Source organism: Triticum aestivum, chromosome 3B, assembly GCF_018294505.1.
Source record: "Triticum aestivum cultivar Chinese Spring chromosome 3B, IWGSC CS RefSeq v2.1, whole genome shotgun sequence".
Lineage (NCBI taxonomy): Eukaryota > Viridiplantae > Streptophyta > Magnoliopsida > Poales > Poaceae > Triticum > Triticum aestivum.
The window spans coordinates 737,813,054-737,885,142 of record NC_057801.1 but is presented as its reverse complement, the minus strand read 5'-3'; the positions used below and the strand labels follow the sequence as shown (position 1 = coordinate 737,885,142).

The 72,089-nt window shown below is 44.9% G+C and overlaps 1 protein-coding gene and 2 pseudogenes across 2 annotated transcripts; 1 reads left to right on the top strand and 2 right to left on the bottom strand.

The window, feature by feature from the left end:
* Nucleotides 1–29,439: 29,439 nt before the first annotated feature.
* LOC123072084 (probable glucuronosyltransferase Os01g0926400) lies at nucleotides 29,440–33,198 on the top strand. 2 transcript variants are annotated; one of them, XM_044495638.1, is made up of 4 exons: nucleotides 29,440–30,186; nucleotides 31,585–31,973; nucleotides 32,087–32,328; nucleotides 32,422–33,198. In XM_044495638.1, exons 1-4 carry the CDS (start codon nucleotides 30,060–30,062, stop codon nucleotides 32,933–32,935), a joined length of 1,272 nt encoding a protein of 423 aa, XP_044351573.1. In that variant the 5' UTR covers nucleotides 29,440–30,059; the 3' UTR covers nucleotides 32,936–33,198. The 2 variants fall into 2 exon arrangements, with proteins under 2 accessions (XP_044351573.1, XP_044351574.1); XM_044495639.1 differs by lacking the exon at nucleotides 29,440–30,186 and adding an exon at nucleotides 30,961–31,243.
* A 610-nt stretch (nucleotides 33,199–33,808) lies between these two features.
* On the bottom strand, nucleotides 33,809–33,919 carry LOC123072987 (uncharacterized; annotated as a pseudogene).
* Nucleotides 33,920–35,670: 1,751 nt separating this feature from the next.
* LOC123072989 (uncharacterized) lies at nucleotides 35,671–35,781 on the bottom strand (annotated as a pseudogene).
* Nucleotides 35,782–72,089: the final 36,308 nt, after the last annotated feature.

The window sequence follows — 72,089 nt, the reverse complement described above, 5'->3', positions numbered from 1 at the left end:
TTGCTATTATAGTTGGATCTTATGATGTTTCTCCCCCTCTACTCTCTTGTACTGGATTGAGTTTTTCCTTTGAAGTTATCTTATCGGATTGAGTCTTTAAGGATTTGAGAACACTTGATGTATGTCTTGCATGTGCTTATCTGTGGTGACAATGGGATATTCACGTGATCTACTTGATGTATGTTTTGGTGATCAACTTGCGGGTTCAGTGACCTTGTGAACTTATGCATAGGGGTTGGCACACGTTTTTGTCTTGACTCTCCGGTAGAAACTTTGGGGCACTCTTTGAAGTTCTTTGTGTTGGTTGAATAGATGAATCTGAGATTGTGTGATGCATATCGAATAATCATGCCAACGGATATTTGAGGTGACAATGGAGTATCTAGGTGACATTAGGGTTTTGGTTGATGTGTGTCTTAAGGTGTTATTCTAGTACGAACTCTAGGATAGATCGAACAGAAAGAATAGCTTCGTGTTATTTTACTACGAACTCTTGAATAGATCGATCAGAAAGAATAACTTTGAGGTGGTTTCGTACCCTACAATAATATCTTCGTTTGTTCTCCGCTATTAGTGACTTTGGAGTGACTCTTTGTTGCATGTTGAGTGATTGTTATATGATCAAATTATGTTATTATTGTTGAGAGAACTTGCACTAGTGAAAGTATGAACCCTAGGCCTTGTTTTGTAGCATTGCAATACCGTTTGTTCTCACTTTTATCATTAGTTACCTTGCTGTTTTTATATTTTCAGATTACAAAAGCCTATATCTACCATCCATATTGCACTTGTATCACCATCTCTTCGCCGAACTAGTGCACCTATACAATTTGCCATTGTATTGGGTGTGTTAGGGACACAAGAGACTCTTTGTTATTTGGTTGTAGGATTGTTTGAGAGAGACCATCTTCATCCTACGCCTCCCACGGATCGATAAACCTTAGGTCATCCACTTGAGGGAAATTTGCTATTGTCCTACAAACCTCTGCACTTGGAGGCCCAACAACGTTTACAAGAAAAAGGTTGTGTAGTAGACATCATGGGGGCGCGGCCCCCTTTTTCTTCTTCTCCTCCACCTCTTTCTCCTTCTCCCCTTCTCCGGAAAGGAAAGAGGAATCCTACTAGGACTAGGAGTCCTAATAGGACTCCCACACTTGGCGCGCCCCATGGCCGGCCGCCTCCAACCCTCCTCCTTTATATACGGGGGCAGGGGGCACCCCAAAGACACTACATTGTATTAGCAGTGCGTGGTGCCCCCTCCATCGTTTACTCCTCCGATAGTATCATCGTAGTGCTTAGGCGAAGCCTAATATGTCCATTTTGCATCATGCTTTTATATCAATATTTATTGCATTATGGGCTGTTATTACACATTATATCTCAATACTTATGGCTATTCTCTCTTATTTTACATGGTTTACCATGAAGAGGGGGAATGCCGGCAGCTGGAATTCTGGCTGGAAAAGGAGCAAACATTGGAAACCTATTCTGCACAGCTCCAAAAGTCCTGAAACTCCACGAAACATCTTTTTGGAATTAATAAGAATTTTTGGGCAAAAGAAATACACCATGGGGCCCACACCTCATCCAGGAGAGTGGGGGGCGCCCCCCCTACTGGGCGGGCCCCCTGTCTCCTGGACCCCCTGGTGGGCCCCCGGTGTCCATCTTCTGCTATATGAGAGCTTTTACCCTAGAAAAAATCGTGGGCAAGCTTACGGCGAAACTCCGCCACCACGAGCCGGAACCTTGCGGAACCAATCTAGGGCTCTGGCAGAGTTGTTCTGCCGGGGACACTTCCCTCCGGGAGGGGGAAATCATCACCAACGATCCTCTCATCGGGAGGGGGTCAATCTCCATCAACATCTTCACCAGCACCATATCCTCTCAAAACCCTAGTTCATCTCTTGTATCCAATCTTGTATCAAAACCACAAATTGGTACCTGTGGGTTGCTAGTAGTGTTGATTACTCCTTGTAGTTGATGCTAATTGGTTTACTTGGTGGAAGATCATATGTTCAGATCCTTAATGCATGTTATTACCCCTCTGATTATGAACATGAATATGCTTTGTGAGTAGTTACGTTTGTTCCTGAGGACATGGGTGAAGTCTTGCTATTACTAGTCATGTGAATTTGGTATTCGCTCGATATTTTGATGAGATGTATGTTGTCTTTTCCTCTACTGGTGTTATGTGAACGTCGACTACATGACACTTCACCATTATTTGGGCCTAGAGGAAGGCATGGGGAAGTAATAAGTAGATGATGGGTTGCTAGAGTGACAGAAGCCTAAACCCTAGTTTATGTGTTGCTTCGTTAGGGGCTGATTTGGATCCATATGTTTAATGTTGTGGTTAGGTTACATTAATACTTCTTTTGTAGTTGCGGATGCTTGCAATAGGGGTTAATCATAAGTGGGATGCTTGTCCAAGTAAGGGCAGTACCCAAGCACTGGTCCACCCACATATCAAATTATCAAAGTACCGAACCCGAATCATATGAACATGATGAAAACTAGCTTGACGATAATTCCCATGTGTCCTCGGGAGCTCCTTTCTTATTATTAGAAATTGTCCAGGCTTATCCTTTGCTACATAAAGGATTGGGCCATCTTGCTGCACTTTATTTACTTTATTTACTTGTTACTCGTTACTATTTATCTTATCACAAAACTATCTATCACCTACAATTTCAGTGCTTGCAGAGAAAACCTTACTGAAAACCGCTTATCAATTCCTTCTGCTCCATGTTGGGTTCGACACTCTTACTTATTGAATGGACTAGGATTGATCTCCTACACTTGTGGGTCATCAAGACTCTTTTCTGGGCCATTGCCGGGGAGTGTAGCGCTTTTGGTGAGTGGAACTTGGTAAGGAAACATTTATATAGTGTGCTGATATTTTCTGTTACTCGTCACTATGGAAACTAATCCTTTGAGGGGCTTGTTCGGGGTATCTTAACCCCGACCATAAGAGGAAAGAGTTGCTCCTCAACCTACTGAACTTTATGAAAATATTTACTTTGAGATTCCTTTGGGTATGATAGAGAAACTGCTAGCTAATCCATTTACAGGAGACGGAACATTGCATCCCGATTTACACCTTATCTTTGTGGATGAAGTTTGTGGATTATTTAAGCTTGCAGGTATTCCCGATGATGTTGTCAAAAGGAAGGTCTTCCCTTTATCTTTGAAGGGAGATGCATTGACATGGTATAGGCTAAGTGATGATACGAGATCTTGGAATTATAAGCGATTGAAGTTGGAATTTCACCAGAAGTTCTATCATATGCATCTTGTTCATCGTGATCGTAATTACATATATAATTTCTGGCATCGCGAAGGAGAAAGCATCGCTCAAGCTTGGGGGAGGCTCAATTCAATGTTATATTCATGCCCCAATCATGAGCTCTCCCGGGAAATGATTATTTAAAACTTTTATGCTCGGCTTTCTCTTGATAATCGCAACCTGCTCGATACTTCCTGTGCTGGCTCTTATATGTTGAAAACTATTGATTTCAAATGGGACTTATTGGAAAGAATTAAACGCAACTCTAAAGATTGGTTCCGACGATGGTAAGGAGTCGGGTATGACACCTAAGTTCGATTGTGTTAAATCTTTTATGGATACCGATGCTTTCTGTGGATTTAGCGCTAAATAAGGACTTGACTCTGAGATAGTAGCTTCTTTCTGTGAATCTTTTGCTACTCACGTTGATCTCCCTAAAGAGAAGTGGTTTAAATATAATCCTCCTGTTGAAGTGAAAGTAGTTGCACCTATTATAGTCGAAGAAAAGACTATTACCTATAGTGATCCTATTGTTACTACTACTTATGTTGAGAAACCTCCTTTTCCTGTTAGGATAAAGGATCATGCTAAAGCTTCGACTGTTGTTCGTAAGAGTAATACTAGGACTTATACACCTCCTGAGCAAATCAATGTTGAACCTAGTATTGCTATGGTTAAAGATCTCTTGGATGATGATTTAGATGGGCATGTTATTTATTTCCGCGATGAAACTGCTAATATTGCTAGACCAGATACTAAGATACATAAACCTGTCGTAGGCATGCCTGTTATTTCTGTTAAAATAGGAGATCATTGTTATCATGGTTTATGTGATATGGGTGCTATTGCTAGTGCTATACCTTATGATTTATATAAAGAAATTATGCACGACATTGCACCCATTGAATTAGAAGACATTGATGTTACTATTAAGCTTGCTAATAGGGATACCATTAAACCTGTTGGGATTGTTAGAGATGTTGAAGTTTTGTGTGTGAAGGTTAAATACCCTGCTGATTTTCTTGTTCTTGGTTCCCCACAAGATGATTTTTGTCCCATTATTTTTGGTAGACCCTTCCTGAATACTGCTAGTGCTAAGATTGATTGTGAAAAAGATACTATCACCGTTGCATTGGATGGTATGTCTCATGAGTTTAATTTTGCTAAGTTTCATAGACAACCTCGTGATAGGGCACCACCTAGTAAGGATGAGATTATTGGTCTTGCTTCCATTGCTGTGCCTCCTACTGATCCGTTAGAACAATACTTGCTAGACCATGAAAACGATATGTTTATGAAGGAAAGAAGGGAAATAGATGAAGTGTTCCTCAAACAGGAACCTATGCTTGAACATAATCTTCCCGTTGAAATTCTTGGGGATCCTCCTCCACCCAAGGGTGATCCCATGTTTGAACTCAAACCTTTACCTGGTAATCTTAAGTATGCTTATCTTGATGAAAAGGAAATATATCCTGTTATTATTAGTGCTAACCGTTCAGAGCAAGAAGAAGAAAGATTATTGAAAACTCTGAAGAAGCACTGAGCTGCTATTGGATATACTCTGGATGATCTTAAGGGTGTTAGTCCCACATTATGCCAACACAAAATTAATATGGAGGATGATGCCAAACCAGTTAGAGATCCTCAACGACGACTAAATCCCAAGATGAAAGAAGTGGTAAGAAAGGAGATACTAAAGCTCCTTGAGGCAGGTATTATTTATCCCGTTGCTGATAGTGAATGGGTAAGCACTGTCCATTGCGTTCCTAAAAAGGGAGGTATTACCATTGTTCCTAATGATAAAGATGAATTGATCCCACAAAGAATTATTATAGGTTATAGGATGGTAATTGATTTCCATAAGTTAAATAAAGCCACTAAGAAAGATCATTACCCTTTACCTTTTATTGATCAAATGCTAGAAAGACTATCCAAACACACTCATTTCTGCTTTCTAGATGGTTATTCTGGCTTCTCTCAAATACTTGTGTCACCGAAGGATCAATCTAAAACTACTTTTACTTGCCCTTTTGGTACTTTTGCTTATAGACGTATGCCTTTTGGTTTATGTAATGCACTTGCTACCTTTCAAAGATGCATGATGGCTATATTTTCTGATTTTTGTGAAAAGATTTGTGAGGTAGTCATGGATGATTTCTCCATTTATGGATCCTCTTTTGATGATTGTTTGAGCAACCTTGATCGAGTTTTGCAGAGATGCGAAGACACTAGTCTCGTCCTCAATAGGGAAAAGTGTCACTTTATGGTTAACGAAGGCATTGTTTTGGGGCATAAGATCTCCGAGAGAGGTATTGAAGTTGATAAAGCCAAAGTTGATGCTATTGAAAAGATGCCATGTCCCAAGGACATAAAAGGTATAAGAAGTTTCCTTGGTCATGCTGGATTTTATAGGAGGTTCATTAAGGACTTTTCTAAAATATCTAGGCCTCTGACTAATTTATTGCAAAAAGATATTCCTTTTGTCTTTGATGATGATTGCGTAGAAGCATTTGAAATACTTAAGAAATCTTTGATCACTGCACCTATTGTCCAGCCACCTGATTGGAATTTACCTTTTGAAATTATGTGTGATGCTAGTGATTATGTTGTAGGTGCTGTTCTAGGGCAAAGAGTTGATAAGAAATTGAATGTTATCCAGTATGCTAGTAAGACTCCTGATACTGCCCAGAGAAATTATGCTACTACTTAAAAAGAGTTCTTAGCAGTTGTGTTTGCTTGTGATAAGTTTAGACCTTATATTGTTGATTCCAAAGTTACTATTCACACTGATCATGCTGTTATTAAATATCTTATGGAAAAGAAAGATGCTAAGCCTAGGCTCATTAGATGGGTTCTCTTGCTCCAAGAATTACATATTGTTGGTAGAAAGGGAGCTGAGAACCCCGTTGCAGATAACTTGTCTAGGTTAGAGAATGTTCTTGATGACCCACTTCCTATTGATGATAGCTTTCCTAATGAACAATTAGCGGTCATTAATGCTTCTCATACTGCTCCTTGGTATGCTGATTATGCTAATTACATTGTTGCTAAATTTATACCACCTAGTTTCACATACCAGCAAAAGAAAAAGTTCTTTTATGATTTAAGGCATTACTTTTGGGATGACCCACACCTTTATAAAGAAGGAGTAGATGGTGTTATTAGACGATGTGTGCCTGAGCATGAACAGGAAGAGATTCTACGTAAGTGTCACTCTGAATCTTATGGAGGACACCGCGCTGGAGATAGAACTGCACACAAGGTTCTACAATCTGGTTTCTATTGGCCTACTCTCTTCAAAGATGCTCGTAAGTTTGTCTTATCTGGTGATGAATGCCAAAGAGTGGGTAACATTAGTAGACGTTAAGAAATGCCTATGAATTATTCTCTTTTTATTGAACCGTTTGATGTTTGGGGCTTTGATTATATGGGACCTTTTCCTGCCTCCAATGGTTATACACATATTTTGGTTGCTGTTGATTACGTTACTAAGTGGGTAGAAGCTATTCCAACTAGTAGTGCTGATCATAACACCTCTATTAAAATGCTTAAAGAAGTTATTTTTCCGAGGTTTGGGGTCCCTAGATATCTTATGACTGATGGTGGTTCACATTTTATTCATGGTGCTTTCTGTAAGATGCTTGCTAAGTATGATGTCAATCATAGAATCACATCTCCTTATCATCCGCAGTCTAGTGGTCAAGTAGAGTTGAGCAATAGAGAGTTCAAATTAATTTTGCAAAAGACAGTGAATAGATCTAGAAAGAATTGGTCCAATAAACTTGATGATGCATTATGGGCCTATAGAACTGCATACAAAAAACCTACGGGTATGTCTCCATATAAGATAAATTTATGGAAAAGTGTGTCATTTACCTCTAGAACTTGAACATAAAGCATATTGGGCTATTAAAGAGCTCAACTATGACTTCGAACTTGCCGGTGACAAGAGGTTGTTTGATATTAGCTCACTTGATGAATGGAGAACCCGAGCATATGAGAATGCCAAGCTATTCAAAGAAAAAGTCAAACACTGGCATGATAAGAGGATACAAAAGCGTGAGTTTAAAGTAGGAGACTATGTATTATTATTCAACTCTTGTTTAAGATTTTTTGTAGGAAAACTTCTCTCTAAATGGGAAGGTCCCTACGTTATCGAGGAGGTCTATCATTCTGGTGCCATAAAAAATCAACAACTTCGAAGGCACAAGTCCAAGGGTGGTAAACGGTCAAAGAATTAAACATCATATTTCAGGTAATCCTATCAATGTTGAAACTAATATTATTGAAACCGTAACCCCTAAGGAATACATAAGGGACACTTTCCAGAATACTCCAGACTCCGAAAAGGAATAGGTATGTGGTACGGTAAGTAAACAGACTCCAAAACAACTCCAATGGCAATTTTTATCTGTTTTGGAATAATTAAGAATTTTAGGAAGAAAGAAGTAGTCCGAAAGGGACACGAGGCCTCCACGACATTGGAGGGTGCACCCCACTACTGGGCGTGCCCCCCTGTCTCGTGGGCACCTCGTGTGCCTCCCGGACTCCGTTTTCTTGCATGTTACATATTTTGGTTGGTAAAAATTCATTATATATACCCCCGAAGGTTTTTACCACCGTATCACGCAAATTTCCTCTGTTTACGTTTCGAGCTGTTTCTGTTTCAGATTTAGAGCAATATGTCATCTCAGGATTCGGAAGGGGAAAGTTATGTGGCTGATTCCCTCGCAGACCCTAAGGTCTACAGGGACTTGGAGCATGATGGTTGGACCTCTGAAGAAGAGGAAGGCTATGAGCCTAAAGCAAAGGAGGAGATGAGTTCAGACGGAGACGAAGCCCCATTGCCTCAGCCTGGAGACATGCACGTGGAGTTTAAAAAGTCAAGCATCCCTGATAGAGCAAAGAAGCCAAAGATCGAGTTTATCCCTTTTCGTCTCTTCCAGGAAATAAAACAGGAATTATGCAAAAGAGTATTAAGCCTAGAGCAGGAGATCGAGATCCTAAAGGAGCAAAATGTTATCTCAAGCATAAATTGAGGAACAAGCCTACATCATCAATAACTCCTACTTCATCACCTCCGAGGACATAATCACATGGGTATGGGCACTCCCCTTGGCAGGTGCCAAGCTTGGGGGAGGTGCCCCGGTATCGTATCACCATCACACCCCTATCTTTACCGTTTTTATTTAGTTCGATCCTTTTAATAGTATCTTGATCTAGTAGATTGAAGTTTTGATATCAAGTAGTTTTGAGTTTTTCTTTGTGATGTCTTTTTGTAATCGAGTCCGTGAGTTATCTATAATAAAGATTAGTGTTGAGTCAAGCGCTTTGCTATGTTGCTATGATCTTGAGTAAAAGAGTTCATATTGATCTTATGGATAGTGATGACTTCACATATAGAAAGTATGAGGCATAAAAGTTGTTGAGAGTTGATAAACGTAGTCTTGGTCATCATTGCAATTAATAGGAAGTGATAAGGAAAGAGGGGTTCACATATAAATATATTATCTTGGACACCTTTCATAATTGGGAACACTCATTAGGTATGACATGCTAAAAGAGTTGATGTTGGACAAGGAAGACAATGTAATGGTTTATGTTTTCTCACATCTCAGTTAAAGTATATTGTTATTGACCTTCCAAACATGTTGAGCTTGCCTTTCCCCCTCATGCTAGCCAAATTCCTTGCACCAAGTAGAGATACTACTTGTGCTTCCAAATATCCTTAAACCCAGTTTTGTCATGAGAGTCCACCATACCTACCTATGGATTGAGTAAGATCCTTCAAGTAAGTTGTCATCGGTGCAAGCAATAAAAAATGTTGTCTAAATATGTATGACTTATTAGTGCAAAGAAAATAAGCTTTGTACGATCTTGTTGTGGAAGTAATAAAAGCGACGGACTGCATAATAAAGGTCCACATACAAGGGGCAATATAAAGTGACGTTCTTTTGCATTAAGATTTTGTGCACCAACCCTAAACGCACATGACAACCTCTGCTTCCCTCTGCGAAGGGCCTATCTTTTACTTTATGTTTTTACTTTATGCTTGAGTCAAGGTGATCCTCATCTTTCCCCTTTTTCATTTTATCCTTTGGCAAGCTCCTCGTGTTTGAAAGATCAAGATATATATATCCAATTGAATGTTAGTTAGCATGGGCTATTATTGTTGACATCACCTAAAGGTGAATACGTTGGGAGGCAACACAATAAGCCCCTATCTTTCTCAGTGTCCGGCTGAAACTCCATAACCACAAGTATTGCGTGAGTGTTAGCAATTATACAAGACTACAAGATAGTTGAGTATGTGAGCTTGCTGAAAAGCTCTATTGTTGACTCTTTCTGATGTTACGATAAACTGCAATTGCTTCAATGACTGAGATTGTTGACTCTTTCTGATGTTAGTTGTTAGTTCCCAATGAAGTTTTTGAACCATACTAGACATTGTGAATTGATTGTTACTTGAGCATAAGAAATCATATGACAAAATCTACATATGTGTTGTTATAAGAATGATCATGATGCCCTCATGTCCGTACTTCATTTTTATCGACACCTCTATCTCTAAACATGTGGACATATTTTTTGATTTCGGCTTCCGCTTGACGACAAGCGAGGTCTAAGCTTGGGGGAGTTGATACGTCCATTTTGCACCATGCTTTTATATCAATATTTATTGCATTATGGGCTGTTATTAGAAATTATATCTCAATACTTATGTCTATTCTCTCTTATTTTAGAAGGTTTACCATGAAGAGGGGGAATGTCGGCAGCTGGAATTCTGGCTGGAAAAGGAGCAAACATTGGAAACCTATTCTGCACAGCTCCAAAAGTCCTGAAACTCCACGAAACATCTTTTTGGAATTAATAAGAATTTTTGGGCTAAAGAAATACACCAGGGGGCCCACACCTCCTCCAGGAGAGTGGGGGGCACACCCCCCTACTGGGCGCGCCCCCTGTCTCCTAGACCCCCTGGTGGGCCCCCGGTGTCCATCTTCTGCTATATGAGAGCTTTTACCCTGGAAAAAATCGTGGGCAAGCTTACGGGACGAAACTCCGCCGCCACGAGGCGGAACCAATCTAGGGCTCTGGCAGAGCTGTTCTGCTGGGGACACTTCCCTCCGGGATGGGGAAATCATCACCAACGTCATCACCAACGATCCTCTCATCGGGAGGGGGTCAATCTCCATCAACATCTTCACCAGCACCATCTCCTCTCAAAACCCTAGTTCATCTCTTGTATCCAATCTTGTATCAAAACCACAAATTGGTACCTGTGGGTTGCTAGTAGTGTTAATTACTCCTTGTAGTTGATGCTAATTGGTTTACTTGGTGGAAGATCATATGTTCAGATCCTTAATGCATAGTATTACCCCTCTGATTATGAACATGAATATGCTTTGTGAGTAGTTACGTTTGTTCCTGAGGACATGGGTGAAGTCTTGCTATTAGTAGTCATGTGAATTTGGTATTCGTTCGATATTTTGATGAGATGTATGTTGTCTTTTCCTCTAGTGGTGTTATGTGAACGTCGACTACATGACACTTCGCCATTATTTGGGCCTAGAGGAAGGCATGGGGAAGTAATAAGTAGATGATGGGTTGCTAGAGTGATAGAAGCTTAAACCCTAGTTTATGTGTTGCTTCGTTAGGGGCTGATTTGGATCCATATGTTTAATATTGTGGTTAGGTTTACCTTAATACTTCTTTTGTAGTTTCGGATGCTTGCAATAGGGGTTAATCATAAGCGTGATGCTTGTCCAAGTAAGGGTAGTACCCAAGCACTGGTCCACCCACATATCAAATTATCAAAGTACCGAACGCAAATCATATGAACGTGATGAAAACTAGCTTGACGATAATTCCCATGTGTCCTCGGAAGCTCCTTTCTTATTATTAGAAATTGTCCAGGCTTATCCTTTGCTACATAAAGGATTGGGCCATCTTGCTGCACTTTATTTACTTTATTTACTTGTTACTCGTTACTATTTATCTTATCACAAAACTATCTATCACCTACAATTTCAGTGCTTGCAGAGAAAACCTTACTGAAAACAACTTATCAATTCATTCTGCTCCTTGTTGGGTTCAATACTCTTACTTATCGAAAGGACTACGATTGATCCCCTACACTTGTGGGTCATCAAATCCCTGCGCGGATCACATCATCAACACCATCATCACGCCATCGTGCTGACGAAACTCTCCCTCGACCCTCTGCTAGATCAAGAGTTCGAGGGATGTCATCGAGTTGAACGTGTGCTAGACTCGGAGGTGCTCTACGTTCGATGCTAGATTGGTTGGATCATGAAGACGTTCGACTACATCAACCGCATTAACATAACACTTCCGCTTTCGGTCTATGAGGGTACGTGGACAGACTCTCCCTCTCTTGTTACTATGCATCTCCTAGATAGATCTTGCGTGAGCATAGGAATTTTTTTTAAATTGCATGTTATGTTCGCCAACGGTGGTATCAGAGCCAGGTCTATGCATGGATGATATGCACGAGTAGAACACAAAGAGTTGTGGGCAATAATAGTCATACTACTTACCACCAACGTCTTACTTTGATTTGGCGGTATTGTTGGATAAAGCGGTCCGGCCCAACATTACATGACCGCGTTCATGAGACTGGTTCTACCGACATGATTTGCACACAGGTGGCTGGTGGGTGTCTGTTTCTCCAATTTTAGTTGAATCGAGTTTGACTACGGCCGGTCCTTGTTGAAGGTTAAAACAACACACTTGACAAAAAATCGTTGTGGTTTTGATGCGTAGGTAAGAGTAGTTCTTGCTAGAAGCCTGTAGTAGCAACGTAAAACTTGCAACAACAAAGTAGAGGACGTTTAACTTTTTTTTGTAGGGCTTGTTGTGATGTGATATGGTCAAGACATGATGTGATACAAATTGTTGTATGAGATGATCATGTTTTGTAACAAAGTTAGCGGCAACTGGCAGGAGCCATATGGTTGTCGCTTTATTGTATGAAATGCAATCGCCATGTAATTGCTTTACTTTATCACTAAGCGGAGCGATAATCATAGAAGCGATAGTTGGCGAGATGACAACGATGCTATGATCGAGATCAAGGTGTCAAGCCGGTGATAATGGAGATCATGACGGTGCTTTGGAGATGGAGATCAAAGGCACAAGATGATGATGGCCATATCATGCCACATATTTTTTGATTGCATGTGATGTTTATCTTTTATGCATCTTATTTTGCTTAGTGCAGCGGTAGGATTATAAGATGATCCCTCACTAAATTTCAAGGTATAAGAGTTCTCCCTGAGTATGCACCATTACTACAGTTCGTCTTGCCAAGACACCACGTGATGATCAGGTGTGATAAGCTCTACGTTCACATACAACGGGTGCAAGCCAGTTTTTCTCGTGCAGAATACTCAAGTTAAACTTGACGAGCCTAGCATATGTAGATATGGCCTCGGAACACTAAGACTGAAAGGTCAAACGTGAATCATATAGTAGATATGGTCAACATAGAGATGTTCAAAAACTACTCCATCTCACGTGATGATCAGACATGGTTTAGTTGATACGGATCACGTGATCATTTAGATGACTAGAGGGATGTCTATCTAAGTGGGAGTTCTTTAGTAATATGATTAATTGAACTTTAATTTATCATGAAATTAGTCCTAATAATTTTTTGCATATTGATGTTGTTGTAGATCAATGGCATGTGCTACTGTTCCCTTGAATTTTAATGCGTTCCTAGAGAAAGCTAAGTTGAAAGATGATGGTAGCAATTAAACGGACTGTGTCCGTAACTTGAGCATTATCCTCATTGCTGCACAGAATAATTACGTCCTGGAAGCACCACTAGGTGTACCACCTGCCCCAGCAACTGCAGACATTGTGAATGCCTGGCAGTCGCATGTTGATACTCGATAGTTCAGTGTGCCATGCTTTACGGCTTAGAATCAGGACTTCAAAGACATTTTGAACGTCATGGAGCATATGAGATGTTCCAAGAGTTGAAGTTAATATTTCAAGCAAATGCCCAAGTTGAGAGATATGAAGTCTCCAACAAGTTCTACAGCTGCAAGATGGAGGAGAATAGTTCTGTCAGTGAACACATACTCAGAATGTCTGGGTACCATAACCACTTGACTCAGCTGGGAGTTAATCTTCCTGATGATAGTATCATTGACAGAGTTCTTCAATCACTGCAACCAAGCTATAAAGGCTTCATGATGAACTATAATATGCAAGGGATCAATTCCCGAGCTCTTCGCAATGCTAAAGGCTGCGGAGGTAGAAATCAAGAAGGAGCATCAAGTGTTGATGGTTAACAAGACCACTAGTTTCAAGAAAAAGGGCAAAGGGAAGAAGGGGAACTTTAAGAAAAATAGCAAGCAAGTTTCTACTCCCGGGAAGAAGCCCAAGTCTGGACCTAAGCCTGAAACTGAGTGCTTCTACTGCAAAGGGACTGGTCACTGGAAGCTAAATTGCCCCAAGTATTTGGCGGATAAGAAGGATGGCAAAGTGAAAGGTATATTTGATATACATGTTATTGATGTGTACCTTACTAATGCTCATAGTAGCGCCTGGGTATTTGATACTGGTTCTGTTGCTCATATTTGCAACTCGAAACCGGGGCTACGGATTAAACGAAGATTGGCTAAGGACAAGGTGATGATGCGCGTTGGAAATGGTTCCAAAGTCGATGTGATCGCTGTCGGCATGCTACCTCTACATCTACCTTCGGGATTAGTTTTAGACCTGAATAATTGTTACTTGGTGCCAGCATTGAGTATGAACATTATATTTGGATCTTTTTTATGCGAGACGGTTATTCATTTAAATCGGAGAATAATGGTTGTTCTTTATATGAGTAATATAGTTTATGGTCATGCACCCTTGATGAGTTGTCTATTTTTGTTGAATCTCGATCGTAGTGATACACATATTCATAATGTTGAAGCCAAAAGATGCAAAGTTAGTAATGATAGTGTAGCTTATTTTTTGGCACTGCCGTTTAGGTCATATTGGTGTAAAGCGCATGAAGAAACTCCATGCTGATGGGCTTTTGGAATCACTTGATTATGAATCACTTCGTGCTTGCGAACCATGCCTCATGGGCAAGATGACTAAGACTCCGTTCTCCGGAACAATGGAACAAGCTACTGACTTATTAGAAATAATACATACCAATGTAGGTGGTCCAATGAGTGTTGAGGCTCGTGGCGGGTATCGTTATTTTTTGACCTTCACATATAATTTGAGCAGATATGGGTATATCTACTTGATGAAACATAAGTGTGAAACATTTGAAAAGTTTAAAGAATCTCAGAGTGAAGTGGAAAATCATCGTAACAAGAAAACAAATTTTCTACAATCTGATCGTCGAGGCGAATATTTGAGTTATGATTTTTGTCTTCATTTGAAACAACGTGGAATAGTTTCGCAACTCACGCCACCTGAAACACCACAACGTAATGGTGTGTCCGAACGTCGTAACCGTACTTTATTAGATATGGTGCGATCTATGTTGTCTCTTACTGATTTACCGCTATCGTTTCGGGGTTATGCTTTAGAGACGACTGCATTCACGTTATAGGGCACCATCTAAATCCGCTGAGACGACACCATAAGAACTGTGGTTTGGCAAGAAACCCAAGTTGTCATTTCTTAAAGTTTGGGGTTGCGATGCTTATGTGAAAAAGCTTCAACCTGATAAGCTCGAACCCAGATCGGAGAAATGTGTCTTCATAGGATACCCAAAAGAAACTGTTGGGTACACCTTCTATCACAGACCCGAAGGCAAGATATTCGTTGCTAAGAATGGATCCTTTCTAGAGAAGGAGTTTCTCTCGAAAGAAGTGAGTGGGAGGAAAGTAGAACTTGATGAGGTAATTATACCTTCTCCTGAATTGGAAAGTGGTTCATCACAGAAATCAGTTCCAGTGATTCCTACACCAATTAATGAGGAAGCTAATGATGATGATCATGAAACTTCAAATCAAGTTACTACCGAACCTCGTAGGTCATCCAGAGTACGATCCGCACCAGAGTGGTACGGTAATCCTATTCTAGAAGTCATGTTACTAGACCATGATAACCTACGAACTATGAGGAAGCAATGATGAGCCCAGATTCCATGAAATGGCTTGAGGCCATGAAATCTGAGATGGGATCCATGTATGAGAACAAAGTGTGGACTTTGGTGGACTTGCCGGATGGTCGGCAAGCCATAGAAAATAAATGGATCTTCAAGAAGAAGACTGACACTGACGGTAATGTTACTATCTACAAAGCTCGACTTGTTGAGAAAGGTTTTCGACAAGTTCAAGGAGTTGATTACGATGAGACCTTCTCACCCGTAGCGATGCTTAAGTCTATCCGAATCATGTTAGCAATTGCCGCGTTTTATGATTATGAAATTGACAAATGGATGTCAAAACTGCATTCCTTAATGGATTTCTTAAAGAAGAATTGTATATGATGCAACCAGAAGGTTTTGTCGATCCAAAAGGTGCTAACAAAGTGTGCAAGATCCAGCGATCCATTTATGGACTGGTGCAAGCCTCTCGGAGTTGGAATATATGCTTTGATAATGCGATCAAAGCATATGGTTTTATACAGACTTTTGGAGAAGCCTGTATTTACAAGAAAGTGAGTGGGAGCTCTATAGCATTTCTAATATTATATGTGGATGACATAGTGTTGATTGGAAATAATACAGAATTTCTGGATAGCATAAAAGGATACTTGAATAAGAATTTTTCAATGAAGGACCTCGGTGAAGCTGCTTATATATTGGGCATCAAGATCTATAGAGATAGATCAAGATGCTTAATTGGACTTTCACAAAGCACATACCTTGATAAAGTTTTGAAGAAGTTCAAAACGGATCAGTCAAAGAAAGGGTTCTCGCCTGTGTTACAAGGTGTGAAGTTGAGTCAGACTCAATGCCCGACCACTGCGGAAGATAGAGAGAAAATGGAAGTCATTCCCTATGCCTCAGCCATAGGTTCTATCATGTATGCAATGCTGTGTACCAGATCTGATGTGTGCCTTGCTATAAGTTTAGCAGGGACGTACCAAAGTAATCAAGGAGTGGATTACTGGACAGCGGTCAAGAGCATCCTGAAATACCTGAAAAGGACTAAGGGTATGTTTCTCATTTATGGAGGTGACAAAGAGCTTGTCGTAAATGGTTACATCGATGCAACCTTTGACACTGATCTGGATGACTCTATATCGCAAACCGGATACGTATTTATATTGAATGGTGGAGCTGTCAGTTGGTGCAGTTCCAAGCAAAGCGTTGTGGCGAGATCTACATGTGAAGCGGAGTACATAGCTGCTTCGGAAGCAGCAAATGAAGGAGTTCATATCTGATCTAGGTGTAATACCTAGTGCATCGGGTCCAATGAAAATCTTTTGTGACAATACTGGAGCAATTGCCTTGGCGAAGAAATCCAGATTTCACAAGAGAACCAAACTCATCAAGAGACACTTCAATTCCATCCGCGATCAAGTCAAGGAGGGAGACATAGAGATTTGCAAGATACATACAAATCTGAATGTTGCAGACCCGTTGACTAAGCCTCTTCCACGAGCAAAACATGATCAGCACCAAGACTCCATGGGTGTTAGAATCATTACTATGTAATCTAGATTATTGACTCTAGTGCAAGTGGGAGACTGAAGGAAATATGCCCTAGAGGCAATAATAAAGTTGTTATTTATATTTCCTTATATCATGATAAATGTTTATTATTCATGCTATAATTGTATTAACCAGAAACTTAGTACATGTGTGAATACATAGACAAAACAAAGTGTCCCTAGTATGCCTCTACTTGACTAGCTCGTTAATCAAAGATGGTTATGTTTCCTGACCATAGACATGTGTTTTCATTTGATGAACGAGATCACATCATCAGTGAATGATGTGATGGACAAGACCCATCCGTTAGCTTAGCATAATGATAGTTAAGTTTTATTGCTATTGCTTTCTTCATGACTTATACATGTTCCTCTGACTTATACATGTGCTATCAAACGTCACAACATAACTAGGTGATTATAAAGAAGATCTACAGGTGTCTCCGAAGGTGTTTGTTGAGATGGCACAGATCGAGATTAGGATTTGTTACTCCATGTATCGGAGAGGTGTCTCTAGGCCCTCTCAGTAATGCTTATCACTATAAGCCTTGCAAGCAGTGTGACTAATGAGTTAGTTACGAAATGATGCATTATGGAACAAGTAAAGAGACTTCCTGGTAACGAGATTCAACTAGGTATGAAGATACCGACAATCAAATCTCGGGCAAGTAACATATCGATGACAAAGGGAACAATGTATGTTGTTATGCGGTTTGACCGATAAAGATCTTCGTAGAATATGTAGGAACCAATATGAACATCAAGGTTTTGCTATTTGTTATTGATTGGAAATGTGTCTCGATCATGTCTGCATAGTTCTCGAACCCATAGGGTCCGCACGCTTAACGTTCGATGATGATTTGTATTATGAGTTATGTGTTTTGGTGACCAAAGTTTGTTCGGGGACCCGGATGAGATCATGGACATGACGAGGAGTCTCGAAATGGTCGAGAGGTAAATATTGATATATTGGAAGGTTGCATTCGGACACCGGAATGGTTTCGGGAAGTATCAGATAAGTTTCGGAGTACCGGGAGGTTACCGGAACCCCCCGAGGGACTATTGGGCCTTCATGGGCCCTAGTGGAGAGTGGAGGCTCGCGTCCAGGTGGTGGCGCACGCCCGACCAAGCCCAAACCGAATTGGACTAGTGGTGGGGGCACGACCCCCTTTTTCTTCTTCTCCTCCACCTCTTTCCCCTTCTCCCCTTCTCTAGAAAGGAAAGGGGAATCCTACTAGGACTGGGAGTCCTAGTAGGACTACCCACACTTGGCGCGCACCATGGTCGGCCGCCTCCTCCCCTCCTCCTTTATATACGGGGGCAGGGGGCACCCCAAAGATACAACATTGTCTTAGCCGTGTGCGGTGCCCCCTCCACCGTTTACTCCTCCGATAGTATCACCATAGTGCTTAGGCGAAGCCCTGCGCGGATCACATCATCAACACTTTCATCATGCCGTCGTGCTGACGTAACTCTCCCTCGACCCTATGCTGGATCAAGAGTTTGAGGGACGTCATCGAGATGAACATGTGCTGAACTCGGAGGTGTCGTATGTTCGGTGCTAGATCGGTTGGATCGTGAAGACGTTTGACTACATCAACCGCGTTAACATAACACTTCCGCTTTTGGTCTACGAGGGTACGTGGACACACTCTCCCCCTCTCGTTGCTATGCATCTCCTATATAGATCTTGCGTGAGCGTAGATTTTTTTTTTGAAATTGCATGCTACGTTCCCCAACACGTAGTCCACAGGATATGATTTATTACTTCTCTGGAAAAAAATCCCTGCTCATAAGAAACAAGCTGCCTTGTAGGAAATATTTAACTTTGTGCAAATTGAAGAAGAGAGTCTCCCACAAGCTTGGGGGAGGCTTCTCCAATTGCTTAATGCTTTACCTGATCATCCTCTTAAGAAAAATGAAATACTTGATATCTTCTATAATGGACTAACCGATGCTTCTAGGGATTTCCTAGATAGTTGTGCTGGTTGTGTTTTCAGGGAACAAACTATTCAGGAACCACTTTGAATAAGAATTACTGAGTCATTTTACCTCCTCAGGAACCACTTTATCCCGACGGACACTCAAAGAGAATTGACCAAGACTCTCAAAGAGTTAACACGGATGCACCTAGTCCTTCTAAAAAGAAAAAGAAGAAGAAAAATAATAGGACTTTGCATGCCTCTAGTGAACCTGAAGTAGAAAAACCTCCTGATAATGATAATGAAGTTTCTATATCTGATGCTGAAACTCAGTCTGGTAGTGAACACTCACCTTCTGATAATGAGAAATATAATGATGAGGTTCATGAAGATACTCAAACAAATAATAAAGAACCAGACAATGATGTTGAGATAGAACCAGCTGTTGATCTTGATAACCCACAATCAAAGAATAAAAGATGTGATAAAAGAGACTTTATTGCAAGAAAACACGGTAAGGAAAGAGAGCCATGGGTTCCAAAACCTATGCCCTTTCCACCGAAGTCAACTAAAAAGAAAGATGATGAAGAATTTGAACGCTTTGCTGAAATGCTGAGGCCAGTCTTTTTGCGTACTCGCTTGACTGGTATCTTAAAATGCCTCCTTATGCAAAGTACATGAAAGACATCATCACCAATAAGAGAAAAATACCAGAAGCTGGAATCTCCACCATGCTTGCTAATTATAATTTTAAAGGTGGAGTACCTAAAAAATTTAGAGATCCGGGAATACCAACTATACCTTGCTCCATTAAAAGAAATTATGTGAAAACTGCTTTATGTGATTTGGGAGCTGGTGTTAGTGTTATGCCTTTTTATTTATATAAAAGACTTGAATTGAATAAACTCACACCTACTGAAACATCTTTGCAAATGGCTGACAAATCAATTGCCATACCTATCGGTATTTGTGAGGATGTGCCCGTTGTTGTTGCTAATGTTACTATTCTGACTGACTTTGTTATACTTGAGACGAGGATGACAACATGTCGATTATCCTTGGTAGACCCTTCTTGAGTACTCGAGGGGCTGTTATTGATTGCAATAAAAGCAAGGTCACTTTTCATATCAATGGTAATGAGCATACGGTGCACTTTCCGAAGAAACAATTCCAAGTGAATGGTATTAATGTTATTGAAAAAATCTCCAACAATCACTATTGGAAGTTTTCAACTACCTCTACCTACTGTTAAAAAGAAATATGAAATGATCATTGTTGGGGACATTCATATCCCCGTTGAGGTAACTTAGTGATTCACGAAAGTTCTTCGGTTTCATGCCAATCGAAAGTGGTTGTTAATAAGACTTGATCAACCTTCTTAATGGATCATTTTTAGAGGTTTGAATTTGATGAATTTAGCAAGCACTACCTTCTATCCCGACCTTTTGTTTTCTGTTTTTATTAGTTAAGTAAAATAAAATGCCATGTTTTGCCTGTGTTCTGAATTTTCCGTGCAATAAAAAATGACCCAAAAATAAAAGTTCTCAGAATGCTCTGAAAAATTAATACAATTTTTTCCTGATTATTTAAGAATTTTGGTGCAAATAATATGAGAGGGAGGTGCACCAGGTGGGCATAACCCACCTGGGCACGCCAGGACCCCCAGGCACGCCCTGGTGGGTTGTGGTCCCCACGTGGGCCCCTCACTTATCTCTTCATCCCACATCATCACCTACCTACAGAAAAAAATCACCATTGCTCTCTCTTTCGTGTTCTTGCTCTCAACCCCGCGGATTTTGATCTCTTTGCTCGAGGCTCCGTTTCCGAAACTGTTTCGGGGGATTGTTGCTTGGTATGTCACTCCTCCGTTAGTCCAATTAGTTTTTGCTTTAATGGTTTATATTTTGAATAATTAGCTACTCTTGGTGCTGTTGTAGATGATCTTGCATGTTGAATTCTTAGAGTTCTAAGTAGTTTGAATGCTTGCTATGGCCTCTATACATCCCTATGAGTAGTTGCTTACAATCTAGTGAAGTTTTGTTGAGAAAATTTTTGTGGACTAACAATTTCAGAATTTTTTTCAAAGGAAAAAGATGAGTATCGTTAGGAAGTTTGCTTCCAAGAAGAACTCCAAGGGATTTATTGAGGAGTCATCTGAAAGTGATCTCCATACCTGGATATTGGCGGAGATACGGCCGTGCGAATGGCCGCATAACCCGTTCATGGAAGGGGCAGGAATCCTTTAGGAGTTTGCACAATACACTGCTAATGCCAGCCTCACGAACTTCATCGCAGCTGAATGCGAATAGTATCATCTCCTCACAAATTCCTTTGTGCAAAGTTTTCATTTCTTGAGTAGGAATACCCCCCCCCCCCCCCGAGGTGTAGTTTACTTTATATGCTGAAACCCATCAGATACCGCTTACTGGCTTTTGTGACATGTGCATGCTTCCTCCTGATGGTACTTTAGCTGAGCCTAGGCCCACAGAGTTTGATGGTTTTCACCGTACTCTAACAGTGGAGGATGAGAGAGGGATATCGGGTGTCACTGCTACTAGCTTACATTTTCTTGATGTACATTATTTTGCTCTATTAATTGCAAAGTGTTTACTTGCTTGAGAGAAGGTGGGTGCACTCAGTGCCCCGGACTTTGCTATTTTACACCATGCACTTTACGGCGACGCCACTTATAACTTGGGAGCTATTGTGGCACATCGCCTTCACATTAACAGATCCAAGGGCAAAATACATGGTGGCATTTATGCTACTCGCTTGGCAACTCACTTTAACGTTCAGATACGCCATGATGGATTATGCCTGAGGACATTGTTGCTTACCAGAACAACCAGGCTCCAGTAGAGGAGGAACCTCAGCAGTGGGATCCACAGGTGCCCGCTCCTCAGTACTTCAATATAGGACTCCATGGCTTCTACGACTGGTGATTACCAAGTTAGGCCAAAAGCATAAGCTTGGGGGAGTACGTATTTCCACCGACATTACATTCATGTTCACACATTTCATTCCAGTTGTCGGTGTTCGCACTTTTTCACTGTATTATCCATGTTAAACTTATTTTCTCGTTTTTTTCCTGTGTGTTTGAAAAACTTTGAGAAAATCCAAAAACATATTTCTTTCTTCTTTTTTATTTGTCTTCCTAGTTTAAATTGTTGTAGCACTAAAAAGAAAACCCAAAAATATTTCTTTGTTCTTCTTTTACTTGTTGGGAGCTTTCCCGTCTAAATAGTTTTTCTCGTTTATGCTTTTCCTTTTTTTTATTTGCTTGTTTACGAAAAACAAAAAATATTTCAGTGTGTTTCTCTGAATTTCTTTTCTTTTTATTGAGTCATACCGAGGATAAGACCACGATGAAAATGTTGAGTGGCTCTCATATGCATTATTGTTGATCTGACAAAGAGTCCATATTATCTTGTCTTCTCCTTTTGAATAAAATGTTTGCAGATTTCAGCTTAGTCCACAGCACTCTTGCACTATTATTATTTTCGAATCGTTCGGTCGTGCAAGTGAAAGGCAATAATGACGATATTCGATGATCTAGCCGTGGTAGAGAGAAACGGGTATGAACTCGACTTGTTCTGTTTTTGTAAATGTGTTTAACCTAGTATCCATGATTCAGCCTATTATGATCAAACATGTTTGCAATGAAAATTAGAGATTATAGTTTCTCATGCCATGCATAAGTAGCTAGGAGTGGATAATGATTTATCTTGTATGTCAACATTGCGTTAAAATGATTGTGATGTAGCATGATGATATGGTATCCTACTATGAATGTTAGAGTGGCTTGACTTGGCACATGTTCATGCATGTAGTTGAATCAAAACCAACATAGCCTCTATGATATTTATGTTCAGGGTGTTCATATACTACTCATGCTAGTATCCAGTGTTACTTATGCATAATGCATGTTAATGACCGTTGTTGCTCTCTAGCTAGCCGCTTCTCAACCTATTTGCTAGCCTTTGCATGTACTAAGTGGGAATTCTGCTTGTGCATCAAAAACCTGAAAACCCAAGTTATTCCAGATGAGTCCACCATACCTATCTATATGTGGTATTACCCTGCCGTCCTAACTAAATTTGCATGTGTCACCTCTAAAAACTTCAAATAAGTATCCTTTTTGTGTGCCTGGATTGCTCATAGAGCGACATGAGGTAGTCGGTATCTTCCATGCTAAGCGGGTTATTCTCAGGATGAGTGTTTATTCACTCACCATTGCACGAGAAAGGGGCGGTAATAGGGATTCCCAGTCCCAATTGCAAAAAGAACCTATAAATAATCGAACAAAAACTCCTATGGAGCAATAACCTTTACTTTATCGCTTGGGAACCGCTACTAATGTGTTTAGCATGGAAGATATTGATAACTGATGGTCAGGAACTAAACAAGAAGGATGCATGTCTTAAAGTTTCATTTACCTCTATTTTAAAAACTTGAGGTCTGGCACCTCTGCAAATCACTGCTTCCCTCTATGAAGGGACTATCTATTTACTTTTATGTCGTGTCATCACCTTCTCAAAAAAGCGCAAGAACCTGAGAGCGTTGTTGTCATGCTTATGCATTGTGTGTAGCTAATGTTGGGTGCATCATGACTGGATCTTTTATACCATGGATTACAATGTTTAGTCGTTGCTTGAACTTTGTAGCTGCTCTGCATTTATGTTTTGCGGTCTCAGAAATGGCTAGCGAGATACCACTATTGTCATATAGTATCATGGTTGCTTTGACAACGTGTTGCTGTTTGAGATGTCTTATTATTGCTCGCTAGTTGATTATGTCATTGATATGAGTTAATATAATTTTAAGAGTTATTGTCGACAAGGTTAGTTATAATCTTTGTTGAAAACCTGGGTGTTGTCTAAGCTCATTTATGGAAACAAGAGCAAAAGAGTTTGTAAAAGTTTTCTTTTTCACTTTCAGTTTATCAACCGAATTGCTTGAGGACAAGCAAAGGTTTAAGCTTGGGGGAGTTGATACGTCTCCGTCATATCTACTTTTCCTAACGCTTTTCCTCTTCTTTTGGACCCTAATTTGCATTATTTGAATGAAACTAACCCGGACTGACGTTGTTTTCAGTAGAACTACCATGGTGTTGTTTTGTGTAGAAATAAAAGTTCTCGGAATGGAACGAAACTTTGCGAGGAATATTTATACAATAAAAGAGAATTCCTGGAGCCAGGAACCACCGGAGGGGGCACCTGGGTGGGAACAACCCACCAGGGCACGCCACCCCCTCCAGGTGCGCCTAGGTGGGTTGTCCCCACCTGGTGGCCCCGAAGACCCTGAAATCGGCGCTATAAAATCCTATTTTTCCAGAAAAAAATCAGGGAGAAAGAATTATCACGTTTCACGAGACGGAGACGCCACCGTCTCCTGTTCTTCATCGGGAGGCCAGATTTGGAGTCTGGGGCTCCAGAGAGGGGGACCTTTGATCTTCGTCATCACCAACCCTTCTCCATCGCCAATTCCATGATGTTCCCCACCGGGAGTGAGTAATTCCTTTGTAGGCTCACTGGTCGGTGAGGAGCTGGATGAGATTCATCATATAATCTAGTTAGTTTTGTTAGGGCTTGATCCCTAGTATCCATTATGTTCCTAGATTGATGTTGCTATGACTTTGCCATGCTTAATGCTTGTCACTTTGGGCCCGGGGGCCATGATTTCAGATTTGAATTGTTTATGTTATCAGCATTATATCTATGTTCTAGATCTGATCTTGCAAGTTATAGTCACCTACTACGTGTTATGATCCGGCAACCCCGAAGTGACAATAGTCGGGACCACTCCCGGTGATGACCGTAGTTTGAGGAGTTCATGTATTCACCGTGTGCTAATGCTTTGTTCCGGTTCTCTATTAAAAGGAGGCCTTAATATCCCTTAGTTTACAATAGGACCCCGCTGCCACGGGAGGGTAGGACAAAAGATGACATGCAAGTTCTTTCCATAAGCACGTATGAGACTACTTACGGAATACATGCCTACATTATATTTATGAACTGGAGCTAGTGCCATATCGCCCTAGGTTATGACCGTCTCATGATGATTATCATCCAACGAATCGCCGATCCAATGCCTACAATTTTCCTACATATTGATCTTGCTAAGTTACTACTGCTATTCTTACTATTGCACTTGCTACAAAACTACTGCTATCACTGTTACTGTTACTATTGTTGTTGCTACTCCTATCAAAATTACCATACTACTTTGCTACTGATCACTTTGCTGCAGATAATTAATCTCCAGGTGTGGTTGAATTGACAACTCGGTTGTTAATACTTGCAAATATTCTTTGGCTCCCCTTGTGTCAAATCTATAAATTTGGGTTGAATACTTTACCCTCGAAAACTATTGCGATCCCCTATACTTGTGGGTCATCAGCTGCATGCATCAATTGATGTAGAGGCATGGGGTTTAACCTCTTTTTTTTAAAAGAGGCATGCCGAACGGTCGACGGCGAAGACATGCCGCAGCCCTGCTCCTATTGCTACCACCATCGTTGTTGCATAAGTTGCATCGCAAGAGATACGCCGCGCTCGTATCGCCTGCGAGGCACCTTCCGAGCGCAATGACGTTTCACCGCTACATAGGGACCACCTTCACCCTCCATCGTTGGCATCGCTAGCCAGCAGCACCGGACACCCCACACCTGGGCAGCCATAGGATCCACATTGTCAACTATATGGGAAACAGGGGCCCCTGGTGCTACTGGAATGGGGTGGACTTAGCGCTAAGGGCCGGTGATTGAGGCTCCTCGAGCACAAAGGCCACACTCTCTTCCAGGTCGGGTCACACAAGGGCTCCAGAGTATATCTCTCCAGACCAGAGGGGCAAATTTCATCTTGCGCGACCACGTCTCCTAGCATGGATCTAGACAAGCCCAAAACCGACATTTATAACTACTCTGTCATGGTGTAGCGTTTAATCGATCCTAAGCAGACTGGTTACCATCGAAGTCTGTGCTGCGAGCTCAGCTCTTAGGACACGTAATGCGTGTCGTACTAGAGAATCACAGATGACCCATCGCTACTTCTCATGGTTGGGTCTGTCTGACCTGATATCTATCCGAGCTCAGCTCCTAGTCTCTCGTTACCCGGCCCCAGACCCGGTCTGGTCCATGAAGTCCGGTTAGCAACCAATGCTCCATGGTTAGTGAGATCAAGCCACCTACCGTATTACATGCTAGTCTAGTCCGATGTGAGCCCACACATCACTTTTCGACCAATGTGAGCCCACACATCACTTTTCGACCAGTGACTATTTGGACGTACCATACAATGTAAGTTCTCAAAAACAAGTACGTACTTGTGATGCATCATTGATATCGTCCAAGGACTATATATTACTTTGTAAACACATCGGAAATATCATTATACATATGATTGCCTCTAGGGCATACTCCCCCCGTTTCATAGTATAGTGCGTATAGATTTTTTTGAGAAGTCAAACCTCACAAAGTTTGACCAAGTTTGTGGAGAAAAACATTTACAACTAGAATGCAAAACATGTATCATTAGATTCGTCATAAGATGTAGTTTCATATTTGTAAGTATTGTACATACAAATTGTTTTCTCTATAAACTTAGTCAAAGTTTGTAGAGTTTGAAGATTCAAAAAGAAAAATACACACTACATTATGGGACGAAGGGAGCATCTCCAACAGGACGGGCTTAGCCCGCCGGCATCATTCGGCGACGGCAAGGTGAAGCAAAAGGACGGGAGGTGTTGGGGGCGGCAGTGGCTAGGGCTTTGCTCGAGCGGCCCTCGGGAGTGACACAGGGCGACAGGGGACGAGTTATGTATGACACATCACTATAGTACAAAGTAGTAGTTAGGGCATCTCCAACACTGACCCCCAAATCGGACATCGTATCCGTCCGTGGACTAATGGAGACTAGACCGCGGACAGTGATGCGGGAGCCTACCATCCAACCTTGTCTCCTGAACTTCCGCTTCTGTTTTTAAGTGTGCGAGCTCAAAATAATTATAGAAAATAGAACGATTCATTCATAAATAACATGCAAATATCTCTACTACAAAAACACTTCAAATGCAAATATTACATCTCAGATAACCGGATATTCAACAAGTTTTTCAAAATCATCGATTCCAAATTCAGTGATAGTAGACAGAACCGGCACAAGTCTTCCCATACATACTACCTCTTGAGTTTCATTCAACAATGTATGTGCGTGAATGGCCTGCTTTCCGTCATGTAATACATCTTATCAACACATGTAGTCTAAGCAACATGCAGAGCAACAAATGAGTGGATAAAAAATTAACCAACATGTAGAGCAATAGGAAGCAAACTTACGACCTACATGGTTGACGATGGCCACAGTGTCTCCACTCATGCAACCGCACCGCAAAACTTTATGACAGAGCAGCAGATGGTGTAGCATTGATGCGATATCGATTGCACATTGCGTTGATAGATGATGTGCATGTTGTAGGGCGCAAAGTTATTTCACGCATGAAACGAGCCATGGACACACTGCCAAAAGATTGAATCCCTTGAGTTCATGCCTACAGAGTCTGCAAATACAGCCAACCATGCCATGCAAACAACTCACCCTCCTTCACCGAGTCCCCCGACATCGTGCTTACTCTAGAAAACAGTAAGTTCAACAAAAAAGCTAAATGGCATTTGACCGAACACCTGTCGGGTGTGGTGTCATCCATGAACATCGTCAGCAGGGGCGGAGGGTACCTGACTGCGAAGGGATCCAGGATGAAGGCGACAACGTTGGTGGGGCTTGCATACGTCCTACTTGCTTGGGCGGCGGCGGCGATGGACAAGGAGGTGCGGCTGAAAAGCAGGGGGGAGATTTGAGTGGGCCAGGAGTGTCATAGTCCTACGTGGATGCGGTCTGGACTCCCGCAAAGCACCCACCCCCTCCCTAGTCCACTTCCTGTTTGCGAGAAAACGGACGTCTGGACCTCGTCGTGAATAGATAGCGTATCATGTTAAATGGTAAAACGGATCCAGACAGCTTGGTCCAAACGGATATGGGTGATTTGAGGGTCTGTGTTGAAGATGCCTTCAGTTGTGGACCGGGAATACATATCTTTGGTTCGATGGTGCCCGGATTTTCTGGCCAGTGCTACGCCCATAACGTGATGTCACACGAGTATTCATTAGTACTGCCTAGATAGCTAGCTTCCCGGTCGTCCCTTTCTATTGTAATCCCAATAGATATATGCACTACTCATGCGGTTCCTTCTTCGTTTTCTCTTATTAGAAAAATGATCCATTACAGGAAATTCGTTTCAGAATCACGGGAAAGGAGACACACTCACACACACAGGAGCATATCCCCCGCCATGACGACTCGTGCTCGGCGCTGCACTGCATGGTTTTCAGTGGTTCTCCACTCTCTCCTCCCCAACAGCGCCCCACCCACCAATGCACTCAGTTAATCATAGTGACTGAACGGAAAAGAAAAGAAAATTGTAGTACCAGCCAGGAGGGGGAGATGCTTTCTCTTCGCTTAAACGTGAAGATCGAGTTGTACATCCGGGCGGGCGTGCGTACGTGTTACTGTACTCCTCCGGGCTGGCACGCCCGCAGGGCAGCCTGGAGTAGGTAGGAGGAAGTAGGCGTTGCCGCCGCCACACGACACGCGATCGATCCAACGGTGCAATTAACCAGCTCGTGTCCAACGGAGCAGTTAATGGTACCGTACTACCACGCTGTGCCTAGAACCGGAGCAGATGCAGAGTGACGGGCCACACGGTGAGGATGGAGTCAGTCGCGTGAAGCATCTCTGCGTGCCGGTACTGGCATTGTACGTGCAATAAGTAGGTGCTTTCTTACTCCTGCTGCTGCTGGTGTTGATCGCTCATGCGTGTAACAAACCAAGAGCTTTGCCAGGTGGACGTACAGCGCGAGCAGGTGCCGCAACGTGATTCCCCGCCCGTCTGGCCGCCTCTGCATGCCTGCAACTGCAGCCCGGGCGGCCTCTGTTTGCTGTGCTGTGCTGGCCGTGCATCACATCCGCAGGGCCGTCATCGTCACTGTCACGCTCACATGATTACATTTCTTCGAACGACTCCTACTCACTTATCAGTTCATCCGGCTAACCACTCCACCTAACGGCACGGCACGGCACGCACACAGGACACGAACCCCTTTCACGCTCCTTTCCGCCCGCCTTTCCATCTCTGTCTCCAGCTCACGCGCGTGATTGAGGGATGCCAGTGCCTAAAGCAGCAGGCAGACGACGGCCAGTTGATAAACTAATCGAAAACCGGGAATGAGAGCGGATGTGATGCATGATTCCGCATGCACGGCCTCGTGCGTGGCCGATCGCAGCATGATAATGGCACCACCGTACCAGCAGCCGATTAAACTACTCGGGGGGTAACATGGTAGCCACCACGACGTGCCGGAGAAAAGCCAGTAAAGAAATGGTGAGAATGGCATATTGGCATGGAGGGGAGGAGAAGGAACCGTTCGGGCTTGCGCCGGAGAAGAAAGAAAGAAAGAAGTCGAAGCGAGACGTGGTAATAGACAAAGAGGGGACGGGGCGGCGTCGGTTGATTCCGTCGCACGCCAACACCTGCCCCCGCCCCTCTCATCTTTCTTCGTCCGCCTATCTTTTCTTTTCCGCCACCCCTCTACCTATAGACTATAGTGTAGCCAGCCTCTACTAGACCCTCTCGTAGTCCCGTGCTGTGTGCGTCGCGCGGTCGAGCCAGTCTTTCTTTCCGGGGCATCGACGGGAGGAGTTGTATATTTCCCACTGGCTCGCTGCCTCGCTCGCTCGTCACCTTGACCTCATCGCCGCTCCCCCAATCGGTCTCCGCCGCCCGCTCCCGTTGTCTTCTTACCGTCGTCATCCCTCTCCTCGGTGCTGCGGCCTTCGGGGTCCTGCCTGCGACCGTGAGGGGCTGAGAGGGACGGTCTAACGCACGCCGACAGCGACCCGGAGACGAGGAGGGCTAGCGATAGCAAGCAGCACCGACTTGGCTGCGAGCGAGCCAGCTGAGCAAGCAAAACAGGGCCGGCCTCTCTCAATTGGTTGCTGGTTGCTGCTTCTCCAGCTTACGCCTGCAGCTGCGCCCTCGGCCCCGGCCGTCTTGATTCGCGCCCGTGAGCGCGGTCAAGAAGGGAGGTCGAGGGAGAGGGGCCGCCGGCCGCCTGCCATCCCGGACCGGAGCGCAGCGCCGGCGAGAGAGACAAAATGGGGGCGGGGACCAGGCCGTCCGCGCCAGCGGCGGCTCTCCTCGCCGTCGCCGCCTGCTGCGCGGCGCTCCTCGTCGCGGCCGCGCCGCCGCAGCACCAGCAGCACAAGCACGTCAGGATCTCAGGTACGCCCTCCCATCTCCGCCTTCTTCCATTCTTGGGCCTTGCTAAATTCCCCCGTCCGTCGAAGCCGACCCCGCGCAACGCAAACCGAAATTGGCCCCGCCGAGATTCAGATTTCCCCCGCTCCGGCGCCGCAGAACACAATGCCGCGGCCAACTGGCTGCTTGGCTGCTGAATCCGCATCAAAATTGAGCAGGGCTCCTAGCTGGCCTAGCTGCATCTGTCCCGCCCACCGACGCTCCCATCCAATTTTTGCTCTGCTGTATCTGCATTCCTTCGTCCTCCGGTTCGAACTAGCCATTCGCACCCGGCCTGCCGGCGCAGCCCGCCCATTTTGCCGCTCCCCGGGATCAATAATGCATGCCTGCTGCATTGCGCCGGCGAGCGATCCAGCCGCCGCGTGACTCACCGGCCGGCAGGCCGGACGGTACCGGACAGGCAGACACACACACTGTAATCAATGGACTGTAACAGCAACCAAGTACCAGCAGTAACAACCACCAATTCTCGAAGCAAGCCGTGGTCGGTAGGTGAATTCAGTACCACCGAATTCCCTCTCCGATGCCTACAGACATCAGTACGCTGCACTGCATCAAATCGTTCTCGACACGCCATGATTATGCCGATGCCGCCGTCCACCATGAGTGGGATCTCGGCCCCATCACCCCCCCCCCCCCCCCCCCCCCCCCCCCCATTCGCACCATCCCCTCGGCGGGCCACAGCTCCCGTAATGGCGCTGCCTCTCCGCTTCGGGAATCAAGCGTGCCGGATGCCATTATTAGCATTTCTTGCGAGGAGCACCACCGCGGAGCTGTACCTAACCCGCACAGTCTGCTCCATGGGACACAGATTTGGTGGACGCAAAGATCCGGAGATGATGATTTATAAAAGTAGCCGCTAAATTCAGCGGAGCGCCGGTCGTCCACTCACTCCGCTGATGGATGGATATCATGTCACTGATTCCCTTTGCTGTTTTTCTTTTCCTGCCGTTGAAACCTGACGTGCTAACAACCACCGCATTGGTTATTAAAATGGGGATGAAATTGGCAGCTTGCCATTGTTTTCGTAATAGTGTAAAACTGCCTGATAGGGATTGATCTTTGTAGCATCTGAGCAGATCGAATGGTTGGTGAGCTGCTGACTGCTGCATCTCAGCCATTTTGCACCAACTGCTGCTAATCTGTTCATAACATAAGTGGTGGTTTTGTCATGCACAAATATGAGCACTCCATGCATGAAGATCCATCATTTTCTCCTCAGAATCAAACTGTTGCCTGTACTGAAACTAGTTCTATAAATACTGAAACTAGTTCTACAAAAGTGCCATCTGTGTACTACACATTTTGAGACAGTTTGAAATAAACTGATCATATGTGCTCAAAACATAAATGTTGCTTCAGGGAATGCCGGCGACGTGCTGGAGGACGACCCGGTGGGGAAGCTCAAGGTGTTCATCTACGAGATGCCGAGGAAGTACAACCATTACCTGCTCGAGAAGGACAACCGGTGCCTCTACCACATGTTTGCGGCGGAGATCTTCATGCACCAGTTCCTGCTGGCGAGCGCGGTGCGGACAATGAACCCCGAGGAGGCCGACTGGTTCTACACCCCGGTGTACGTGACGTGCGACCTGACACAGCAGGGCTTCCCGCTGCCGTTCCGGGCTCCCCGGATCATGCGGAGCGCCATTCAGTACATCGCGGCGACATGGCCTTACTGGAACCGGACCGAGGGGGCCGACCACTTCTTCCTTGCTCCCCATGATTTTGGGGCATGCTTCCACTATCAGGTATACCACTGACATGAATGCGAATGCTGTCACTTACTGGGTTTCAACTGAATTTTTTGTCTGAATGAACAACATGCTGAAAGGAAGAAGCACATTTCTTTGTGTTTTTTCAGGAGGAGAGGGCCATTGAGAGGGGGATCCTCCCGCTGCTCCGGCGCGCGACGCTGGTGCAGACGTTCGGGCAGAGGAACCATGTGTGCATGCAGGAAGGGTCGATAACCATTCCTCCCTACGCCAACCCGCAGAAGATGCAGGCTCACCTCATCTCCCCCGGCACCCCCCGGTCCATCTTCGCCTACTTCCGCGGCCTCTTCTACGACATGGGCAACGACCCCGAGGGCGGCTACTACGCCAGGTAAGCAATGTCACCATTGGTGTACACGTAGATGGACGCACGATGCAAGTTCAGATGCTAACGGCTGTGTGGATGATGATGGACGGCGTGCAGGGGCGCGCGGGCGTCGGTGTGGGAGAACTTCAAGGACAACCCGCTGTTCGACATGTCGTCGGAGCACCCGTCGACGTACTACGAGGACATGCAGCGGGCCATCTTCTGCCTGTGCCCGCTGGGGTGGGCGCCGTGGAGCCCGCGGCTGGTGGAGGCGGTGGTGTTCGGGTGCATCCCGGTGATCATCGCCGACGACATCGTGCTGCCCTTCGCGGACGCCATCCCGTGGGAGCAGATCAGCGTGTTCGTGGCGGAGGCGGACGTGCCGCGGCTCGACTCCATCCTGGCGTCGGTGGCGCCCGAGGACGTGCTCCGGAAGCAGCGCCTGCTGGCCAGCCCGGCCATGAAGCAGGCCGTGCTCTTCCACCAGCCGGCCAGGCCCGGCGACGCCTTCGACCAGGTGCTCAACGGGCTCGCCCGCAAGCTGCCGCACCGGGAGGGCGCGTTCCTCAAGCCCGGGGAGAAGGTGCTCGACTGGAACGCCGGCCTCGACAGCGACCTCAAGCCGTGGTAGTGTGTAGAAGATCGTCGGAGCGCTTTGCATAGTCTCGTCGTGTACATTTTTGTTCTTCGGATTCAGAAGACCTCACGTCCTGTTCTTTTCTTTTTCGTTTCGTTTTGTTCTTTCTTTCTTTTTTACCACGGCCACTTTTGAGTGTATGCAGCAGCCAGCAGCAGTGATAGAGATGTGATGAGAAGCAGCCCAGTGTTTGCGATGGATGCGATTCTTTCTTTTTAGTACTCCCTTTATAAAGAAATATAAGAGCGTTTAGATCACCGGTCGCCGTCTGCTATTGACAGTGCTGATGTCAAAACAGAAAAGAAAGAGAGATGACAGTTCCCATCTGAGTTCTGACGCGCACGCAAGAAGCGAATTCATCAGGGAGAGATGATGCAGTTTCACACAAAGTATCACATTCTCCAACAGACTTGTTAACTTAAGCTGTTAGTCAAGAACAGATCCTGGTACAAAGCTATTGGAGAGATGTTGGCTGCAACAAGTGAATGTATAAATCCTGAGACAAACAATCGGAGAACTGAAACGCATAAACATATTCAGCTAGCATTTTGTTTGAATGATTCTTTGATAAACAAGAATCTGAATGAGCTTCTAGCGAGGTGACAACCAAATACTACAACAGTAGAGTGAAAGGCTTTTTTTTTCAAGAGTACAGCGAAAGGCTTTGTTATTCAACGGGTTTGCATACCTGAACTATGGGGCCAAAACCTTGGCAAATTACAAATTTACCTGCAATGGTAATTTCATACCATCCAAAGAGACCATGCAGGAGCAACACCTTTTTGGCTCAGACCAAACATCGAATCACGTATCAGAAACAATTTACATATGCAATATTTGAAACATTGAATTGTGGGGGCTTTCTCACAAGGAGAAAACACCCTCAAAAAATTAGGGTATGCTGCTTAGTGTGGCGTGCACACGGTATTCTTTAGTAAAAGGCGAAAGAATAGTTCGCTTTGTGCTCACCACGCAGCTGCGTGCCTCTTCCCATTCGCACCCCGCCCTCATATGTAGCCGAGCGCTCTGCCCCCTCCCGCTCAGCCAGGCGAGGTGGGACTAAAACGCCTACCTCCGCCCGCTCCTTGTGCAAAATAATACAGTACTCGCCTGCAAGCTGCCGGTTCCTCCAGCCCCGGCTTCGTGTACATTTTCAGACCTCACGCCGTACAACAACGGTGGTCGATCGGGGCAACCCAGCCTCATGTTTGTGTGTGACTTCTTTTCTAGCAGTGCCCTGCTGTGCGTTTGCTGAATTTCCTTTTTCAGCGTCCAATGAACTTGACGCCGTCGACGGTGCTTTGCGGCGCCGATGGGTGCCCGGACACAGCGGCTTGATGAGGTGGCGATTGACATGTTTAACTATGCTCTGTTTCAAGTGATCGCTTGACGTGTTTAATTATGCTCATCTATGTGTGTTCAGTTCGTATATGTTTGTGAAAAAGTGTTGTTGTATTGGCAACGGTTCAGCTATAATCTATGTGTGTTGAGTTCATACATGTTTCTGCAAAAGTGTTGTTGTGTTTGCAAAGGTTCAGCTATACTCTATGTGTGTTGAGTTCATACATGTTTGTGCAAAATTACTGCTGTACTGGCCAGAATTCAGAGCTAAATTGCACTTCATATGTGTGTTCTGTTAAAATTCAGTTATGCTCTTGTGCTGTACAAGCACATTGGAACATATGTATACATATCTGTCAGAAATCAGTGGAATACTTGTTGGTCTCGCTGTACGTGTACGTTTTCAATCATACATTCAGTCATATTTGCTGCTCTAATTTGTTTGTCTCGCTATATATGCATAATCTGTCAAAATGCAGATACATTCGGTCGTAATTTTTGGTCTCACTTCATATGTTCAGTCAAATGCAGATACATGTTGGTCTCACTTCCATTTGAACAAAGGATAGTTCACAAACATTGGAGCATCGGAAAGATAGAGATATGGCAGTTTCCATCTGTGTTCAATCTGACGCACGAACTCTCAAGTGAACAACAAACTAGTATGTAAATGGTTGGTCGAAACAGAGTTGCAGGTCATCCACAGGAAAGAAAATATATAGGGAAAATGAACAGGTATGCTAAGTGAAGAAAGTTTAGTCAAAAGGAAGCACACAAAACATCATATGCTAAGTGAAGAAAGTTCTGCTTCGGTACACCCCCATTTAGAAGTTTGCAGGAATCAAAGGCTATCACCATATTAGCCTGCGGATCAAGCGTATTGAATAGAATGATTTGAAAAAAAAAAGACTATTATATTTGATGTATGTGGCACTAGGCATATTGAAGAACAGATCTTGAAAAAAGTAAATGAACAGGTCCTGACATTAGAGTGATGTTGGCTGCAGCAAGCAAATGTACAAATCCTAAAAACACATAATCTGAGAACTGGAAGGCATAAACAAGATTCAGCCAGCATTTTGTTTGAATTATTCATTGATAAACAAGAACGCGAATGACCTTTCAGTCGTAGTTACAACAAAATAGTACTTGTAACAGTAAAGTGGGAAAGGCATTGTTATTCAGGAGTTTGCAGACCTGAACTCTGGGACCAAACATGGCAAAGTACAAATGCACCTGCAGTGCCTCTAACATTATCACACGCCAACCCAAGCAGAAATTTCATCCACGTAGGATGGGAGCAACGCCTTGGATCTGTAATTTATGAAGTGCTCACACCAAAACAACGGATGTAACATTTGAAACATTAAATTGTGGGGGCTTTCTCACAGGGAGAAAACACCCTTCAAAAATTAGCGTATGCTGCTTCGTGTGACGTGCACACGGTATTCTTTAGTAAAAGGCGAAAGAATAGTTCGCTTTGTGCTCACCACGCAGCTGCGTGCCTCTTCCCATTCGCACGACAATGTGACGTGCTTTCAGCCAGAAGAAGCGATGGAGATGTGATGAGAATTGAGAAGCAAAGCAGTGTCATGTTTGTGCGTGACAATGTTTTCTCCTTTATTATAGCAGTGTGTGTAGCCTCTGGCTGAATTCCCTTTATAGCCGCCGTCTGCTACGCCAACGAACTTGACGTATACCGATGTCGGAACCAACAAGAAAGAGAGCTGACAGTTTCCCTTTCTGGGTTCAATCCGACACACGCCAAGAAGTGGCTCATGCTAGGGAATTGTCAGGTCGTGGTGACAGGGAAGGGAAGGGGAAAACACAAAAGGTTCAGAGACCAGCTGTGATTTTCTGAATATCTGAACGCCGTACAGATCACCATGCTCTTTTCGGCCGTCAGTGGCCGATCCATCCATGGCGGGTTGTTTCGTCGAGTCGTCGCGCGGCGCCGCCCCTCTGCTCTGGGAGAAGCCGCCCCTGACGATGTTGACCAACAGAAGCAATCACAAGTCAGCGGGAGAGAGGGTGTGGAGCTTTTTTTACAGCTAGCATCGTCACCGTGTGGTGTGGTCAGTCGGTCGCCAAAGGGGCAACTGGCCCTTGGGATGGGGTCAAAGCTTCAGGCTCACGGCCTCAAACATCATGACCGTACGGGTACTTAGTTTAACTCACATATTTATTTAGCTGCAATGTACTGCGTGTTTGTGGCCCATAGGGTGGAGTGAAATGACGGTCGGGGAGCACGCCAGTAGCAGAGCCTTCGCGTTTCCTGATTGTAGTGTTTTAGAGTATCGCACGCTCATCTTCAAACCGTCCGCATACGTCCGAACCACGGTCTGGATGTGATGTGCCATTCAATGTGGTTATGTATCGGTCCGTCGAGTTGTCTGCATCATGTTTTTACCCGTAAACCGGAGCCAAACATGGAGATTTTGTGGGAGCCCGGACATGAGACACGTCGGATTCTTACACCCATAGCCCATTCAAAAGAAGGCGAAGCCCACGTTTTTGTAGTTGTCTGCCTTGTGTTCCGCAGCAAAATCATCACTCTTCTTTTCACCCCGCCGCTCTACACCCAATTCCCACTCTCTTCCTCCCTCCCTCCGCAGACGCATGGAATCAGACGAGAGCATGCCGGAGTTGGAGGTGGTGCAGGTGGAGGATGATCCCAACATCACCCTTGCTCGGAAGATCAACTCGGCGTCCGTCGTAGTGGGCGAGCTTGTCGCTGACGTGCAGGAGGTCGCGGCCAGGGCCGCGGAGCCACGATGGTGCCGCTTGCCGTCCACACACCACCATAGTCGGAGCATTACAAGGCATCCAAAGAAGAATGGTAGAGGTGAAAGCTTCAACATACGGGAGATGAGTTGTTGTGTGATGCATGGTTGGCCACTAGTCTCGGTCCGATCCATGGCACGGAGCAAAAGTGCACAACTTTTTGGACCAACATTCACACATGGTTCCATGAACACAAGCATTTCGTGCCCTACTCAGACGCAGTCATCTGCAACCGTGAATCAAAGTCCCTCAACCATCGATGGTACACCATCCAAGAGGCAACCTCGAAGTATTGCAGACTATATCATCCAGAAACTCTTTCAGTGTCCAAATACCATCATCCTATATATATCGATCTTTACCTTCGGACCATTTCGGGGCTCCTTGTCATGTTTGTGATCTCATCCGGGACTTCGAACAACATTCGGTCACCAAATCATATAACTCATATGACACTATATCGTCAACGAACGTTAAGCGTGCGGACCCTATGGGTTCGAGTTATATGTAGACATGACCGAGACACCTCTCCGGTCAATAACCAATAACGGAACTTGGATGCCCATATTAGCTCCTACATATTCTACAAAGATCTTTATCGGTCGAACCTTATAACAAAATACGTAATTCCCTTTGTTTGTCGGTATGTTACTTGCCTGAGATTCGGTCGTCGGTATCTTCATACCTAGTTCAATCTCGTTACCGGCAAGTCTCTTTACTCGTTTCGTAATACATCATCTCGTAACTAACTCCCGAGTCATTTTGCTTGCAAGCTTCTTGTGGTGTCACTACAGCAGGATGTTGCTAACGCGACACTACGATCAGAGACCCTTCGACGAAACTGTGTGCGATGCAATAATCGCAAACGGTGGTGTAAAAAACCCGTCAAAAAAGGTGCAAAATGTTTGCGATGACAGATGCATCAAACATGGTCTAGATTTTGGTTACCTGTACGATGCAGGGCATACAGTTCAGTTAAATTAACTATTTGCGATGAGGAGGAACAAAAGAAATGAGTTGCCAGATGAAGGTGTGTGCGATATACAACATACGTTTCACTCGGATGAACTGTTTGTGATTAGGCAGCACAAAAAAACGGTCAGCCAGATCAAGGTGTGTGTGATATACGGCATGTGGTTCACTCGGATGAACTGTTTGCGTTGAGACAAGAGAACAGAAGTGGTTCAATATAACAAGATGTGTGTGCTACACGGCAAACAGGTATGTAATCAGAAATGTGTGCGAAGACCGATAATAACACACACGATTGCTTCTAATAAGACGTATATGATATGCTTTGTCTATACACCATCTATTGGCCATTGGGGGACAGGCGGTCATCCGGATACGCCATAAGGATGCGAAGAGGCATCATATATCAGCAAGGACTAGCTGTTTCAACAGTAGCTCGTGTAAGAGAACTCTCAAGTTAAGTGTGCTCGGGCTGGAGCAGCCATCAGATGAGTGACTGGAAGGGAAGTTGTGTTGATGTTAAATTAACTGATAGGATGGGTCATATATGTCAAATTAAATGACTGATATGACCCATTCCATGAGTTAACTTAACCTCGAGGTCCTTGTTTTATATTTTTTAACACATGTTAAAGAAGGTCTACCGCATTACTTTTTAACAATGTGCGATACGTGGCATACAATTGATCCATCCGACCTGTTTGTGATGGAATAAGCCGTGTGTGTTGTGGGCAAACGCTTGCTAGTGTACAACTGTTTTGCGATTGATGAATTCATCACCGACGGGTTTCCCTGGTGCGGTATGTGTTCAACGCATCATCATCTACTTCTTGTGCTAGCTCGATGTTCATTATATGCTAAGTTTCCATTAATTGATGTCATTTTATGAACACGGCACCGTTTCCCGCCATTTCCTCACCTGTTTCCCGCCACCCAGCGATATTGCGCATAAACCTAGGCAGCACGAGACGCACGAAGGCAACAAGCGCAACCTGTAGCACATCCACCTTTTCCAAGCATGCCAACCCACCAAAGCGTTGCCTCTGCCATCAACCTCGTCGACGAGGAAAACCAGAAGGCGCCACGGCCCGTTGAGGCCGCGGCGCTCCCCGGCAACCGATGGACGACGCCGTGATGTGTGCCATCGCCAGGGTTGAGCAGACCCTTGGCGCATGGCGCTTCAGCGCCGCGGATCAAGATAGGCATGTCAGCGCCGAGAGGTTGCAACTTGCCGCACAACATGATCGATGGCACGCCGCAGAGCAAGCTAGGCGCGTCCGCGCCGATAGGCTACAGCTCGCCGCACAGCGAGACCGTTGGAGCGCCGCAGAGCGAGAGGCGCGGCACGCCGCACGGCAAGAGCGGATCCATCACCGCTTGCCTGCTATCAACAGGGCGTCGCAACTGGGTACACGTCCCGTCAGTACCCCCATTCCTCGCCAGGAGTGGGCGCATGCCCTCTGCGCCGTACTTGCACCAGAGGCCTGCCACACCTTACTTGCACTGGACGCCTGTCGCGCCGTTCGCCTTGTCCGTGGCCCGCTCGATACCAACGCGCTGGTCGGTAGGCTCGACCGCCTCCTTGGCCCAGGTGTCCACCCGGGCGCAGTAGAGGAACATGGCCGTCGCATCCTCGAGGTGGTGATCTTCGATGAAATAGCCAATTTGGAGCTTGAGATCGCGCTCCATATGTACCGCGAGCGTGTCGACCGCTTGGACGAACACCTGCACAAGTTTAGACAGTCAATAGCTACCATAGGCAAGGGTTGCTGGTCATGGTCTCATGGACGCGTTTTATTTTGTTGAGTCGTTTCGACGTGGATAGCTTTGTATTCACAGCAATCATAGTATTGCTCTGTTTCAACGTGTGTACTCTATTTTCCGTTCTTATATGTTCTATTTCAATGTGTTTATACGCTTTCCATTCTATATAAGTGGATGATAACATCTAAATTCAAATTAGTATACAAAAACAGATAGAAAATGGAATTCATTAGTTCATCAAAGAATATCATTAGTTCATCAAAGAATATCATCACATATACGTGATGATACTTACCTACTAGGTACAATAAATAATATTGAAGACGAACAATACTAAAACTAATAATCCCTCCCGGGGTCAGTATTCCGGCAGCCCCTTGCCAGCATCTCCCTGGTGCGTGACGTCTTCCCAACGCGGAGGCAGTACTTTGCCTCCTCCACCTCAGAATGCTTAACGTACCGACCCGCCTCTTGCAGGCGGACGAGCGCGAAAGATCTTGCCATTTTGTTGAGCGCCCACCAGAGCTCCTTGTCGGTGGCACGCTAGAGCTTATTGGGCCACCTCCACGCAGTGATGAGGCGTCTAGCGCCTTTGGCCTTCCTCGCGAAGTATCCATCTTCGTACACCTCCTCCGCACGATGACACGCCCGCCCCCAAAGCTCCACCGCCTCCTTTTTCCAGGCGGCATCACGGGCTTCACAGCCCCCCTGGTACCTGGCATCCTCCTCCGCCATCTCCTTCTTGAAAGCCACTTGCCTGGCTTTCTCAGTTGGTGGTAGCGATTTCCAAAGACAAAGATCGTACTGGCCCCAAAACCAATCCAAAGTTGGGGGGTCCGGCGCATCTCGTCCGGCGGCGCGTAGGGGTCCTTGTCGCTGCTCTTTGAGTGAGCATCCTTGGGGGGCGGCGACTCCCTCGGCGCGTGGGCAGACCGGCAGCGTCATGGCAGAGATTTGAGAGAGAGAGAGAGAAAGAGAGCAAGGGGAGGATGTAGACGAGAATGCAGGTGTGACGATGTGAGCAAGGTAGTATTTATTGGTGGCCGGAATCTAGATCGACGGGACCAGTACACACGCCGGTCGCCAGAATTTACCGTAGTTTGAATTACACACGATTCCCGCAGCAAAATCCGCGTGTGAACATAATAGCTGACGGTTCCCAATACAGAACCGTGTCTGATTAATAACGCCCATCACTCACCTTCCAAACCTCGAGGCGCGAAGTAGAGTGCCAATCGTGGGGGAGCCGGTTGTCTTGCCATATTTTACATTTTCTTTTTTGAACACCAGATATTTACATCCTCTGATGATTTTTTAACTCGCACACAAGTACACAAATATTATTTTCCAAACCTTTATGGTTAGCCGTTGCATGTAGATGTAGTTCAAATTTGAATTACGGTCATTTAATGGATAGAAAATCACTTAAATGTCTTCAAAAGGTTAAATGACCCCTGAAAGTTTCCAAATTTTCACATGACACCTGTATTAGTGCATGTTACACGTAGAAAAAAATGAAGGCCGTAAGAGGAAGCTATCTCCCGTTCGTCATCAAACATGCATTGTTCCCTCTCGGAACCACGAGCCTTGTAGTGAGTTGCACCGTTTTGTGAGGGGTGTGTGTCCAAACTTTTGTCAAACATGCCAAAAAATTTACCACATCATCTTAGTGGCATGACATTACATCAACCAAGGTTTCATATGTTTCTGATCTTTTTTTAATTTTTTGGAATTTAAATGCCATGGCACTCCATGCTTAATAGTGTCATAGCCGTTAGACCAATATGTTTGAAAATTCCTTCCAATTTACTGCAAATGGAATTAACTCGCACACAAGTACACAAATATTATTTTTCAAACTATTTTGGTTAGTCGTTGCATGTAGATGTAGTTCAAATTTGAATTACGGTCATGAAATGGCTAGAAAATCACTTAAATGTCTTCAAAAGGTCAAATAACCCCTGAAATTTTCCAAATTTTCACATGACAGTTGTATTAATGCACGTTACACGTAGAAAAAAATTGAAGACCGTAAGAGGAAGTTATCTCCCATTCGTTATCAAACATGCATTGTTCCCTCTCGGAACCACGAGCCTTCTAGTGAGTTGCTCCGGTTTGTGAGGGGTGTGTGTCCAAACTTTCGTCAAACATGCCAAAAAATTTACCACATTATCTTGGCGGCATGACATTACATCAACCAAGGTTTCATGTGTTTCTGATCTTTTTTCAATTTTTTGGAATTTAAATGCCATGGCACTCCATGCTTAATAGTGTCATAGCCATTAGACCAATATGTTTGAAAATTCCTTCCAATTTATTGCACATGGAATTAAATCACACACAAGCACACAAAATATGACTTTTCAAACTGTTATGGTTAGCTGTTACATGTACATGTAGTTCAAATTTCAATTTTGGTCATTAAATGGCTAGAAAATCACTTAAATGTCTTAAAAGGTCAAATGACCCCTGAAATTTTCCAAAATTGACATGAAAGTTGTATTAGTACTACAAATTTTCTCGTACATTTAAAACACCATCCGTTGCCACTTTACTCCAAATTTGTCTTTCATAGCTAATAAAAAATATCTACAACATCACACGCAGTTGGTTTATAGGAATCGTTTGCGATGAAAATTTCTGGGTCTATTTAAGTCTTCGTCCTTAAGCTTCGCCGGCTCGTCTACTCCAGTGCCGGAAACCCTCGAATCCACAAACCCCGATACCCATTCCTGCACCCCCTTCTTGCAAAGATGACATCGTGGAAACGCTTCGTGAAGGCCCATACGATGGCTGCCCCCCTTCCCGAGCGCTGCCGCCTACCCTGAGAGTGTCGCCGCATCCGCATTGAGCGCGGTCGCTTCCGTCGAGAGGGCGTCTGTGACAGCCAACAGGGCAGCTGCAGCAGCCGAGATGGCTGCAGCAGCTGCTGGGATGGCGGCTGCAAACTCCGAGAGCGCTTGACCTGCCGTTTGTGCCGCCGATGTCGCCCTAGCCTGGGTCAAGGCCATCCATGCCAAGATATTCCAGACCACCTCGGAATCCAGCATGCAACCCACGTCCGAAAAGGCGGTGGTGGCCATGGAGCATCTGCTTCCTCATGAAGTCGTCGAGCAGGATCTGGAGATGCAGGAGGCGGCGGAGATCGAGGAGCATCGGGAGGAGGAGTTGCACGTGGCCAAGGTCGAGGTAGAGAAGAGTATGTCTGTCAAAGAATCGGTAGTGGAGTACCAACGCGAGCTCTAGCGCAACCACTACTACGAGTACTACAACCTTAAGGGCAGCGCCAAGGACGTGGTCGACTTCAGCACGGGGGACGCGGAGTCCACCAATGGTGGCATGTCACCAGGACAAGTCATCGACGTCTCATCTCACACCAGCGATGGATAGGCTGGCGCATCGGTGGACTTGTTAAAATTTTGCGTACTTAGCCTTTGTTTTTAATGCTGGTCTTTTGTTAGAGCAATGTTTATGTCACACCCAATATACGATCCTATCCAAAAGGAACTCGAAGGTCCCACCAAGGATAGACCCTCATATTGAAACGCTTTTGCAAGGTGGATATCATTACATCAACATTACATAATAGATGGGGATACATACATAAGGCATACAATGCCACACGAATACAACATCACAATACATAAGAGCATCATCCGACTACGGATGAAACACAAACAGAAACTCAAACGACATCCACCCTGCTAGCCCAGGCTGCCGACCTGGAACCTATCCCCTGATCAAAGAAGAAGCAGAAGAAGAACTCCAATACAAGAAAACATCGCGCTCGTGTCAAGATCATCGCATGACCTGTACCTACAATTGTTGTTGTAGTAATCTGTGAGCCACGAGGACTCAGCAATCCCATTACCATGGGTATCAAGACTAGCAAAGCTTAAAGGGAAAGGAAGGGGTAAAGTGGTGAGGTTGCAGCAGCGACTAAGCATGATATGGTGGCTAACATATGCAAATAAGAGCGAGAAGAGAGCAAGAAGAACGGTCGTCAACTAGAATGATCAAGAAGTGATCCTGAACTCCTACTTACGTCAAACATAACCCAGAAACCGTGTTCACTTCCCGGACTCCGCCGAAAAGAGACCATCACGGCTACACACGCGGTTGATGTGTTTTAATTCGAATCTGGTGTCAAGTTATCTACAACCGGACATTAACAAATTCCCATCTGCCTATAACTGCAGGCACGGCTTTCGAAAGATTATACCCTGCAGGGGTGTCCCAACTTAGCCCATGACAAGCTCTCGCGATCAACGAAGGAATAGACCTTCTCCCAGGAAGACCCGATCAGACTCGGAATCCCGGTTTACATGACATTTCGACAATGGTAAAACAAGATCAGCAAAGCCGCCCGATGCGCCGACAAATCCCGATAGGAGCTGCACATATCTCCTTCTCAAGGCAACACCGGATGAGACTAGCTACGAGTAAAACCAGACCTCGAGTTTCCCCGAGGGGGCCCCGCAGGCGGCTCGGTTCGGACCAACACTTAGACAAGCACTGGCCTGGGGGGGCTAAAATAAAGATGACCCTCGGGTTGGCCGACCCAAGGGAAAGGTATAGGTGGTGGTGAGGCAAATGGTAAAACCAAGGTTGGGCCTTGCTGGAGGAGTTTTATTCAAAGCGAACTGTCAAGGGGGTCCCATAAATCACCCAACCGCGTAAGGAACACAAAATCCAGGAACATAACACCGATATGACGGAAACTAGGGCGGCAAGAGTGGAACAAAACACTAGGCAAAAGGCCGAGTCTTCCACCCTTTACCAAGTATATAGATGCATTAATAATATAAGAGATATTGTGATATCCCAACCAAAATCCTGTCCACCATGGAGCAATCTTCAACTTCACCTGCAACTAGCAACGCTATAAGAGGGGCTGAGCAAAAGCGGTAACATAGCCAAACAACGGTTTGCATAGGAAAAGTGTCAAAGGTTAGAGGTTCATGGCAATATGGGAGGCTTGATGAGCAAAAGATAGGTAACACAGCATAGCGATAGAACGAAGCAACTAGCATAGCAATGATAGTAGTGAGAGCCAGGGTAGCGGTCATCTTGCCTGAAATCCCACAAGGAAGAATAACGAGTCCATGAAGAAGACGAACGGATGAAGCCGAACCAAGCGTAGACGAACGAATCCTCACAATCGCACGAAACAGGAACTATCGAGAAGAAGCACACAACACGGTAAACACACCACACATGAATAAGGCATGATGCACAACAAGCATGATGCATGACAAGGCTACATGAAGATACTCATGGCAAGAGATGATGCATACAAGAGCAACACAACAAAGCAAGTTTAAATGAGGCCGGGAACAACATATAAGAATTCCGGTAAGTCCTCATATGCATATTTCGAAATTGGTCCAGATCTGAATAAACCTTATGTTCAAGTTGTTAAACAGCAAGTTAAGATGCACCAAGATGATCTACATGAGATTCTAGTCCAGTTACATATAAAGTTCATTTAGTTCGGAGCTACGGCCTAGAAGATATGAGCAAAAACAAGATAAACATGGCATTGATGCAAAATGTAATCAAACATCAAGAAAACACCTCAAAACATGGATGCAACATGATAATATGAAACTACATGAAATTCTAAGCAAGTTTCATATAGAGCACACTCAAAACGGAGCCACGGTGCAACACACACACTCTATACAAGTTTAAAGGACAAGCTGTCCAAAACAGCAACTAGGCATATTGCAAGCATCAAAACAACATGCTACAGGACCTCAACAAGTAAACAAAAGGCATGGGCATGATGTACAGGTAAAGCATTACAAAACATGAACACTGAGCTATCTCCAGAAATCACGAGAACATGCTCAAACACACATGGCAAGATTGCAAATGATAACAATTCAGACTTTGCAGAAAATAACATCAGGTTGCAATGTTTAGAGCTATCAAACAACATGTTACATGAACTTAACATGGCAAACAAAGGCATGGCATGAATCTACTAATTGCATAGATCAAAAGACACTCACTGACCATAAGCCAAAAAGGATCAAAAAATATGATGACACCCACGCAAACATGGCAAGTTATAATACAGATTCAAACATGGCAGAAACAGAATTATGAAGGCATGTAGATGAGCTTGTACCACTCACCATAGAGCAAAATATAGCATGGCAAGGCAACCAACAGTAAGAAGACATATTTGTGAAGCTAAGCATGGCAAGAGCAAGTCCATAGGGTGCATGGATCAACTACAACAACCTTGGCAAAATTGAATACCATGTAAACAATCTGCCAGAAAACATTTTGAAGCAAACGTAGAGCACGAAAATGACATGCTAGACTACTCCATAATTTCAACCAAGGGCAGGGATGGATAGAGTATAACCATATGTTCAAAACATCCTTACTGAAGTATCTCAAAATATGCATGGATCTCTCTGTAGCATCAAGTTTACATGGCATCAAAATAACAGCAGAACAGGGACTAAAATCAGCAACATCACGATGTCTAGTTTGCATGCTTGTGCTAGTCACCACATTGATCACAAAAATACGTGGTAAGCACCTCTGTAAAGAAGACATAGCATAGATCAAAACACATGTAGACATCAACCTCATAGGATGCACACATCAATCATGGCAAAAATGACAAATGAGCTCGTTCTGTTAACAGATAGCAGATAACATTATGAAGCACTCATGCAACAATGATTCAGGCATCAAGATGACCTCAAATGAATATGATGCAATGAAATGAAATGATGTACTCGTTGAGACAAACAATTTGACATATTACACGCCCAGAACGGAGCTACGGATGCTGAGATATGATGCGATGAACATGGCATGATTATGTCACAGATTCGGGGACTTAGTGGAATTTATACCCCGCGAAAAACGTGGACGAGGACGTGCAGCGGGACGGAGTGGTATGGGTCGGGGACGACGTTTGGATGGCGGGCCTGGTGGATCACATCCACCTTCTTCTCCGGCGAGGTGGAGGAAGTCCGGCGAGGAGCGAGGAGGCCGGAGAAGCTCGGGACGGCGGGATCCGGTCCGGCCCGACCGGATCCGCGGCGACGGCGGCGGACGGCGGCGAGGGAAGCTCAGCGGTGCGGGGGCACGCCCTGCTGGAGGCGAGGCGCGGCCGGCAGGGCCTGCGGCGAAGGGCGGTCGGGCGCGGGGCGGCACGGGCGCACGGGGCGCCGGCGGAGGAGGCGCGAGGCGGCAGCGACCCGATGCGGGGGCGGCGGCGCTCGGCGGCGAGCGGAGGCGCCCGACGACGGCGGGGCCGCGGCCGGCGGTGGCGGGGTCGCGGTCGGTGGCGGCGGAGAGGCAGGACGGCGCGCGGGGGGCGGCTCAGGCCGCGGGCGGCCGGGGACGGGCCGCGCGGGCCGGCGGCGGCGCGGGCGGTCGAGCGCCACGTGGCAGGCGGCCACTGGCGCGGGGCGGCGGCGCAGGACGTCCGGCGGGTGTGGACATGTCCGGGCGCGGAGAGGGGTTTCGTCCGGCGGCGCGAGGATGAGGGGAGCTAGGGTTTGGAGTGCGAAAAATCCGGGGGAGCACATATTTATAGATTCTGGGAGCTAGGAGAGTCCAAATGAGGAGCGGTTTTCGGCCACGCGATCGTGATCGAACGACCGAGAGCATGGAGGGGAGTTAGATGGGTTTTGGGCCAGTTTGGAAGGGGTGTTGGGCTGCAAAGAGAGAGGGGCTTTACGGTTACCCGGTTAACCGTTGGAGTACCAAACGACCTCCGAATGGCACGAAACTTGACAGGCGGTCTACCGGTGGTATAACAAGGCCGCTTGGCAAACCTCGTTCCATTCCGAGAATGTTTAACACCCACTCACAACAAGAGACAAAAGGGGGACGCCGGAGGACATAGGAGTGTCGGATCGCAAAATGGACAACGGGGAAAAGGCTCGGATGCATGAGACGGACACGAATGCGATGCAATGCAATGCACATGATGACACAATGCGAATGATGACATGGAAAAATACAACACGCAAGCAAATGACATGGCAACGTCGGTGAATAACTGGCAGACACCTGGCGCATCGAATCCGGGGCGTTACAACACTCCTCCACTAACAAGAGATCTCGTCCCGAGATCTTAGGACCGAGACGGAAGGGAAAAGGGATGAGGTGAAGCAAGAACGCAAGAGAAGAAGCAAATAACCGAGAGCAGTCGATAAGAAGAGGGGAACGACGAGAATGACGAGAATCGAAAGCTCACGGAATCAGATAGACTATGAAACCACTCCGGTTAGAATGAGATAAGAAACGAATAAGACTGAAATGATTTAGGCAGCACTCCGGCTAAACATGGAAAGAAAAGAGCAAGAACTTGAGAGGATGGAATGAAATGAACATAGAAGGAAGGATTGAATGGAGTTGTTGAGAAAATTCAACAACGAAAAGAATAAGCTTGTTGTGGACTTATGGATAACATCTCAGAAAATATGAGGTGATAACCAGCCGCAAACGGAAATGATTGGATAACTTAGAAGAACGAAGAAATGCAAAACTCCACTTCAAAAGAAAATGAAGAATTACTTGCTCTTCGAGACGCGAGGAGAAAAAATACTTGAACTCCACCAACAAGAATCTTGATGAACTCTTGAAGAACAGATTAAATCATGAAGAACCAGCATGAAGAACTCCGGTAACAAAAGGATGATGAGATAGAATTGAAGGATGAAAGAATAAGATGAGCCTTGCGATGATTTAGATGGAGGTTCTGATGAAATGACTGAGTAAATTTGAACTCCAGAAAAGAAAAGATGAAAACACTTGAACTAGAATTTATTCATTAAGAACAAACTCCGAAGGAAGGTATTAATCACTTTGAGGAAATAAGAATAAGATTTATTGTATGCTTATCCTTCATCAAATTAAATTGATGACAAGCAACAGATTTTCATACTACTTATTCTTCTTGAAAAGGATTGAGAAGTGACATATCGCAGACTTGAGAAGGTCTTCCTGAGCCACCGGTAGGATTGGAAAGAACGAATGAATAACAAAGGAAAAAGAATATGATTGAACCACCGTAAGAATTCAAAAATGACTGAAGAAAGAGACTGAATCACCGGGAAGAATTAGAAGAACAAATAAGCAAGAGGGGATTTAGATGCAAAAGTACAAAGAGGTGACGAGCTGATTAAAGAACACTTGAACGAAGCACCGGGATAAATAGAGAACGATAACTGGAACGATGGCCTCCGGTGAAAAGAAACGGGAAAACAACTTCTGAAATACTCCGGATGGGTAAGAAAGAATATCTGCCAAATGGAATAATTCGAGAGGATAACATGAGGCTAGAACCACGAAACTTCGAGAGAATGAACAAGACTTAGAGGAAAACTCTTCTTCGTTCTTCGACTGACGACGAGAAACACCACCAAAATTGTTGAGATACTCCGGGAGAATGAAAAGCGAAGAGGTTGAGCCAACAATGAAAATGATTTGAAATCGAACTTGGAGAAGACATGTGACTGATGAAATTCATACTTACGTCACACTTGAAAAGAATTGAGAATAACTCCGGGGATATTAGAAGAGTCAGGTAAGATCCTGGGAAAAGACCTGTGGGTGAGGGCCCACTGAAGATATAACACCGTTGAAAAGGATTCTTGAAAAGATAGATGATGCACCGGAACAATTGAAATATTTGAATGAGGTGACAACCTCGAATTAATTCGAACACAGACGAATCTCCTGAGATGTCTTGAACACTCCGGAAGGATAAACTGGCGAGAGGCGAACGAGCAGTGAAAACACTTGAGCCGAGGAAAGAATATAATCACTACCGAAAATTGGAATTGGGTCCACCGGAAAAAGAAAAGGATGAAGAATGACGAACGAGACAAGAATTCACCGGTAGAAATAATTGATAGAAGACTGAAGAGGTTCTGCGCAAATGAAATAGATGGTCGAGAGAGAGTCAGACTCCGGGAAGAAAAAGGGTTGGGAGGGCGGGAAAACAAAGGCAACCTGGAAGGGGAAATCGACGAATATCTTGAAGGGAAAACACCGGTTGATATCATTGAGGAGAGAGAGCAAAAACTTCACACGAGTAGGATGGATACTCGATTACGGACTCCGGTTCCGAGAAGAAGAGGGTGGGCAGGTGGGAAAAGAAAACAACTGAGGATTGAACTCAAAGATGAAGAGGCTCGAGTCAACTTGACGAGAAATGCACCGGATGCAAAGAACCGAGGAACAACGATCGGAAAACCAACTGCGTGATCCTAAAGAAAAATTTGAAGGGGAAGAGGAGTAATTCAAAACACCTATGTCAAGATTCCTGACCAGAGCGACGAAGGGGGCTGAGGAGTAAAAAGAATTCCTACTCTCCGATATAACTAGACTCCGAAAACAGTTTTCTTCTAGACTCAACAACGGCCAAACTACACAATCAATCAAGGGGGCTCCTAGGGTCGGACCTGGCTCTGATACCAACTTGTCACGCCCAATATGCGACCCTATCCAAAAGGAACTCGAAGGTCCCACCAAGGATAGACCCGCATATTGAAACGCTTTTGCAAGGTGGATATCATTACATCAACATTACATAATAGATGGGGATACATACATAAGGCATACAATGCCACACGAATACAACATCACAATACATAAGAGCATCATCCGACTATGGATGAAACACAAACAGAAACTCAAACGACATCCACCCTGCTAGCCCAGGCTGCCGACCTGGAACCTATCCCCTGATCGAAGTAGAAGCAGAAGAAGAACGCCAATACAAGCAAACATCGCGCTCGCGTCAAGATCATCGCATAACCTGTACCTACAACTGTTGTTGTAGTAATCTGTGAGCCACGAGGACTCAGCAATCCCATTACCGTGGGTATCAAGACTAGCAAAGCTTAAAGGGAAAGGAAGGGGTAAAGTGGTGAGGTTGCAGCAACGAGTAAGCATGATATGGTGGCTAACATACGCAAATAAGAGCGAGAAGAGAGCAAGCAGAACGGTCGTCAACTAGAATGATCAAGAAGTGATCCTGAACTCCTACTTACGTTAAACATAACCCAGAAACCGTGTTCACTTCCCGGACTCCGCCGAAAAGAGACCATCACGGCTACACATGCGGTTGATGCGTTTTAATTCGGATCTGGTGTCAAGTTATCTACAACCGAACATTAACAAATTCCCATCTGCCTATAACCGCAGGCACGGCTTTTGAAAGATTATACCCTGCAGGGGTGTCCCAACTTAGCCCATGACAAGCTCTCGCGATCAACAAAGGAATAGACCTTCTCCCAGGAAGACCCGATCAGACTCAGAATCTCGGTTTACAAGACATTTTGACAATGGTAAAACAAGACCAGCAAAGCCGCCCGATGCACCGACAAATCCTGATAGGAGCTGCACATATCTCATTCTCAGGGCAACACCGGATGAGACTAGCTACGAGTAAATCTAGACCTCGAGTTTCCCCGAGGGGGCCCCGCAGGCGGCTCGGTTCGGACCAACACTTAGACAAGCACTGGCCCGGGGGGGGGGGCTAAAATAAAGATGACCCTCGGGTTGGCCAACCCAAGGGAAAGGTATAGGTGGTGGTGAGGCAAATGGTAAAACCAAGGTTGGGCCTTGCTAGAGGAGTTTTATTCAAAGCGAATTGTCAAGGGGGTCCCATAAATCACCCAACCGCGTAAGGAATGCAAAGTCCGGGAACATAACACCGATATGACGGAAACTAGGGCGGCAAGAATGGAACAAAACACTAGGCAAAAGGCCGAGTCTTCCACCCTTTACCAAGTATATAGATGCATTAATAATATAAGAGATATTGTGATATCCCAACCAAAATCCTGTCCACCATGGAGCAATCTTCAACTTCACCTGCAACTAGCAACGCTATAAGAGGGGCTGAGCAAAAGCGGTAACATAGCCAAACAACGGTTTGCATAGGAAAACTATCAAAGGTTAGAGGTTCATGGCAATATGGGAGGCTTGCTGAGCAAAAGATAGGTAACGCAGCATAGCGATAGAACGAAGCAACTAGCATAGCAATGATAGTAGTGAGAGCCAGGGTAGCGGTCATCTTGCCTGAAATCCTGCAAGGAAGAATAACGAGTCCATGAAGAAGACAAACAGATGAAGCCGAACCAAGCGTCGACGAACCAATCCTCACGATCGCACGAAACAGGAACTATCGAGAAGAAGCACACAACACGGTAAACACACCACACATGAAAAAGGCATGATGCACAACAAGCATGATGCATGACAAGGCTACATGAAGCTACTCATGGCAAGAGATGATGCATATAAGAGCAACACAACAAAGCAAGTTTAAATGAGGCCGGGAACAACATATAAGAATTCTGGTATGTCCTCTTCGAAATTGGTCTAGATCTGAATAAACCTCATGTTCAAGTTGTTAAACAGCAAGTTAAGATGCACCAAGATGATCTACACGAGATTCTAGTCCAGTTACATATAAAGTTCATTTAGTTCGGAGCTACGGCCAAGAAGATATGAGCAAAAACAAGATAAACATGGCATTGATGCAAAATGCAATCAAACATCAAGCAAACACCTCAAAACATGGATGCAACATGATAATATGAAACTACATGCAATTCTAAGCAAGTTTCATATAGAGCACACTCAAAACGGAGCCACGGTGCAACACACACACTCTATAAAAGTTTAAAGGACAAGTTGTCCAAAACAGCAACTAGGCATATTGCAAGCATCAAAACAACATGCTACAGGACCTCAACAAGTAAACAAAAGGCATGTGCATGATGTACAGGTAAAGCATTACAAAACATGAACACTGAGCTATCTCCAGAAATCACTAGAACATGCTCAAACACACATGGCAAGATTGCAAATGATAACAATTCAGACTTTGCAGAAAATAACATCAGGTTGCAATGTTTAGAGCTATCAAACAACATGTTACAGGAACTTAACATGGCAAACAAAGGCATGGCATGAATCTACTAATTGCATAGATCAAAAGACACTCACTGACCATAAGCCAAAAAGGATCAGAAAATATGATGACACCCACGTAAACATGGCAAGTTATAATACAGATTCAAACATGGCAGAAACAGAATTATGAAGGCATGTAGATGAGCTTGTACCACTCACCACAGAGCAAAATATAGCATGGCAAGGCAACCAACAGTAAGAAGACATGTTTGTGAAGCTAAGCATGGCAAGAGCAAGTCCATAGGGTGCATGGATCAACTACAACAACCTTGGCAAAATTGAATACCATGTAAACAATCTGCCAGAAAACATTTTGAAGCAAACGTAGAGCACGAAAATGACATGCTAGACTACTCCATAATTTCAACCAAGGGCAGGGATGGATAGAGCATAACCATATGTTCAAAACATCCTTACTGAAGTATCTCAAAATATGCATGAATCTCTCTATAGCATCAAGTTTACATGGCATCAAAATAACAGCAGAACAGGGACTAAAATCAGCAACATCACGATGCCTAGTTTGCATGCTTGTGCTAGTCACCACATTGATCACAAAAATACGTGGTAAGCACCTCTGTATAGAAGACATAGCATAGATCAAAATACATGTAGACATCAACCTCATAGGATGCACACATCAATCATGGCAAAAATGACAAATGAGCTCGTTCTGTTAACAGACAGCAGATAACATTATGAAGCACTCTTGCAACGATGATTCAAGCATCAAGATGACCTCAAATGAATATGATGCAATGAAATGAAACGATGTACTCGTTGAGACGAACAATTTGACATATTACACGCCCAGAATAGAGCTACGGATGCAGAGATATGATGTGATGAACATGGCATGATTATGTCACAGATTCGGGGACTTAGTGGAATTTATACCCCGCGAAAAACGTGGACGAGGACGTGCAGCAGGACGGAGTGGTACGGGTCGGGGACGACGTTTGGATGGCGGGCCTGGTGGATCTCATCCACCTTCTTCTCCGGCGAGGTGGAGGAAGTCCGGCGAGGAGCGAGGAGGCCGGAGAAGCTCGGGACGGCCGGATCCGGTCCGGCCCGACCGGATCTGCGGCGACGACGGCGGACGGCGGCGAGGGAAGCTCGGCGGCGCGGGGGCACGCCCGGCCGGAGGCGAGGCGCGGCCGGCGGGGCCTGCGGCGAAGGGTGGTCGGGCGCGGGGCGGCACGGGCGCACGGGGCACCGGTGGAGGAGGCGCGGGGCGGCGGCGACCCGACGCGGGGGCGGCGGCGCTCGGCGACGAGCGGAGGCGCCCGACGGCGGCGGAGGCGGGCGCGGGCGGCGGGGCCGCGGTCGCGGCGGCGGAGAGGCGGGGCCGCGCGCGAGGGCCAGCTCAGGCCGCGGGGGCCGGGGACGGGCCGCGCGGGCCAGCGGCGGCGCGGGCGGTCGAGCGCCACGTGGCAGGCGGCCAGTGGCGCGGGGCGGCGGTGCAGGACGTCCGGCGGGCGCGGACATGTCCGGGCGCGGGGAGGGGTTTCGTCCGGCGGCGCGAGGAGGAGGGGAGCTAGGGTTTGGAGTGCGAAAAATCCGGGAGAGCACATATTTATAGATTCTGGGAGCTAGGAGAGTCCAAATGAGGAGCGGTTTTCGGCCACGCGATCGTGATCGAACGACCGAGAGCATGGAGGGGAGTTAGATGGGTTTTGGGGCAGTTTGGAAGGGGTGTTGGGCTGCAAAGAGAGAGGGGCTTTACGGTTACCCGGTTAACCTTTGGAGTACCAAACGACCTCCGAATGGCACGAATCTTGACAGGCGGTCTACCGGTGGTATAACAAGGCTGCTTGGCGAACCTCGTTCCATTCCGAGAATGTTTAACACCCACTCACTACAAGAGACAAAAGGGGGACGCCGGAGGACATAGGAGTGCCGGATCGCAAAACGGACAACGGGGAAAAGGCTCGGATGCATGAGACGAACACGAATGCAATGCAATGCAATGCACATGATGACACAATGCGAATGATGACATGGAAAAATACAACACGCAAGCAAATGACATGGCAACGACGGCGAATAACTGGCAGACACCTGGCGCATCGAATCCGGGGCGTTACAATTTAGGTCAACTAGCTCTGTTTAATTACTAAAATTGCTTGATTCAGTAAGTGTGGTCTGTGTGCTGTACGCTCTTTTGTGTGCCCAAATTAGCAAGCGATGTTAAATTATGCAATGACGTACCGGGGAAATTTCCACTAAAATTTAAATTATCAAACTCATCCCATGCGCGTAAAGCAGAAGAATCGTTTGCGATGCACACTATCATTCAAAGTGAATGGTGTCCAGTGGCACCACACGCAAAGTTTCCCTCCATATTTCAAAATTTTGTCCTACCTTCGAAATATCTACCCCCCTTCCCCAGCCCCCTTTCTCCCCGACCACAAACCACATTTCCCCTGTTTCCCCCTTCCTTCCTTCCTTCCTTCCTAAGCTATAGTCGCTTCCTCACTTGCTTCCTCGCTCTCGCCGTCTCGCATCCTACCGCCGGGATCGTCATGGTCTTCTTCAAAGACCTCTCCAGTGGTTCCTCCTCCTCTGATGACTCCTTCACCACCCGGGTATGCCTCTCCTCTCTATCTCGGGCTAACTTGGAATGAAGGATTTTTACCCGGCGGTCGATTTGAGTCATTTCTTCCTCTTGTAGTTCCCTAGGACCATCAGTTGCAACGAATGGAGCGGGGTGGCTGAAGATCTGTCTGCTCGTTGTCACCATCAATATCCATGCGTGAAGCTACTTGCGTTTGAATCTGTGGACAGTGAGAGGAAGTTTCTGGCATGTGCAGAGAAGGTTAGACCCTCTTTCGTTGTTACAAATCATTTGTTAGATGTGATTCAGACACTGTCACGGTCCCAACCCATTCATACCACACCTTCAACCAAACGCATCCTAAGACAGTCTAATAGTTTGTACCTAGTATCTAAAATTTTTGCCATCTCATCAGCGGTGCCATTAGAAAATTATTTGGCACCGCTTCAGTAGTTTGTGCAGCCAACTTGTCCACACATCCGAGCAGCCAAGCAGTAAGACACTAAATCTTTATGGCATGAAGGAACTGGGCGTTGGAGCAACTAGGTGCTCCGGAGTTCGGGTCCTTGATTTTTTCCTGCTGCATCGGCTCGCCAGTGCAGGGCACCTGTGTGAGATGTAGCAACAGTTGTCTTTACACCGGTTTTGACATACATAGTGGATGACCTTAGTGCTATTAGTTCTATGTTACTAAATTTGTGCATGTACACACCTGTTAGTATTAATTTGCTGTCATCCAAACACTGTCGCTATGTTGTTGCAGTTATATCTGCCTTCCTCTTAAAATGTTCAATTTGTTATTTATAGTACATGAGTAAGAACTTGTAGCGTTGTTGTAGTTAATTATAGCTTCTGACGTTTCAGAATTTGGTAGCAATTAATTCATTTGCACATTGATCTTTTCGAGAAGATATCTCATAATAAACCTATTTCTTCAGTTTTTCAAAATAAATATTGGTGATTTTCTATGTTGCTATAAACCCATTTTCCCTACAATTGTTACTGATCTAGTTTTAAATATTATAGGATGAACGGAAGTGTTCTTACTTGGAGTTGGTTGATCAAGAGTGGCCACCGTCTTTGAAGATGTGCCTAGCAAAGCTCTGGAGCATGTATCAGGAAGAGAACAGAGGTAGGCTTAGAGAAAGTGTCGTCAACACTGAAGAATATTTGAAGATGCGGGATAAAAAGAGGAAGGTGGAGACTGAGCTCAGATTTTTTTAATCGGACTTTGCTAAGATGGTGTTGGCGAAGGAGGAGACACTTTCCTAGTTGGCCAGTGCAAAACAGGTTCTTACTGAACTAAAAGCAGAGGTGGATAAGACGAGCCTGGATGATCTCGATTAGGGAAATGAATATATTGTTCTAATATTTTTCTTATGAAGTTGAAATAGCTATATGTTGTACTGTGCTGTTTTCAGGTAGCTATCGTACTGTGATGTTAAAATATATCTATGTGCCTGATAAGAAATTGGCAAACAACTGTTCGATATGAAATGTGAATTTGCGTAATACTAAAATTATTATTTGTAAACTAATAAACCTGCTAAATGGGTCATGGAACTTTGCAAATGATTCTAGAAGTAAAAGTGCTTGTGATGGATAGCCCAATGCCACACAGTTTTCTTCATCAAATCGTGTGTGATATAGTTGATAAAAGCAAACATTTAACCAAGGCAGAGCGTGTGTGATAGTTACACCTATCACACACGAGCCTATACATAAACCTGTGTGGGATGTACATACGAACGAAAATGTTTTCCCTGGATTGACTATGTGGGATGTACATACGAACAAAAACGGTTTCCCTGGATTGACTGTGTGGGATGTACATATGAACGGAAACGTTTTCCCTGGATTGACTGTGTGGGATGTACATCAGAACAAAAACACACTCCTTGGATTGACCGTGTGTGATATGCATACGAACGGAAATGTTTTTCGGGGATTCACCGTGTGGGATGTACATACAAACGGAAACGATTGGGTTTTGATGCCTCGCCCGATCGCACACGAGCTCATTTTGCCCCAGCATGTGTGCCAGGAGGGCCTATCCCCGACGATTTCTGGGTCGTGTGGAAAGGACCACCCTATCGCCCACACTCACTTGGCGACGGTTCCAAATGCCGTCATGGAAAGGGGTTAAAAATCGTTCATATAGCACCGACGCGTACCAGTGTGTGTATTACCGAGAGGGCCCAGATATACCTCTCCGATACATGGAGTGACAAATCCTAATCTTGATCCATGCCAACTCAACAGACACCTTCAGAAATACATGTAGATCATCTTTATGATCACCCAGTTACGTTGTGACATTTGATAGCACACAAGGTATTCCTCTGGTATCTGGGAGTTGCATGATATCATAGTCGAAGGAATATGTATTTGACATTAAGAAAGCAATAGCAATAAACTGAACGATCATATGCTAAGCTAACGGATGGGTCTTGTCCATCACATCATTCTCCTAATTATGTGATCCCATTATCAAATGACAACACATGTCTATGGTTAGGAAGCCTTGACCATCTTTGATCAACGAGCTAGTCTAGTAGAGGCTCGCTAGGGACACGGTATTTGTTTATGTATCCACACATGTATTTAAGTTTCTGATAAATACAATTCTAGCATGAATAATAAACCTTTACCATGAATAAGGAAATATAATAATAATAATAACTTTATTATTGCCTCTAGGGCATATTTCCATCACTTCCATGTTCTACTTCTCCTCGATGATGGCGGTGAGTGTGGACGTACTAGACACCGCGCCGCCAATCTCCGCAAAGCCTTCTTCTTTCTCCACCGGTAGAGCACGGTCACGAAAACGTTCACGACAGTTGGCGCGATCGCACGCACGGGAGGAGCGGTGCGACATGACGTCGTCCATGACAGCCACAATGCATGTGCCGCTATGGTTCCCTGCATACCAGCCTGGAGCAACTTGCCACTCCTCTATGAGCTGGCTTGGAGCGGCGAGTTGTTGAACAACGCGTCGACTTGTAGCTTCTGCCTCCGTGATCTCACATGTAATGTCATGGACCGTCGACAGAGGTGGAACAGAGAGTTGCCTGGCTCGTATCTAGCAGGTTCAACGGGCCACCAACCAGCTTTTATGATAGATAATTCAACTTCCTGCTCATCGGATGCCATGGAGATTGTGGAGAAAATGGTGTGCAAGGAGGACAACAGAGTGTGGTGGGATCTTTTCCCGATGTCTGACATTGTTTAAATAGCGGGGGGATGGCCAAAGCCAAATGGCATTGTGTTTAATGATAGGCGGCCCATGAATGGACGTGTGGTAGGAGTAGGTTTCTCAGCACACACGCAGGTTTAAATGGAGGGAGGTGGGAAGTTGGTGGCCATTTGAATGTGGCGAGGAGGCATGTTTAGTCGGGTGAGCAGCGGGCGGCACTCTCTCGGTCAGTGCACCGCTTCAATGCTGGCAGTGACATGCCACATCCGTCTGGACCGCCCTCCCGTCCAGTCAAATCGAGGGCATTAATGCCAGCCATCGCATGCTCTAGGTCAACATGAATGCGGTGTCCAGTCAAATTGAGGGCATTAATGCCAGCCATCGCATGCTCTAGGTCAACATGAATGCGGTGCGGGCGTTCGATGGAAAACGCGGGTGGGTTTTTTGTGTGGGCCAGAGCGGTCAGACACGACCATGGCAGTTGTTCGGACGACCAGAAAGCCCCTACGTTTGTTTCCAGATTGTGGGAGAAAGTACGTCCCGACCATCCTTTGGACTGATACAGACCCGCGTTGGATGGTACAACAGGTGGCAACGCAATCTGCATGCATGCGAGCAGTTTAAGGGTCAACATCGCAACATCGACACACAAACCCCCCGCATGCATCTGGACCGAGGAAGCCATCCAACGTGGCCCTGTATCGATCAGCGGCGTGATACATCTCCAACGTATCTATAATTTTTTATTGTTCCATGCTATTATATTATTTGTTTTGGATGTTTAATGGGCATTTATATGCTATTTTATATTATTTTTGGGACTAACCTATTAATCGAGGGCCCAGTATCAGTTTTTGTTTTTTTGCCTACTTTAGAGTTTTGCAGAAAAGGAATACCAAACGGAGTCCAAACGGAATGAAACCTTCGCGATGATCTTTCTTGGACCGAAACCAAACCAGAAGACTTGGAGATGAAGTCGGAGATGCAACGAGGAAGCCACGAGGCAGGAGGGCACACCAGGGGGTAGGGCGCCCCCACCCTTGTGGGCCCCTCGTGGCTCCGATGACCTAGTTCCTTCACCTATATATACTCTTATACCCTAAAAACATCCAAGGGAGCCACGCGAAACCACTTTTCCACCACCGCAACCTTCTGTTCCCGTGAGATCCCATCTAGGGACCTTTTCCGGTGTCCTGCCGGAGGGGGATTCAATAACGGAGGGCTTCTACATCAACACCATTACCTCTCCGATGAACCATGAGTAGTTTACCCCAAACCTTCGGGTCCATAGTTATTAGCTAGATGGCTTCTTCTCTCTCTTTGATTATCAATACCATGTTCTCCTCAATGTTCTTGGAGATCTATTCGATGTAATACTCTTTTGCGGTGTATTTGCCGAGATCCGATGAATTGTGGATTTATGATCAAGATTATCTATGAATATCATTAGGTTCTTCTCTGAATTCTTATATGCATGATTTGATATCTTTGCAAGTCTCTTTGAATTATCGGTCTAGTTTGGCCTACTAGATTGATCTTTCTTGCAATAGGAGAAGTGCTTAGCTTTGGGTTCAATCTTGCAGTGTCCTTTCCCAGTGACAGTAGGGGCAACAAGGCACGTATTGTATTGTTGCCATCGAGGATAACAAGATGGGGTTTTCATCATATTGCTTGAGTTAATTCCTCTACATCATGTAAACTTGCTTAATGTGTTACTCCGTTCTTTATGAACTTAATACTCTAGATGCATGCTGGATATAGGTCGATGTGTGGAGTAATAGTAGTAGATGTAGGCAGGAGTCAGTCTACTTGACACGGATGGGATGCCTATGTTCATGATCATTGCCTTAGATATCATCATAACTATGTGCTTTTCTATCAATTGCTCGGCAGTAATTTGTTCACCCACCGTAATATTTGCTATTCTCATTTACATCTTGCTAGTTTCCGATCTACTATTTGCAAACTTTACTTTCCAATCTATAAACCAAAAATACCAAAAAAATTACTTTACTATCTATCTCTATCAGATCTCACTTTTGCAAGTGACTGTGAAGGGATTGACAACCCCTTTATTGCGTTGGGTGCAAGTTGTTGATTTTTTGTGCAGGTATTCGGTGACTTGTGCGTTGTCTCCTACTAGATTGATACCTTGTTTCTCAAAACTGAGGGAAATACTGACGCTACTTTGCTGCATCACCCTTTCCTCTTCAAGGGAAAACCAACGCAAGCTCAAGAGGTAGCAAGAAGGATTTCTGGCACCGTTGCCGGGGAGATCTACGTCAAGTAAAGCCATACCAAGTCCCCATCATAAACTATTCTCCCTTGCATTACATTATTCGCCATTCGCCTCTCGTTTTCCTCTCGCCCACTTCTAAAATGATTTTCAAAAACCTTTGCCTTTTCTTCGCCTTCTTCTCATATGTCTTTTTGTTTGTGTTTCCATGTGCCTTCTATTTGCTTGCATCTTTGCTTGCTAAAAATCTATTGATATGGATCCACTTAAAGTGTTGTACTTTGATCATCTTCGATCTATTTGTGCTCATGCTCAAACCCCAACTAGTTTAGTTGAGGGAAAATCTTTAGATGAGCATGCTCATTTTGTGCGTCACCATTTTTCTGAAAAAGGGAGACTCTTATGGAATCAAATAAGCAATTTGTTGTGCTATGCTTGGAATCTTTGTGAAATTTATGATTTTACTTGTTGCTCTAAGAACCCTAAAAAACACCTTCCCTACCTATGTGAGTTTAATGATAATGAAATCTTATCTTCTTATGCAAATGGTGTTTATAGTTACTATGATATCGAACAAATTGAAGATTTTGTTGCTTTTAAGGGTGCTTATGAAGTTGCTTCTTTGATTGAAAAGTATGATATTACTCTCTACAAATCTGAAAATTTTGACATACTTAAATATTGCTATGAAAACTATGCTCATAATGTCTATGTCAAAGAATTTATTGAAAGAATGACCGTTGCTTTGGAAGAAAGTAATGATATGCATGAATCTATAGATAATTATGATTTCGATGATTTGATTGAAATATCCCTTGATGAACATGATGCTTGCTATTCTTGTGTCCATGATGCCAATATTTATGAAGATGAATTTGCTATAGTTCCCTATGTTAAAAATGAGATCGTTGCTATTGCACCCATACTTGATAGTTCCTTCGATGAAAAGCATGATTGCGATGATGTTATTATAAATTCTCTTAATGTTAATTGTGTTAATGATATTCAAAACTGCAAGCTTGGGGATGCTAGTTTTGCTATGACTACTATTTGTTGCAATGATCATGATTGGGGAGATTCTTCTTATGATCTTGAAAATTTATTTAAGCCCCATGATGAATATGAGATTGATAATAGTGTTTGAAATACTATTGAAAGTGGGTTTGGAAGAGTGTCAACTTTAGATCCCCACATATTTGGATAATGTTCAATCTTATGATTTTTTTTATAAAAGTGGGTTTGGAGAGGTCATGACTTTAGTTAATGTTCATCCCGCTATTTTGGAAGAGTGTCAACTTTGCAGGAATGTGGGTCGTGCTGAAAATATTTTATGTGATAGCTATTTTGTTGAATTTTCTTATGATCCCACATGTAATTATTATTATAGAGGAAAATATGGTTGTAGAAATTTTCATGTTACTAAATTACCTCTCGTTATGTTGAGATTGCTTTTGTTTCTTTCCGCTTCCTTGCATATGCTAGTTTTTGCTTGCTATGATAATTTGTTTGCCTATAAGATGCCTATGCATAGGAAGTATGTTAGCCTTAGACATGTTTGTCACGTGTTTCATGATGCTCTCTTTGCGCTTCAATTCTTGTCTTTCAGGTGAGCATCATCGAAATCTCAATGCCTAGCTAAGGGCGTTAAACTATAGCGGTTGTTGGGAGGCAACCCAATTTTATTTTTGTTCTTCACTTTTTGCTCCTGTTTAGTAATATATAATCTATCTAGCCTCTAGTTAGATGTGGTTTTAAGTTTTAATTAGTGTTTGTGCCAAGTAGAACCTTTGGGAAGACTTGGGTGAAAGTTAATTTGATCTTGCTGAAAAACAGAAACTTTTGCGCTCACGAGATTAGTTTTCATTTTAACAGAATAGTGATTTTAAGTTGATTCTTTTTGCAGAAGATTAACAGACAAATTCCTCATGTCCACCAATTTATTTCATAATTTTTAGAGTTACAGAAGTAGTCGAGAGTTGCAGATTACTACAAACTGTTCTATTTTTAACAGATTCTGTTTTTCGCGTGTTGTTTGCTTATTTTGATGAATCTATGAGTAGTATCGGGGGGTATGAACCATGGAGAAGTTGTAATACAGTAGATATTACACCAATATAAATAAATAATGAGTTTGCAACAGTACCTTAAAGTGGTAATTTATTTTCTTATACAGCGGAACTCATGAGATTTTCTGTTGAGTTTTGTGCTGTGAAGTTTTCAAGTTTTGGGTAAGGATTTGATGGACTATGGAATAAGGAGTGGCAAGACCCTAAGCTTGGGCATGCCCAAGGCATAGCAAGGTAAAATTCAAGTACAACCCAAATCCTAGGCTTGGGGATGCCCCGGAAGGCATCCCCTCTTTCGTCTTCGCCTATCGGTAACTTTGCTTGAGGCTATATTTTTATTCACCATATGATATGTGTTTTGCTTGGAGTGTCTTGTATGATTTGAGTCTTTGATTTTTAGTTTACCACAATCATCCTTGCTGTACACATCTTTTGGGAGAGACATGCATGAATCATGATTTATTAGAATACTCTATGTGCTTCACTTATATCTTTTGAGCTAGACAATATTGCTCTAGTGCTTAACTTATATCTTTTTAGAGCACGACGGTGGTTTTATTTTATAGAAATTGTTGAACTCTCATGCTTCACTTATATTATTTTGAGAATCTTTTAGAACAGCATGGTAATTTGCTTTGGTTATACAATTAGTCCTAATATGATGGGCATCCAAGATGGATATAATAAAAACTTTCATATAAAGTGCATTGAATACTATGAGAAGTTTGATTCTTTATGATTGTTTTGAGATATGAAGATGGTGATATTAGAGTCATGCTAGTGGATTAATTGTGAATTTTAGACATACTTGTGTTAAAGTTTGTGATTCTCGTAGCATGCACGTATGGTGAACCGTTATGTGATGAAGTTGGAGCATGATTTATTTATTGATTGTCTTCCTTATGAGTGGAGGTCAGGATCGTGCGATGGTTAACTCCTACCAAACCTTCCCCTAGGAGCATGCGTGTAGTACTTTGTTTTGATGACTTGTAGAATTTTGCAATAAGTATGTGCGTTCTTTATGACTAATGTTGAGTCCATGGATTATACGCACTCTCACCCTTCCACCATTGCTAGCCTCTCTTGTGCCGCGCAACTTTCGCCGGTACCATAACACCCACCATAACTTTACTCAAAACAACCACCATACCCACCTATTATGGCATTCCCATAGCCATTCCGAGATATATTGCAACTTTCCACCGTTCCGTTTATTATGACACACTTCATCATTGTCATATTGCTTTGCATGATCATGTAGTTGACATTGTATTTGTGGCAAAGCCACCATTCATAATTTTTTCATACATGTCACTCTTGAATCATTGCACATCCCGGTACACCGCTGGAGGCATTCACATAGAATCATATTTTGTTCTAAGCATTGAGTTCTAATTCTTGAGTTGTAAGTAAATAAAAGTGTGATGATCTTCATTATTAGAGCATTGTCCCATGTGAGGAAAGGATGATGGAGACTATGATTCACCCACAAGTCGGGATGAGACTCCGGATGAAAAAAAAGAGGCCATAAAAAAGGGAGAAGGCCCAAATAAAAATGAGAGAAAAAGAGAGAAGAGGCAATGTTACTATCCTTTTTCCACACTTGTGCTTCAAAGTAGCACAATGATCTTCATGATAGAGAGTCTCCTATGTTATCGCTTTTATATACTAGTGGGAATTTTCATTATAGAACTTGGCTTGTATATTCCAATGATGGGCTTCCTCAAAGTGCCCTAGGTCTTCATGAGCAAGCAAGTTGGATGCACACCCACTTAGTTTCTTTTTGAGCTTTCATACACTTATAGCTCTAGTGCATCTGTTGCATGGCAATTCCTACTCACTCACATTGATATATATTGATGGGCATCTCCATAGTCCATTGATACGCCTAGTTGGTGTGAGACTATCTTCTCCTTTTTTTCTCCACAACCACCATTCTATTCCACCTATAGTGCTATGTCCATGGCTCACGCTCATGTATTGCATGAAGATTGAAAAAGTTTGAAAATACTAAAGTATGAAACAATTGCTTGGCTGAAAGTGGGGTTGTGCATGATTTAAATATTTTGTGTGATGAAGATAGAGCATAGCCAGACTATATGATTTTGTAGGGATAGCTTTCTTTGGCCATGTTATTTTGAGAAGACATGATTACTTTGTTAGTATGCTTGAAGTATTATTGCTTTTATGTCAATATTAAACTTTTGTCTTGAATCTTTTTGATCTGAACATTTATGCCACAATAAAGAAAATTACATGGATAAATATGTTAGGTAGCATTCCACATCAAAAATTCTATTTTTATCATTTACCTACTCGAGGACAAGCAGGAATTAAGCTTGGGGATGCTTGATACGTCTCCAACGTATCTATATTTTTTTATTGTTCCATGCTATTATATTATCTGTTTTGGATGTTTAATGGGCATTTATGTGCTATTCTATATTATTTTTGGGATTAACCTATTAACCGAGGGCCGAGTGCAAGTTTCTGTTTTTGTGCCTATTTTAGAGTTTTGCAGAAAAGGAATACCAAACGGAGTCCAAAAGGAATGAAACCTTCGCGATGATCTTTCTTGGACCGAAAGCAAACAAGAAGACTTGGAGATGAAGTCGGAGATGCAACGAGGAAACCACATGGCAGGAGGGCACGCCCAGGGGGGTAGGGCGCGCCCCCACCCTCATTGGCCCCTTGTGGCTCCCCTGACCTAGTTCCTTCGCCTATATATACTCTTATACCCTAAAAAAATCCAGGGGAGCCACCAAGCCACTTTTCCACCACCGCAACCTTCTGTACCCATGAGATCCCATCTAGGGACCTTTTCCGGCGTCCTGCTGGAGGGGGATTCGATCATGGAGGGCTTCTACATCAACACCATTACCTCTCCGATGAAGCGTGAGTACTTTACCCCAGACCTTCGGGTCCATAGTTATTAGCTAGATGGCTTCTTCTCTCTCTTTGATTCTCAATACCATGTTCTCCTCGATGTTCTTGGAGATCTATTCGATGTAATACTCTTTTGCGGTGTGTTTGCTGAGATCAGATGAATTGTGGATTTACGATCAAGATTATCTATGGATATTATTTGGTTCTTCTATGAATTCTTATATGCATGATTTGATATCTTCGCAAGTCTCTTTGAATTATCGGTTAAGTTTGGCCTACTAGATTGATCTCTCTTGCAATAGGAGAAGTGCTTAGCTTTGGGTTCAATCTTGCGGTGTCCTTTCCTAGTGACAGTAGGGGTAGCAAGGCACATATTGTATTGTTACCATCGAGGATAACAAGATGGGGTTTTCATCATATTGCTTGAGTTAATTCCTCTACATCGTGTCATCTTGCTTAATGCGTTACTCCGTTCTTTATGAACTTAATACTCTAGATGCATGCTGGATAGCGGTCGATGTGTCAAGTAATAGTAGTAGATGCAGGCAGGAGTCGGTCTACTTGACACGGACGTGATGCCTATGTTCATGATCATTGCCGTAGATATCGTCATAACTATGCGCTTTTCTGTCAATTGCTCGGCAGTAATTTGTTCACCCACCATAATATTTGCTATCTTGAGAGAAGCCACTAGTGAAACCTATGGCCCCCGGGTCTCTTTTCCATATTATTGAATCTCGTTTACATCTTGCTAGTTTCCGATCTACTATTTTGCAATCTTTACTTTCCAATCTATAAACCAAAAATACCAAAAATATTTACTTTACCGTTTACATATCTCTATCAGATCTCACTTTTGCAAGTGACCATGAAGGGATTGACAACCCCTTTATCGTGTTGGGTGCAAGTTGTTGATTGTTTGTGTAGGTATTCGGTGACTTGTGCGTTGTCTCCTACTGGATTGATACCTTGGTTCTCAAAACCGAGGGAAATACTTACGCTACTTTGCTGCATCACCCTTTCCTCTTCAAGGGAAAACCAACGCAAGCTCAAGAGGTAGCACGACGTAGTCCGAACGTACTTTCTCCCGCAAACGAGAGACAAACAAGGGGGGCTTTGCGGGAGTCCGGACCACGTCCCTGCCCGCTTTGGCCACCCTGGCCCACCCAAATCCATCCTCCCTCGCCCGCGCGCGTTCCCGCCTAGGGTCAGCTGCCCGCATTCATGTCGCTGTAGAGTGCGTCGCTCCACATTGAAGACGACTCAGGGCGGACGTGGCCTCTTATTACCTCCGCCATTGAAACGATGCACTGGTCGAGGGCGTCTCCTTCTGCACGCGCGGTTGAACATGCCACCTGTCGGTGACAAAACCGGGAGATCTCGGGTAGGGGGTCCCAAACTGTGCGTCTAAGAATCAAAGGTAACAAGGAGGCAGGGGACACGATGTTTACCCAGGTTCGGGCCCTCTTAATGGAGGTAATACCCTACTTCCTGCTTGATTAACTTTGATGAGTATAGGGGTTACAAGAGTTGATCTACCTCGAGATCATAATGGATAAACCCTAGATGTCTAGCCTGTATGATTGTGATCTTGCCTATGGACTAAGCCCTCTGATTTATATAGACACCGGAGGGATCTAGGGTTATACAAAGTCGGTTATAGAGAAGGGAAGGTACATGATCCGAACACCAAGCTTGCCATCCACACAAAGGAGAGTCCTATCCGGACATGGGGGAGGTCCTTCTATCTTGTATCTTCACGGCCCATCAGTCCGACCCATATCACATAGGCCGGTTCCCCGAGGACCCCATAGTCCAGGACTCCCTCAGTAGCCCCTGAACCGGGCTTCAATGACGATGTATTCGGCGCGCAGATTGTCTTTAGCATTGCAAGGCAGGTTCCTTCTCCGAATACTCCAACGCAGTCCTCCACACAAAACAATTGTATCCGACTATATTAAACAATTACAGCCTTAAGCTGTGAGGGCAAAAATATATGAAATGAAATAATCCACGTCCATATGTGACTTTAATAGCGATGCGTTATGTCCTGGCCTTGTCAGCATTCTGAACCGTTTCACAACCTCGTTTCATATTTCAAGGCACGACCATGGACACGTCTTGTCAAAGCAGAGATCATGTCCCCTTATCACGGGATTTTCATAAACAGGGGTTTGGGTAATCCAACCGTGCCGCTCACACATCCCCTTGGGAATAGGTGAGATTTAAGGCTTGTGAGGGGGCACTTGACATCCACTGCCTTTATAAGAAGATAAGGATCCGCCTTTTTACCCCACGCCTTCTTCATCCTCTGCCTATCTGCCATTCAAGCTCCAGCGCCCAAGTCTCAATCCTTTCCATCGCCACCAAACACTGCTAGCCATGTCCGAATCTGGAGCGTAGGGCAAGTGGATGGCCTCTTCTGTTACAGAGGAGAACATCAAGGAGCTCCGGGATGCTGGGTATCTGGCCACGGACATAGTCCATCGGCTCCTTGCCAAAAAGCAGATAATTCCCACTCCGGAGCCTAACGAAAGGGTAGTGTTCATCCCTCATTTACTTCGCGGACTAGGGTTTCCCTTTCATTCTTTCGTCTGCAGTCTTATGTTCTACTATGGGCTAGATTTTCATGATCTAGCCCCAAATTCTTTCCTCAACCTTTCGGCGTTTATCGTCGTGTGCGAGGCATTCCTCCGCGTCCCTCCCCACTTCGGCCTATGGCTCAAGGTCTTCAATGTGAAGCCAAAGGTGGTCGAGGGCCAACAGCGGAGTGCGGCGGCGCCATGGTGAGAAAACTCCCTAACGTCACCTGGCCAAAGGGGACCTTCATGGAGAGCGTCAAGGGATGGCAGCAGGGGTGGTTCTACATCACGGAACCCCGCGACGCCACATGGGCTGCCGCTCCTGAGTTCAAATCCGGGCCCCCGATGTGGCTTACATCTTGGCTCAATAAGGGCCTAGATTGGGAATCCCTGACGAGGTGATGACGCTGGAGAGCCACGTCAAGGGCATGATATTCAAGAACACCAGCCTCGCCAGCGTGATCCAGGTGCTGCTTTTTCGCTGGATTCTCCCTTGTCAGCACCGGACTCAGTATATGTGGGAATTCGACCCGGCCGGTCCTTGGACCCTGCAGCGATTCTTCGGCACGATGCATGAAGACATATTGGAGCTGCTCTTCAAGACTCAAAATCATGGCTGGAGACAACTGAAGACTGCGGCCTTGACTGCGCACGTCCAGCCACTCCCGTAAGTATTATAATAACTTTTATTTGTAAACTCAAGGAGTATATTGAACTTTCTTGCTCCCACGGGGCTGGACAAAGAAGGCGGAGCAGATCAACTGTGGCTCCGCTGCCCGAGGACCAAGCCACCCCCTTGCTGACAAAGATGCTGGCTCCGGCGCCGTATCAGGCGCCGAAGAAGAAGGCCAAGAAGAAGGGCCAGGAGGCCAGAAGTGGCCCTCGTCGTAAGGGTGCTTCAGACGTCGTGTCCAAAGACACCAAATCCTCCACCTCTCATGACGAAGATGTAGAGGAGGAAGAGAGCAACTCTCCCCCTTAGGGGAGGAAGAAGAAAAGGGTGGCTTCCGCGGATCTGGGGGTGGAGGCGACCAAGAAGGGTAAACCCTCCCTTTCGGATGATTCCGAAGCGGATGCCGATGACATCCCTAAGCGGCGCCCTAGGCTGAAGGCCTTGGCTGAATCGTAAGTATCCGAAGACACCGTACACATGTATGATTTTATGCCTTATTATTTTAATGTACTGATTTGCGCATTATAGCCCGGCTCGTGATCTCCCCCAATGATCATCGTCATCTGGGAACTCGCTAGGGACGAACGCGATGGAGAGCGAGTCGCCTCCGCAAATCTCTCCACCTAATGCCACGGGTAACACTGAAGTGTTATCCCAAAGAATCTCTCCAGGTCATGGGAAGGTATAGGAGGCCGTGAAGGTGGCGGCGGAGGGTAACACCTCTGTTACCGAAGAGAGGGGGAATCAACCCCCATGGAGACCGGCGATGGGGGCAACGCTCAATTTGGCCCCCAACTGAATATTATTCTAGAGACTCATACGGCTCCGGAATCGGACCAGCAGCCTTCTTCGAGGGAAGGGGGTGTGCGAGTCTCCACTGGTGTCCTCTATCAATCCAGAGGCGCCGGACACTCTGATGGAAGCGCTTCAAGGTGCTTCCATTGTGGAGGAGCACCATACCCTTATGGGTACAGTGGTCGAAAAGGTTTGGTCCACTAAAAGCGGATTGAACCAAGCCTACACCAGCCTTCTAACAGGCTTTGAGGTACATGAAGTAATATATTTTTGGTTATTTAAAAAAGGAATACCTGTATATAGATAGTAGCCCCTGAGACTCTGTTCGGCGTTTCATGAAAGATGGCCGAACAGAGGATCGAGTAAAACTTCATAGGAGCTAACATATATGTCCACTTGGATGAGCAGGCTGCGAAGCTAGCAACAGCTTTGCATGCGGCTGAAGTCTCCGAACTAAAGCAGAGGTTGGAGGCAAAACAAGGTATGTTATACCAAAGCGGATCTGAACTAATATGAGTTCCATTTTGTTATCTGACTGAGCTTTATGTTTATGCTCATAGTTGACACATCTGAGGTCGAAGCCCTCAAGAGTGCACTGGCTGAAGCCAAGAAGGATGCGGACGAGTAATGAATTGCCCGCCAAAAGCATGAGGTGAGGTTGGACGAAGTCCAACAAGAGCTCACAGATGCCATAAGAAAATGCGAGTCTTTGGAGCGTGAGGTGTCGGAGCGAGACTCCGAACTTGCTACAACGCTTCAAAGTGCAAAGGAAGCCCGTGTTGAAGCCCAAGGCGCGTGTCAGGAAATCCGAGAAGCCAAGCGGATCGCGGCGGGTAAGGTTTTTAATATGCAGAGCAAGTTCGTAAGGAGAAAGTATACCTTTCTGACACACATTTGGAGTTCTCCAGGAGCGTTTGCGGATCTGCCCCAAAGTGTTGCAGATGCTGCGGATTCCTTCCGAGTCGAAGAGGGGAGCTCAACAAAGAAACTGTTCTGGTCACAGTACCTTGAGCCAGAGCGGCCCTTGCCCCTCAGCGAGCTGAAACAGCTGACCGAGCTACATAGGATGGCCAAACTGGCCATGAAGGATGTCATAGTCCATCTTTGGCCAGCTGAACCAATACCCAATAGCTACTTTGGGCTTCACTACAAAAAAAGACACATCCGTAACATTTTGGGCCGAACGAATTTTTTTCCTGTCATACTTATGACACTTCTATGATGATAATTGTGACAAAACCCGGTACATCATAGATGTGGTGGGTTCCTACTTCTATGACAAAAAATCATGATAGAAAATGAGCTTTTTGTCCTGGGCGGGCCGGAGATGCAGCTGCATGACATTCTTTGGGCCGTCCATGACGGAAAAAACTGTGGTAGAAGCGAGGGCGAGGAAAGTATCTGGAAGTTCCCGGTTACGGTGGGTGGTCAGGGGCCGAGCGATGCGCGTTTCTCTTGTACCGTATGCGTGTGGGTGCGATGCGTTGGGCTCTAACTGAACCCGAGCGATTGCACGGCAGGCTACGCGTTACTGAACCCAAGCGATCGAGCGATTCCTTTGCTACTGCTGCTAATTGAAGCTGATCGATGCTGCCTCTGGATGAACAGTGAGTGTTGCTGTGTGGGTTTGGGTGAACAGTGAGTGTTGCTGGGGGGTTTGGATGAACAGTTCCCGATGGGGGTGGATGAACAGGACCCCGTGGTGTTGCCTCTGGATGAACAGGACCCCGATCGATCGAGCTGGTTGGGGTTGGATGAACAGGACCCCGTGGAGGACTAGATGAATAGGACGACCCCGTGGAGGGCTGGTTGAATAGTAGCCAGTGGAGGGGTGGTTGAACAGGTGCCCGTGGAGAGGGTTGGTTGAACAGTAGCCAGTGGAGTAGCGCGCGGTGGAGGATGGATGAATAGAAGCCCGTGGATGAACAGTCACATGTGGAGGCCGGAGGAGGTCGACGGTGGATGAACAGTAGCCCATGGAGGCTGGACGAGGTCGACGGTGGAGATGAACAGTATCCCATGGAGTCTCGTTTTGCGGTACGCCACACCCCTCCCGATGAACAGGACCCCCATTTCGACCGTAGCGCTCCAACACAAGTCTGTTTCCTCCGTTTTGCGGTACGCCACACCCCTCCCGATCAACAAGACCCCGTTTCGACCGTAGGAGGTCCACCAGAAGTTTGTTTCCTCCATTTTGCGGTATGCCAGACCCATCCCAATGAACAGGAGGAATGTGGCCGGTCGAACACAAGACCGTTTCCTCCATTCTGCGGTATGCGAGGCCTCGTTTCCATCGGCTATTCCATCCAAGCCCTCCTGAT

Coding starts and splice junctions, on each gene's coding strand:
- LOC123072084 (XM_044495638.1), top strand. CDS start 30,060: ATGGGGGCGGGGACCAGGCCGTCCGCGCCAGCGGCGGCTCTCCTCGCC. Junction 30,187..31,584: donor CAAGCACGTCAGGATCTCAG/GTACGCCCTCCC, acceptor ATGTTGCTTCAG/GGAATGCCGGCGACGTGCTG. Junction 31,974..32,086: donor GGGCATGCTTCCACTATCAG/GTATACCACTGA, acceptor GTGTTTTTTCAG/GAGGAGAGGGCCATTGAGAG.